Source organism: Erythrolamprus reginae, chromosome Z, assembly GCF_031021105.1.
Source record: "Erythrolamprus reginae isolate rEryReg1 chromosome Z, rEryReg1.hap1, whole genome shotgun sequence".
Classification (NCBI taxonomy): Eukaryota; Metazoa; Chordata; class Lepidosauria; order Squamata; family Dipsadidae; genus Erythrolamprus; species Erythrolamprus reginae.
The window spans coordinates 130702670-130757251 of NC_091963.1; the positions used below are offsets into that span (position 1 = coordinate 130702670).

Genomic DNA, 54582 nt, shown 5'->3' on the forward strand with positions numbered 1-54582 from the left:
AGAGGACACACCATCCGAAAGAGAAATTATTAAGAAAATATACGACTGTGCAGAAATGGACAGACTCACCCAAAAACTTAAAAACAAAGAGGACTCAAGATACTATGAAATTTGGGGGAAATTTTATGATTGGGTAACAAAAAGAAAAAAGACAAAACGTAAATTAAAATAGGCTAATACATAGAAAAAAGATTGATAGTGACCAAATACAAAATTCTGAAAACCTTTAACGGACCGGACATCTTCTTCAATCCAATTGGACCTTAGTTCAAGTGTAGATCAGAAAAAATATTGAAAAACCGCGGCCACCATACGCTGCATAATGTTTAATTAAAGAAATTTAGAACTGTTAGAAACAGTTCAAGGGGGGGTTTGGGTGAAGGAAGAGTCAGAAGGTAAAAACCATTTAGACAGAACGTTTGAAATTTACTTTTTGGTATTGATATATTAAGTTTGCTTTGTTGAAATGATAGAGTTTACTTTGACAGAATAATTATATGAGATAAGTATAATAATTGTATACCTAATACTATATGTCGATATAAAGATGCAAACTATGATGTACCTGGTCTTCCTTCTTTTTATTTTTGTAATATAATAAAAACTATTTAAAAAAAAAAAAGCTCGGAATTTGGGTGGGAGGAGGAGGAAGAAGAAGAGGAGGAGGACAATTGCTGCCAAAGGGAGAAGGTGAGGTGAGGGGAATCAAAAAAATCCCAAACTTTAAGGCTTAAAAAAAATGGCAGTAAACTGACAGGGCCTTCGTGCCGCTCTCAAATTTCCTGGGAAATTCTTCCAGGCTCGGGTTCTTAAGTAAGTAAGTAGAAAATGGTTCTTAAGAAGAGACAAAAAAATCTTGAACACCCGGTTCTTATCTAGAAAAGTTCTTAAGTAGAGGTGTTTGTAAGTACTGTATAGAGGTACCACTGTATTTTCATTTTTTCTTACTTTGTAAACTACCACTGTATTCCAGCAGGTGGCCCCATCCAATTGATTTCAAAATCAGTTTGAAAAGTTAAATTGGATCATATTTAAGTAGGACTTGATAAGAAAATAGTTCGTTATGCAGAATATGATCTCTCCTGTTCCTGAAACAAATATTTATTTTTTCTTGCCTCTTGGAAATGTCAGGCTCCAGTTTCTTTGCATGTAAGTTTCTGCTCTTATTAAGGGTGCTTCCTTATGAGGGGGGTCCTTATGAGGGGGGTCCAAAACACAGGCATTTCTGAGTTGGCTGGAAAAGTGTTTTTAAAAAAAATAAAAAATAAATTTTATTTAGGGCACACAAAATACAAACAACAAAACACACACACACACAAACATTAAAATAAAAGTTGGACAATTTGTGACGTGTCTGTAATACAATTCTAATAGTGCTTATTTACTATTACACGGATTGTATTTACATATATGCATCAAGTCTTAGCAAAGATCTTATTCTTTTTTTATTAATAGTTTTATTTACAAGAATATATACAGTAAAAACAGCAACAATACAAATAGCAATACAATATTGGACAAAGAAAATAAAATAAAATATGGGGGGAAAAAGACAAAAATTGAACAGTATACAGTACAATAATAACGAACAAATAATAAAAATCAGGCGGGTGAACGGCAGAAATTTGTGCTCTAAATATTCTCTATAGCCCATTACCTTATAACTAAAAATTACATTATATATAAATAAGAAGTAAAGTTGAGTGTAACATAGCATAAAAATATTTTAAGAGGATAGGTTTAATTTTTGTCTATAACACATTTCAATCCTTTACTGAAGCAATTTGAACACCAGAGTAATATCTTTAAATATATACATACAAGTGTGTAATAGGTTTTAAGCAAGGGGGGGGGGCAAAGATCTTAATCTGGTGGCTTATGCAGGACACCCTGCATTTTCTTTCAGCATATTTCAGTGCAAATTGGGTGCTCTGGGGTGGAGCTCCACTTTTGCTATCCCACTGCGTCCCCCCCCCCCGCCCACCCGGGATGTAGCCCACCCCTGCACATCTCCCAGATATCTCTTGTAAAGAATATCCTTCTGGGTTCAGTTCAAAGTGGAAAAAAGATACTGGAAGCATGGGACTGCTTGAAAAGATGGATTAAGGCAGGACAGCAGGACCACATGGTTTGAGGTCCCCGGGAGAGGAAGAATCACATGCCTCTAGGATGTTGAAGAAGGAGAGAAAATGAGTTGCTGAGAGTCCCTGAGTTTTTAATATTCTCTGTTGGGCCCCACCTCAAAGTTTCCTGTTCCTGTGTAAGAAATTAACTCTGACTTGCGGTCAGACTTTCAGGTGGCGGGGGTCTTAACTAAATCTGTAGGTTTTTGTCTGTGTCCCAGGCTTGGTTGATGTAATCTCCCCAGGTGCCATGTAGTGAGTTTCTGTTCGGTAGATGGGTCTGCCTGAAGGGGTAGATCTTTGTTATGTAGAATATACTGGTCCAGACTATCAACAAAGGTGGAGGGGGGATGAGCGAGCTGGGCTATTCATTGACAAAGATGGAGGCCATTAAGAGAGAATCTTTTTTTCCCTGCCTAAACGCATGTTTCTCCATTTCTCAGCCAGGGTTGGTCTTCTTCGGGTCCCGTCGACTAAGCAATGCAGGTAGGCAGGGCCATGGGGAGGGCCTTCTCTGTGGCCGCCCCAGCTCTATGGAACCAACTCCACCCCCACCCCCATATCTGTACTGTTCTCACCCGTCTGGCTTTCCAAAACGCTACGAAGACCTGACCTTGCCAGCAGGCCTGGGAGCCATGAATTGTACATCTTTCATGGACAAATCGTATTGAATGGTATGTATGTGTTGACTGGATTGCTGAGTTGTGGGTTTTAACTGGGGTTATTGTTTTAATTTATATTTGACTTCTTTTTTATTGTTAATTGCCTTTTTATATTGTTGTAAACCGCCCTGAATCCTTCAGGGTTGGGCCATATAGAAGTTGAAATAATCCTAATAATCCTAATAATCTTAATCCTAATAATCCTAATCCTAATTAACAGTATAATAAATGGCAACAATTTACTCAATGGATGATATGATATGATAGGGCCGTGATGGAGAAACTATGGCATACATGCCACAAGTGGCATACAGCAGTGTTTCCCAACCTTGGCAACTTGAAGATATTTGGACTTCAACTCCCAAAATTCCCCAGCCAGCAAATGCTGGCTGGGGAATTCTGGGAGTTGAAGTCCAGATATCTTCAAGTTGCCAAGGTTGGGAAACACTGGCATACAGAACCAAATCAGTGGGCACGCGAGCTCAGGTCCAGCATGCATGCACATGCCGGCCAGCTAATTTTCAGGTTTTCTGGCTCCACTGGAAGTCGGGAAACAGGTTGTTTCCATCCTCTGGAGGGGTGGGGAAGGCCCATTTTTTTGCTGTTCCCAAGCTCCAGAACCTTTCTAGGAGCCTGGGGAAGGTGAAAATGGCCATCCCCATCCCCCCGGATGTCCTCCGGAGGCCAGAAATGGCCCATTTCAAGTTGTGAATGTAGCCATTTTTGGCCTCTGGTGGCCCTCTGGGGGAAATGGGGAAGGCAATTTTCGCCCAGATTTCCTCCCATTTGGACAATTGTATCGTATATCTGAAATTTTGGGCCCAAGCAGTAATTGACCCTTTAACCGTTTCTTTGACCAATTTATGTTGCAACAATAACTAGATACTTTGGGTGACATTTTTTCATCAGTACCAAATAATATTTTGACTAGGCTTGTCTTTAGTATATCTTGATTATAACCTGCATATGATTCTACCAATCTAGTCCTATATCAGGCTCATTAAGATCTTGTTTTATTTTAAGATTATCCTGGTCGTCGGATAAATTACTGTTTTATCATTTAGTGCATTGGGATAAATGACCACTTCCACTGGGGAGATCCATTTTGGGAGCTTTACACAGTGTTGTTTTTGTATCTTGGTCCAATTTTCCAACAGAGATCGTCTGATTTGATGATGGTGAAAGTACAATTGGGTGGTGTATTTCCCATTTGCCAAAAATGCATGCCAACCTATCTGAAGGTCATGACCTTCTATTGTTAAGATTCACTTATGTTTTAATTGTATCCAGTCTTTAATCCAGATTTGGTTAGCAGCTTGTTGACACATCTCCCAATCAGGTAATCCTCCCAATCCTCTTCTCCTGTTGTCCTGTAGGAGTTTTGCTTTAATTCTTACTTTTTTCTTTTTACGTATCATTCTATTTAACTTCTGATGGTGCTCTTTACTACCAAAATGGCAGTAAAATGTTGTGCAGGGGCAGAAACCTATTCTAGATTGTTCAGATAAGTCAAAAAACAGACATGGTAGAGTTAATAGGAATGCTGTTTATTGCAGTAATGATTTTTAGAAAAGAAATGGTGACACGAAATAGGCTCCTCTAAAAGCAGAGCCAAAAACTGTAGTAGAATGAAGAGCTGGAATAATCTTTGCAATTCTTCTCTGGACAAGGATTTGAGATCACCTACAAAGTGCTCCAAAAAATTGCCCTTTGCAAAGAGACAACAGAACAGCAGTCTCCAGTTGAGAGCTCTTAGGTAATCTAATCTTTACATGAAAGAATAACTATCTTTCACAAACTACTTTTGGACAAATTGCTTTGCTGCTAGATTGATAGAATTTGACCAACATATATTTGTGTCCTAAAATAAAACATCTGTGCTTCAATGAAAAGCCTCTATAATCTCACTATTGAGAGGAATAAGGATCATATTGGGTTATGAATGAGATCCATTCCTAAATCTGGCTTTAAGTCAAATTCATAGATAAGTTGGAACAGTTATTTAGCATCAGTTAGTCAAATGTTTGTCGTAGTATATACGGTAGTATATATTTTACTTTTCTGTGTGCATGAAACACTTTAAAAACACTCTAAATATACTAAAAGATCTTAAATATAATAAAACAGTATAGTAATAATTATATAGCATAATAATTATATATAACTGCATACTGTACTGTACTGAAGAGATAATATCTTTGTGTATGTGCATAAATATACAAAACTATAAAAGAAGCAGTTTTTAAAAGCTTTTTTTATAGGGAAGACAAGATCATGATTAAAGATTAACTTACTCTTCTTCCAATAATGCCCTAATACTGGAAGCAGTTGTGTGTGAGATAATATGCCGGTAATAATTGGATGATTCAGGGAAGATGATAGAGAGATGGCTACAGTTGAAATTGTACTTTTAGGAGAACTATTGTAATTGCTCATATATCAATCACTGAAGTTTGAGCAATAAGAATTAATATCATTGTAAGAGGCAAAGATCTTTCTGTGCTTTTTTCAAAACTGAGACCAAATTAGACCTTACCCAAAGCAAGTTTGGGTTCCAAAGGGAGTGGAACATTTCCATTCTCCAAAATGCAAGAGAGACAAAAGTAGCCTTTCTCACCCTAATGCAGATTCCTACAAACAAAATACTTCCGTAGCCAAACTCATCAGGCTTAGTGTTTGTGCAATTTGACATTATGCCCCCTTGTGATAAGAACAAGAACTGTATAGGTTACCAGACTATGTGATTCTACTTTTTTTGCCTGTTTTTCTGCAAAGAAAAGAACCTGGGTAAAATTTAAGTAGCCTTCAGTTCTTGACCACCATCAATTCTGTGTCATTGACAGCAAATGGATTTTTAAAAATTGGGAAGGTGCTTATGAGTTCCAACTGCCTGATTGATGAGCTTTGAAACAATTGCAGTCTCAAGAGTGTGCGTGTGTATGTGTGTATGGGTTTAAGACAATATGGTGGTTGTAATAATACAATTGAAACCCTTTCCTACATTTAATTCATGCTCAATGGAAAAATAAAATGTATGGCTTTGGTCACCTGATGATTGCAGCTACTATCTTGATTCTCCTATCAGAAGTCAACAAGCCAGCACAGCCTCCTCTTCCTGGTCTCTTCCCGGCCAGTGCGCCTCTTACCCCCCAGTGGTGTCTCCATGCTGCACTGTCCTCCGGCCGTCTTGGAGCAGCATGGCTCCTTTTTCTTCAGCATCCCAGCTGGAAGTCGCAGTGCAAGAGTCGCGGTTTGCTTGCAGTGGCAAGAGGATCCAGCAGAGGGCTGTCCAGACAGCAAATCCTGCCCCGTTGTCCCATGCACCTGAGCTGGCCAGGTGCATAGGACCACGAATGTGTGGCAGTGCCAGGGGCTGGAGGGTTGGGGCCACGCAAGAGTGCTCGGGCGGGGAGCGAAAGAAGCCCCAGCCCGCGCATCCTGGCTGGCAGTTCTGCTCCCCTTGTGGATTCTGGCATGTGCATGCGGACCTGATCTTCACTTGCACATGTGCACCAGAAACCGGAAGACCAGGTGGCTGGCACGCATGCATGTGCCGGAAACTGGAAGGTCATTTTCCCAGCATGCATATTCATGCCAGGTGGCTGCTCGTTTAGTTTCTGGCATGAATACCAGCTGGCTGGTGTGCCGGAACCCAGAAGAGTAATGGGCGATGGCTCTGCATGCCACTTCCAGCACACGTGCCATAGGTTTGCCATCACAGTTATAGAGTCTTCTGCTTGAACAGGGAATTCCACCAGAAAAATTCCAAGGTCTCTTTCAGCTGTATTCTGATTGCTTAATTGTTTAAATGGCAAACCTTTTTTTTGCTTGGGGGCCAAAATGGCACATGTGCCTGCGATAGCATGCATGTGCATGCCCACACCCATAATGCAGTGCCCTCCCCCCATGCACAACCACCCCTGCACTCTCCCCCACCGCAGATGCACGCAGACCTCACTGAAGCCTCCAGAGCCTATAGGTGGCCCCACACTCTCCTCACCTTCCGAAAGGCATTAAAAACACATTTATGCCAGCAGGATCTGTGAGCGAGAGTTTCGCTCCGGCCATTAGTATGAATGAGGGATGATTGATTGATTTTTTTAATATACTGGGTTTTATTTCATTTCTCTTCATGTTTTAACTGTATTGTATTTTTAAAAAAATCTTGCCTTTATTTTATCTTTGTAAGCCACCCTGAGTCCGCGAGGAAAAGGGTGGCCTATAAATCTAATAAATAAACAAACACATAAATGTGACCCAGGGGTGGGTTCTGGATCCTTTTGATGCCGCTTTGCTCAGGGCTGTGCTGGGCATGCATGCAAACAGCAGTCAAAAATTAGCGTCTGCGCATTCGCACAAGCAAAATCCAAGATGGCCCATTGAGACATCGACAGAATCGGCTCTGTGACATCACTGCTGAATTACTAACGGTTCTAAAGAACCGGTTAGAACCGGTAGAAACCCAACTCTGATGTGATCACTTTTTGCCACCTTCTGACAAGCAGAGTCAATGGGGAAGTCGGATTCACTCAACAACCATGTTAGTAACTTAACTGCAGTGATTCACTTCATAACTGTGGCAAGAAATGTCACAAAACGAGGCAAAGCTCACTTGTCTTACTTAGCAGCAGAACTTCTAGGCTAAACTGTGGTCGTAAATTGAAGAGTAACTGTATGGGAAAAAAAGACTAAATGGGGTCCTTGACATATGACCATGATGGAGCCTGCCCATTACAGTCATAAGTGATCATGGTTGCCGAATAGGCTGACTCCAATTTACAATATTTTTGCAGTGACTTTTAAATGAAGTTCATCACTGATGTTTCATTAAGAGACTGATTGTGCCAAAAACGGAAAGCGCTGGATTTCGGCAAAACTGACATAAAACACAACCACCTGACTGTGGGATACTACAAACAGACATAAATGCAGCCATGTTGCAAGTTCCCAAAATTAAGCTACATGGCCCCACAGAGGGACCAACCATTGGAATTTTGAATCCTAGTTGTAAGTAACCCTTGGAACATCTGCAGTAACTTTGAGTGGTCATTAAACAATCAGTTGTATGCTGAGGATTACCTGTAATTCAATTATTGACTAAGAGCGTATCGGGAGGAACCACTGTTACATATCAGAAGTAGATTTCAATGTCAACAACTTCCTTCAACATAACACTGGATGGCGGGAGTGATGATGGGAGGAGCCTGAGCCTCAGTGCTAAAAGATCCACTACAGTGTTTCCTCGATTTTCGCGGGGGATGCGTTCCGAGACTGCCCACGAAAGTCGAATTTCCGCGAAGTAGAGATGCGGAAGTAAATACACCATTTTTTGGCTATGGACAGTATCACAAGCCATCCCTTAACACTTTAAACCCCTAAATTACCATTTCCCATTCCCTTAACAACCATTTACTCACCATTATTACTGGTATTCACCATTGAATAAGAAGACACTTAGTAATCCTGATATTTATAAACATAATTATTTATTAACGATAATTATTTTTCCTGTTATTTATTTGCAAAAATGATTAGTTTGGCGATGATGTATGACATCATCGGGCGGGAAAAACCGTGATATAGAAAAAACCGCGAAGTATTTTTTAATTCATATTTTTTGAACAACCGTGGTATAGGCTATTCGCGAAGTTCGAACCAGCGAAAATCGAGGGAACAGTGTACTGTCCTAATTAACGTAGTCAAGAGCTTTCTGATGACCTCATTTCTGGAGCCCCCCAGTATGATCCGGTCCTTACATTTGGCACCTATAATTACACAATTGGGGAAATAAAAGTAAGCCATTCTTGCTTGCATTCATCTCAGGAGTCAACCCCCCCCCCCCAAAGTCTTATGACACATAGGGCTGAAAGCTTGTATTTTGGACCACTGTTGCATATAAGCAAAGTTCAGAGGTTTGCCTGGGATTGGCTGCCTGTTGGGTTTTCTGCGGCTGGTGATTCAAAATAGCGTAGGAGACTTCATCCGGATGTTCTTCAACATCAGAAGACTAGAAAGAAGAAGAAAAGCTTAGAACAAGGCATACTTCCCTTCCCTGTTGCAATACCAGCAGATGAGGTTATATAATGGTGGATGGGAATGAATTTGCAAGGGGAAGAGATCAGATAAAAGGAGGGGGAGCCTGCAGCTGAACAATGGGCGGAGAAAGAAGCTTAGAAAAGAGACATCCTAACTTCTCTGGTGGTAAAAAGAGACAGTGGGTGCTTTGTACTTTGAGATTTGCAAGGTTGATATCAGTCTCTCAAGTACTAAAACTCCCTCTGAAAGCACAAATCTCCTGCCATCTCTTTCTACCCCCTGAGGAATTAGGACATTTTGAACCAATTTTCTTTGTAAGATGCAGGTAGTGTCAATTTTTGATTTCTCTCCCATGTCTGCTGCCATTCATCTAACTCTATGCTACATTCAAAATTCTGTTCCCATTTTTCCATATTAACCTTTGTTTTTCCCTTTTCTGTCTTTTGGGCCAATAAATAACAATATAATTTCTGAAATGATTTTTCCTGTGTTCCTAATATCTTTTCCTTCTCAATTCCTGGTTCTTTCATTTCCTTGTTGTGTCTTGATTTAATCTGTAGGTATTCCCACCATTCTAATTTAATTCCTTCGTTCTCTAATTCTGTTCTTGTTTTAATATTCCCGTCATCCTTAATATGTAACTATTTTGCCCAGTGTCCTGAAATTTGGATGGACAAAGTTTCCAATGGTGAGAACCAATTTGGAATGCCCCTATATGCCTGTCTTTTTATTTTTAGTCAAACTTTCAACAGTGAGTTTCTGATAAAATGGTTTGTGAGATATCTATCTGTTTTAAATCTCTCTTCCCACAAAAAGGAATGCTATCCAGATTGTAAAACATGGCCCTCCAAATCTAATAACCTGGTATTATCTAATTAGATGCAATCTTTAATCCAAGGAATTAGGGCAGATAGCAATAGCAATAGCACTTAGACTTATATACCACTTTACAATCCTTTACAGCCCACTCTAAGTGGTTTATAGAGTCAGCATATTGCCCCCAACAGTCTGGATCCTCATTGGAAGGAAGGAAAGCTAAGCCAACCTTGACTTCTCCATATTCTTTCTAAGATCCTTCCTTTTCCTGTTGTTCAACTCCAGGCCACTCCCATTTTTACCTGATCAACTCTTGAACAGGATCTCTTTCCCTTTACTCCCAAGGTCATGCCCTCATACCACATATGTGGGAGACTCTCAAAATAAAACAATTTAACTCTGCAGACTTGCAAGATTTACATCAGTTCTCTGAGAAAAACCAAAGCTACGATTATTATTATTATTATTATTATTATTATTATTATTATTATTATTATTATTATTATTTTATTAGATTTGTATGCCGCCCATCTCCGAAGACTCGGGGCGGCTCACTACTTTTATTAAAAGATTACGATAACAGAATGGTGCTAGCAGTGAAGGGCCGCACTGAGCTTTCCCTACTGGATTGGTCCTGGAGGCTGGCGTGGGCACTTGCGCAGGCGGCAGCAGTGGCCGTGCGCACCACCGCATGAGAGTTTGCTTCCGTGCATGTGCAGAAGCAAAGAAATCAGAGAAAATTGCCAAAATCTCGCATGAGGATGTTCACACGCAAAGAAAGGCCGAAAATCGCCAAAATCTCACAGTGTGAGAGTCTTCATGTGAGATTTCAGCAATTTTGGCAATTTTTTGTATGTGGGAGCACAGGAGTGTGTGCGTACACACGGCAGGGCACACAGGTGCGCATGCATTGCCATTTCCGCTACCGGATTGGCGATCCCAGGGGGAAGCCCAATACTGTGTGTAAGTCTCATTTGAGATGCCCCCGCCATCTCCATGAAAGGTAGGGTCTAATCTGAGACATTTTATCGAATTAGTCTTCTACCTTGGATTCAAGTTTCATTTATCTAACGACTTAGTTGTGGTTGTTCCTATGGTTCCTTGAGGTTATTCCTATCAGTACGTACTTCCCATTACATGCCGTGATTCTTCAGATACTCATAATCTACTCTCTACTAGAGGTCGAGGTTTGTAAATAGAAAATCTTTGCCATTTCTTAGTTCATCAAACAGTTCTGGTTATTTGTTTGCTAAAATCTCAGATCACTTCTTTTGACTTTTCTTCCCAGGTATCACCAAAAGGACCAGATGCTCTCATTCTTCTTCTAATAGGATGAAAGCACTAGGTTTTACTTGCCTCTGTCATATATTTCTTGTAAATAAACTTTCTTTCAGTTAGAGTTTATAAAATTCCATCAATCAATTCCTAGGCAGTTCCTGTTCATATGCTTCTACACAGTGCTTTTATTTCCAACTTTGAAGAGACATAGAGTGCTCCCATTTATTTATTTATTTTATTTATTTATTTTGTCCAATACACAATGAGGGTTTTAGTGAGTATATATCAATATACACATAGTAAAATACATGATGAAGGTTATAGAGGAGATACTCATAGTAAAATATATCTAAGAAATAATAGAAAAGAAGATATAGGAATAGAATATATAGGAATAGAATATATAGAATATATAGAATATAGGAATAGAATATATATTTTTTACAGTCAAGTTTGGAGCGGTTAATATTAATGGAATGGAATGAAAACTTTTGGGCCTCTGGTTGCTCACTGGCACAGGACTGAAGCTACACAGAATCCCCTCTGCTCCCAGTTAAACAGTTTGTGTGGAGTAAGGAGAGTTAATTCAGCCTCCAACAAGAATGGTTAGTGTGCACACATGATTAAAACTATAGCAACAGGATTTACAACCCGCTACTGATGTCTATCCATTCACTCATTAAATTATGAATTTAATGTCACCAGTTTCATTATGTGGGGTGGTTTCTTAAATTCTGAATCACACATGTACAACAATTTTGTGTGCCATTCTTCAAGCCAAACTCCCTAAAGCAAGGCAAAAAGTAAATGGTTTTAATAGTTAAATATTGAATATTATCCCCCCCCTTTTTTTACAATGCTGGAATCTCTTTTATTGAGCTGGAGTCAGAGTGACCGTCTGGATCTGAGCGCTTATTGGCCAGATACTCTTCCTTAAGCCTATGCAGAGTTCACAGCAGCTATTTTCTCTTTGTGCCCTGATAGAGGAACATTTGTCAATGCCTAGGATTGAACTCTCAACCTTCTGAGTTAGAGGCAAGTGTCTTTATCGCTAGGCCATAGTGCTGCTCTGGTTGACTGTCATCAATTAATTAGAGTTCATAGCTTTACTCTCTGTGCAATAAAGTTCTCCTTAGATTAAATGAAAACTGACAATTCAGAGGTAACTTTGGAAGGATTTGCCTATTCTAACATCTGTATCTGATGAAATAATCTGGGCAAGGAAGGCAGAGTTATGAAAAAAATATCTTACCTTATTCATTGGTGGGTTATGTTCCTTGGTTTTGGAACCTGTGGATCAAAGACAGATATGAGTTTTTTTGCCTAATTTGAATTTGATTAAAATAAAGCACCTGATCGTTTCCAAAACATTCTACTCTTAAAATTTCCAAATGAATATGCCTCTATCAGTTGATTATACCAGAAAAGTTTTATGCCAGGGTGGACCCTCAACCATTGTTAAATTTCATGAGGATCTAGGCCTTTGGCATCATCACATTTGTCCTCTTTGATTTTTATTTTTATCTTTTACTGATTTTATTCTAATTCCTTTGATTGTTGTTCTGAACCATTCAGAGTTGCCGACAGTTGGATGACATACAATTTTAATTTTTTTTAAAAATATTCATTGCTTAAAACTTCCTTTGGTTTTTAAAATATAGCTGCTAAAAATTTCATATTATTCCAGTTTGAAAAGCTGATATATCTGAAGGACTTTTCATATGAAACCTGCAGTTAAGACAAATTCTATACATTTCCACTTTGCATTCCAAATTTGCAATTTCCTTTCTGGTTAGATTTGCTTGTGACACTTCGTTAATATTAGACATGAAATTATGTCTGTGTTTATTCAAAAGATTAAAATTTTATCTTGTACTGCTGATTTATTGCTTAATTTTCTTAATTTTGCATTTCTCTTTGGTCATATGGCTTCCTTTGCTTTCCAGTGTTTGGTGTAATCCATTTTAAACCATTTTAAAAACTTGTTCATATATTGAATTGTAATACCTATAATGCATTTCTTTGATTATATATATTTTTTAAGTCAGCCTATGTTCAATTTGTTTTTTTACTTAATTCAAGGATTATATCAGGGAGATATACAAGCTTTCCCCCCTTGGATTATAAAAAATCCTACCTGAGCAAAGTTTTTTCGATTTTATCAACTATTGCTAGCAAGCTTCAAGCTTCTTTTTAAAATCACAAGGTCTAAAATGTGCTTTGCTTCTCTGTCTGATACTATTAGCTATAACTGTTTAGGGAGAAGCTTTTTTTATACTTTTTGTAAAAATGAAGACAATGCAGTCATCATGTGAGGTTTATAGCTCATGGTTGATTATTGTTCATCCATTTCTCTTTAATAACCATGTTTATTACAAGATCAACTCCACTTACGCTTTCTCTTTTTCCTGTACAGTATCACAGCCAGCAGCAACAGGAAAATCAGGAAAATGCTCACCCCAATGCCTGCCCATAAGTATACTGTAAAGCCAAAATACTTGCGTTATAATGCTGCTCTTCTAGATGCCCATCTCTTCTAACTAGACCATATAAACCATTTGCCAGATCAATTCTCGAATACAGCTCATCTATCTGGCACCCACAGTACATATCAGACATTAATACAATTGAGAATGTCCAGAGATATTTCACGAGACGAGCACTACATTCCTCTGCTCGCAACAGAATATCTTATGTCACCAGACTTGAAATGTTGGGCCTAGAAAATTCAACCTGACTTAAAGAGCCAGGGTGGTGCAGCAGGTAGAGTGCTGTACTGCAGGCCACTGAAGTTGACTGTAGATTAGTGATGGGCGAATCGAACTTGCACAATTCAGGTCCGTACCGAATTTTGCGGTGTTCGGTATGCCGAACACGAACCTGAAATTTTTTGAAACTTCAGGCAAAGTTCGGGGTCGTGTTCGGCGTTCGGAGCTTTGACGTCACCGGCAGGTTGCTAAGGACGCCAAGGTGATCACTTCCTGGTTTCCATGGAATCCAGGAAGTGATCACCTTGGCATCCTTAGCAACCTGCCGGTGACGTCAACCTGCCCCCGGAATCTCTTCATGGGAGGGATTCCCCAGCTCCTTCAAAGGGAGGTCTTCATGTAAAAATAAACATTGTTATTTTTACGAAAAAGGGCAGTCCTTTCACGTAAAAATAAACATGTGCATAAGCACACTAGCATGCCTACCATCCCTGCCCTATAGTCCCCATGTAATTAATAAAATATCATGCACTGAAAACCATGCTTGTACTTTTATATGTCTACATTAATGTTTATACTTTGCATGTATTCATATACACACTTGACAAAATAATATACCGGTATGTATCCCAGCGGCTGGTTAGGTCCCACAGAATTGGCCTTCTCCAGGTCCCGTCAGCTAGGCAATGCTGCTTGGTGGGGCCTAGGGGAGGGACCTTCTCTGTGGCAGTCCCAGCCTTCTGGAATCAAGTCCCTCCAGGGATTCGTAACCCCCCCTCTCCTGGCCTTCCTCAAGGCTTTAAAAACTCACCTTTGCCGGCAGGCTTGGGGCCGTTGAGTGTTACACCTAGCTCTGGCCATTGGCTGGAATGTATATGGGGTGAATGTGGATGGCTGTTTTTAATGTACTGGGAGTTTGGATCTAATCTTAAATTTAGATTTCTTATATATTGTATTGTATTTATTTTGTTGTGAGCCACCCTGAGTCTGTGGAGAAGGGCGGCATAGAAATCGAATGAATAAATGAACGAACAAACAAATAAATAATAAAATAAATAATAAAATAAATAAATAAATAAAATATTTTTAATAAATATATAAATCTCAACACTAAGATTTCCTAGAAATTCCTCTTCCCTTTTCTAGAGATGAAACAGTTTGAAACTGGCACCCTTTCAATGTAAAATATGTGCCCTAAAATAGACTTATGATCTTTTCACACCTTCTGCTGATAGTGGGCAAGAAAAGCAACTATGATTCTCAAATCAGTAAATTTGCTTCTCCCTTTCCTCACATTGCTTCTTCTCCATAGCTTCTAGTTCCCAATGCTTCCCCCTTTTTTACACACATATACGCACACACGTAAATTCCCTGCATCATCATTTTACATCATGAGGTAGACCTAGACTTAAGCAACCACATGAGTCAAATCAGTTGAATAGTTCTTTCCATATCCCTTTCGTCACATAAACACTAAAAATATTTAAGGATGGTTTTCTGGGAAGCTTTGCACCCACTGCTAGTCCTCTATCTTACTTAATTCACGGAGTTAAATATATCCTTTCTTTTCTCTTCCTTTTTTTATATTTACCTTTCTGAAAGAAAAAGAAAAAAGGATTTTCACCAAACTGTCTCAACTTGTCTTGCAGGGACAAATCTTTTTGCTTTAGGCAGAATTGCTTAACCCAAAGCCCCTTAGATATACTAGGTATCACCCAGAGTCCTTAGGGAGTAGGGCAGCATACAAATTGAACTAAATAAATAAAACGTCTCCCCTTAAAATTCAGGTAACATGTTTGGAAGTTAATAAGTTAGATAATGTTGAATGAAGGAATGTTGCTTTTTTCAATTTTTTATGCCCATATTTCATTTTCCACCACCTTTATTTCAAATGCTCTCTCTGAGTTTCTATATCAGATCCAAAAAACAATCACTATTATATAACCTGACTTTTTCACAATGTTTATCACATGCAATAATCAATTTTGTAAAATTAAAACAAATAATTCTTCTTGTTAGCTGTTCCCTTTTTTACAGATTTGCGAAACAAGGCACTATGTCCTGGTTTGACCTTATAAGCAAAAGTAAATATGACATGTCCTTATTAATGGATAAATTAGGGGAGGAAACGATGCTATTTCGATGCAGCTGAAATAAACTTTTGAGAATTGTTTCTCACAGACGCACCAGCTGTGGGTTCTACATGGTGATTCAGCAACGTCTGCCCCTGGCAGAGATTATTTTGATAGATAAACCCTCTTGGGTAGTAAAATAGGAAAGGTTTTAAAATGGAGGGAAGATGAGAAAATCCTTTATTTTAAGCGTTTTTAAATAAAGTAACCGAGACAAAGAAAGTTAACTGAAGACAAAGAGAATTTATACACAATTTTCTAAAGGTAAATTTGAAGATGCCTTGAAGGACATGTCCTCATGAAATAGATTTTCTCTCTCCCATCCATAGCTAATGATGCTTTAGATTTACCTAATGCAGTGTTCACCTTGCTACAATGCCACTTTTGTAGTAACTGTAGTGACGTTGAAGAAGCAAGGACTGAGATCTTCTGAGCTCCTAAGGGTCATTTTTGGCTGCTATGAGCACTTCCCTGTTTTTTCCAATTAGTTCTGATTTCTCTCTATGCCTATTTTAGGTTTTTGAGAGCAAACATGATCAGGCACTGGTGTTTTTGCTGTAGAATGCTTGATCTGTGCTTTGCAATATGCTAATCAGGCGTTACACAGACTCTTTCTGTACTGTAGCTCCTTATTTGCACAGTGCTAGCAGTCTCACATATTAGACACAACAACAACAAAATCCCATGGGTGACAGTTTGTGGGGTAGAGTGTTACTGGTGAAGCAATAAGTCCATCCATAAGTGTTAGTCAGCTGTTTTTAGACAGAGCAAGTCAGCAAGAAAGTGACCTTGAGAGACAGGAGGAAAAAATGGCATTTAAAAGATGTCTCAACCCACAGAAGAGGGTAGGAGCATAGGGAAACACTTCAAAAGGGACCTTCCCCAGTTTTCCAGAGAGAAAAAGGAAAGGAGGAAAAAATACTTTACAATATTCTGTTAATAATAAAGGGAGAGCCAGCATTCCTGTTTGTGTTTCTTCTCTGGACTGCCTCACAGGGATTACATAAATCGTGACAATATTTCTCCCCTCAGAAATCCTAAACAATAAGTAAGCTAAAATCTAATCAGATAAAATTCAGATAAACTTTGACTTGCAATTATTTGTTTAGTAACTATTCGGAGTTGCTATGGGGCTGGAAAAAGTCCGGTTCTCACAATAGTTTTTGCACTTATAATTGCCATACCACCCTCATGTGATCATAGCCAATCATAGTCTGATCTGACTTACGACCACAATGCCTTAACAATAGAAATTCCCGTCCCAATTGTAGTTGTAAGTTGAGGACTACCTGTAAATCTAGGAAATGGAAAATCAGAGAGCATGAAGAAGTGCAACAACACATGCAAAGATAAAGAGGAAAACAAGACAAATCAGATTGTTCAGCTATGAAAAGAGAAGTACAAAGTAGAACTTTTCAAATCTCATGAAGCAATATTGCGCAGAAGGAAATCAAAACTTGTATAAGACATAGAATAATGAAGCTAAGTTACAGTAAGATGAAGTTTGAGGGACAGTTACTAAGAACTTCCTAACAATAAGAGCACTTCAGCAGTGAAATCAGTGATGTGCTGGGATCTCCTTCATTGATATAAGTTAAGACAGTCATCTCCCTGGGATAATTTAATTTGAATTCCTGTAGAAAAAGAAAAAAATGATGTTGCACCATTACAATTGATGCCCAGTCCATGTGTGTGTGTATTGTGAATGTATAGAAAGGAGTAGGGCTTTGATAGCATTATTGTATCACTCTCTTTCCTGTTTTGGTCAATAGCAAATTGCAACAGAAAGGATTTTTGTTACATGCAACAGAAAGGAACATTGTAACAAGCCGAACTATGCCTTTCAAAAGCCTTTTCTTTGTTTCCTGCTTACTAAACCTTCTTACCTCCCTTATTATATACTACCCCCCTTTCATAGTTAATAAAATGCCGGAATTCCTCCTCCTATTAAACACTGACACCTTCAATATTATTTTTGTGAACCTGGCTAAACACATCCCTCCCTGACTCTATCATCACAGCAAGAAACTACCTTGTCTTCCAGTCTGACTGTACAACCTACAGAGGAGGTGGAGTAGCTATATTCTACAAAAGATACTAAACCTAAAAAATATCCAAGTTACACATGACCACACTCTTCCTGAAACCATCATCTGTGATCTGTCCTTAAATACCATACTTTGCTATCTACCTTGTTACAGAGCCCCAGACCACAACATCACATATGCAAATACATTACTTTACTGCTAATGTGGGCAGCCTCTTGCCAATACCCCCTTATCTTTCTTGGATACCCCAATCTATCTCTCATTAACTGGACCCTAAATGAATGCATGACTGAACTCATCCATACAACCCTATACAATGCTATTATCAATCTAGGACTCAACCAACTAGTAACGAACAATACTAGACTCAACAACTACCATATTCTGCAACATGTTCTGCAACATATTCTGCAACAACAAAAGTGCAATTTATGGGCTATAAATAAAAGAATCCTTTTTCAACTTTGACCACTGCATGATAGACTTCAGCAATAATCTACATCATTGCAAGAATCACCTTAATAATGGGACACCCAAGTTCAATTTTTAAAAAGCCAACTATGAACTCATAGATATCAACCCCTCAACTCTTGACTGGTAAACTTGATTCTCTGGCTGTAACATTGTGATGACCTCTATAACATCTTGCTTGAGGTCAAAAGAACTGTCAGACTACATGTACCACTAATAATCTCGATAACTAAGAAAAACAAACTACCCATATCAATAAGGAAGCTACAATCCAAAAAAATTCCCTCTGGTAAAAAAACAAAGCAGCTAACTTCAACAACTACTACAAAAATATATGCCATCAAATAAAGATGGAATGCTCCAACTATCACAGCAAAGAAGACGGAAACCTTCTGCACACAAAACCAACTGCGTCTTTTACAACTTCGTAAATAACAACCTCAAGGACTCGAGACCCCTCCCACCACTAAAAGGACCCCAAAACAAAGAATGTTACAATAAAACAGTCAAAGCTAACTTCTTCAACACATTCTTTGGCTCAGTCTTTGTAAACAATAGATACAATTTATCTGTAAAGTCTTCAACTCAGTGGTTCATGATAAACTACAGTGATCCCTCGAGTTTCGCGATCTCGATTATTGCGAAACGCTATATCGCGAGTTTTCAACCTGGAAGTAAACTCCACCATCTGCGCATGCGTGCCCTTCCACGCATGCGTAGATGGTGGAGTTTCCCCGCCGGGCAGAGGCTTCCCTGGGTCTTCCCCCTCTTGCCCCGGTAAGACAGCGGCGGCGCGAGCAACGGCGTGGGCGGGCGGGCGGCACGCGCGCGGGAAACCCCACCTCCGCCTCCCAGCTGGGAAGCGGAGCCGACAACAGCGTGGGTGGGCGGGCGACTCGCGCGAGCCTGGGGACACCCTTGCTCTGCTTCCCAGCGCGCGCGCGTTGCTGGGGAAAGCGCGCGCGCTTGGGGACACCTCACCTCCGCCTCCCAGCTGGGAAGCGGAGCCGGCAACAGCGTGGGTGGGCGGGCGACTCGCGCGAGCCTGGGGACACCCTAGCTCTGCGCGCGTTGCTGGGGAAAGCCCGTGCGCGCGGGAAACCGCACCTCCGCCTCCCAGCTGGGAAGCGGAGCCGGCAACAGCGTGGGCGGGCGGGCAGCGGCGCGCGAGCCTGGGGACACCCTAGCTCTGCGCGCGTTGCTGGGGAAAGCCCGTGCGCGCGGATAACCTCACCTCCGCCTCCCAGCTGGGAAGCGGAGCCGGCAACAGCGTGGGCGGGCGGGCAGCGGCGCGCGAGCCTGGGGACACCCTAGCTCTGCGCGCGTTGCTGGGGAAAGCCCGTGCGCGCGGGAAACCTCACCTCCGCCTCCCAGCTGGGAAGCGGAGCCGGCAACAGCGTGGGCGGGCGGGCAGCGGCGCGCGAGCCTGGGGACACCCTAGCTCTGCGCGCGTTGCTGGGGAAAGCCCGTGCGCGCGGGAAACCTCACCTCCGCCTCCCAGCTGGGAAGCGGAGCCGGCAACAGCGTGGGCGGGCGGGCAGCGCGCGCGAGCCTGGGCGCGAGCAACGGGGTGGGCGGGCGAAGGGCGGGCGGCAGTGGAAGCAAAAACACCATCTGCGCACGCGCAGATGGTGTTTTTACTTCCGCACCGCTACTTCGCTAAAAATCGATCATCGCGTGGGTTCCTGGAACGGAACCCTCGCGATGATCGAGGGTTCACTGTACTTCGGAAACTGAAATCCCACGGCATCTCTGGACCGTACATGATTGGATAACTGTGTTCCTGTTAAACAGACAACAAGTGGTCAAAATAGGGAACACCCTATCTAATCCCATTCCTGTTAACAGCAGTGTACCCCAAGGCAGTATACTAGGATCAACACTCTTTATACTCTGTATAAATGAACTTTGTGATCACATTACAAGTGATTGTGTTCTCTTTGCCGATGATGTAAAGCTCTTCAACACCACTGACAACACTGCTACCCTCCAAAAAGACCTTGACTATGCGTCAGAATGGATAAACATCTGGCAACTTCAAATCTCAACCAATAAATGCTTTGTCCTGCACATTGGCAAATACAAGCTGAATAAACAAAACCTTGTAGATGACCCTCACTCTGTCAAAGATCTTGGAATATTCACATCAAATGACCTAAGTGCAACTGCAGTGCAACTTACCACTGCAACAATATTGCCAAAAAGGCTTTAAGAGTTGTTAACCTAATCTTACATAGCTATTTCTCTGGTAATATCACACTATTAACCAGATCACACAAAACACTTGCCAGACCAATCCTTGAATACAGCTAATCTGTCTGGAATCCACACCGCATATCAGACATAAATACATTAGAAAGATACCAGAGATACTTCACTAGAAGAGCCCTCCACTCCTCTACTCGCAAAAAATACCTTATACAACCAGACTTGAAATCCTGGGCTTAGGAAGCTTAGAACTACATTGACTTTAGCACGACCTAAACATAATTCATATCATTATCTGCTACAAGGGCCTACCTGCCAACAACTACTTCAGCTTCAACCACAACACTACACAAGCACACAACAGATACAAACTCAAAATGAACCACCCCAAACCTGACTGTAGAAAATATGACTTTAGCAACAGAGTGGTTAATGCCTGGAACTCACTACCTAACTCTGTGGTTTTGTCACAGAACCTACAAAACATTATTATTATTATTATTATTATTATTATTATTATTATTATTATTATTATTATTATTATTAATAATAATAATAATAATAATAATAATAATTTATTAAATTTGTATGCCGCCCCTCTCTGTGGACTCAGAGCAGCTCACAACAAAATAACACAGTATAACAAATCTAATATGAAAAAAACATTTAAAATCCAAATATTAAAACCATGCAACACAATCATTCCATGCATAAACTATGTATGCCACCATTGACCTTACCTCATTTCTAAGAGGTGCTTAAGCGCACCAGAATGCTTATCGTCCCTGTCCAATTGTTCCCTCTTATCAGTACCCGTCTTATGCATGAAAACAAAATATATATTTGTATATTACAAATATGTATGTGACAAATAAATAAAATAAAAATAAAATAAAATAAAAAGTCCCTGCAAACAGCCCTGATTTCAGCCCAGGGCAAGTGCTTGGTCTCCACAGCCCCAGTGAAAATTTTCAACTGTGGAATTTTGTGAATCAGAATTCAGTTCAAATCATAGTCATAAGAATTATTTGCAAAGATTAAGAGAATGCTAATGTGAAAGGGACAATTTGGAGACGGATATGAAAAATTATCATTGAAAGTGTTGAAAATCCTTGTAATACATTTAAGGAATAAAAACATAGGTTAAATATACAGTAGAATAGAGTAAGAAGAAATAAAATTCCATCCACCATTAAATCTGCAAAAAGATCTATAACCTCAGATGTCTTTATCCGTTTTCCATTTCCATCCTATTCTCTGTAAGATCTTGATACATTGGAAAGTAACCACAAAAAATTGCCTTGGGGCCAACGAGGCTCTGTGTCCTACAATTTTAGCAATGCAGCCAAACAAAGCAATATTCCTTAACAACGTGTTGAATTTCAAGAATTTTTTTGAACTTCTATGTAGGTCCAAGAAACACAATAACAAAAAAAAATGAGAGACTGAAAATCAATATTTTGCTTGTTCCCACAGGAACAATCAAAGATAAATTGTAAGGGGGCCAAATGGGTATTTTTCCAATCTTCTACTTGGGAAGTAGGCATCTTTTTACTAGAGAAACCATTATGGTGGGTATTTTGAGAAGCTCTCAAAGCAGCCATCATGGTGATTGGCCAAAGCATACTTCTGCTTTTCCAGATATGCTCACTTAACTCACAAAGCTGATCACTCCTGCCGTCTTTGTGATCTGAGCAATTTTATCTCTATTGCTATCCTCACAGCAGCCTAGAAGATATTTATCAGTCTCCCCTCTTCCATAAAGCTGTAGTTCAAGATCTGTGTCCTTAGTCTCAAGGATAATTAACCAAAGTTAAACCTAACTATGTTTTGTATGTTGCAGTTGCTAAGTTCAGGGGTAATTCAATGGAGCCTGGAGAAAGACCGTCCTCATTCTTATTCATGAAGGTGAAAAATCAGACCATTTCTTAGCCCCTGGGACTCTATGGGGAGATTCCCACCTGATCCAACGAACCCATCGAATATTGGCTTCTTAGTGGGATTCATCATCTCAGGATCTAAAAACAAGCAGGATTCAGAGAAAGGAATTCATTTAGTCCTTTGGATTTCAACAATATTTCTTTTAAAATATATATATATATATATTATTAATTTTCAAAAACAAACATAACAGACATAACATACAACATTTAGTGGAGCTACAGTCGCTCCGCTCAAAGTGGAAGTCATCATCATCATAATAAAAGAAAAACATCATCTATAAAATGTATGAAGATATATAAAATGAAAATATCAGTTTTAACATAGTAAATCTAAACCTATATAAAAGTTTATAAAGATATATATTAAAAAAAAATAAGAGAAGAAGAATGTATGTTTATATTAGTAAATAATTACCATCTAGTACAATTTTACTACTAAATTCAAATATTCAAAGTAATATAACAACACACTTATCCCTTTTTCCTTGTTTCCCACCAAGTATATACCTTCTGCCAAATATCATAAAATTTTGATTCTTCTTGGTTGTTTAACCGTCGAGCTCAGCACAATCTAAAACTTTCTTAAGAATATCTGTTTCTTTTGGAATCTCAGTATCTTTCCATTTTTGCGCAAAAGCTATCCTAGCTGCTACTAATATGTGAACCATTAAATAATATATATCTTTGTTGTATTTATTATTTGATATACCTAGTAAAAAGAATTCTGGTGTTTTCTTAATTTCTTGTTGTGTTATTTCTCTCAACCATTTTTCTATTAAGTTCCAATATTGTTTTGCTTTTGGGCACGTCCACCAAGTGTGGTAGTAGGTACCTATTTCTGTTTTACATTTCCAACTGTTAGGTGAATTAGTTTGAAACGTTTTTGAAATTCTACTTGGTGGTAGGTGCCATCTATAAACCATCTTAATCTGATTTTCTTTAAAAGAAGTTGACTTTATTATTTTCCAGTTATATGTCCATACCTTTTCCCAAGTATTTAAATCTATCTATTTAAATTTCTACAACAACTGATCATATTGTCCTTTAATATCCATTCTATATTTTTACAATTAATTAAAAAATTGTATGTTTTTCCAATCAATTTTCTTTGATTTGTTGTTAATAATTTACCTAAAAGATTGTTATCCTTTATAAGTATATATGTTGTTTTATCTTTATAAAACCTTGATTTAATTTGTGTACATTGCCACCAGTCTATAACAACACCTGTCTCCAACAGGTCTTGATTTGTTTTTAAATTCCACTGATTATCTACTAAGTCTTTATATTTCCAAATCTTGCCTTCTTGGGGGACTTGGGGGACTTGGGGGACTTATAGCCTCAATCGGAGATATCCATTCGGGCATGACTAAGAAATAATATTTCTTTATGTCGTTCCAAACGTCTAAAAGTGCCTTTCTGATAATATGTCTCTTAAAGTAAGAATGTGTTTTGTATTTTTCATACCATATAAAGGCATGCCATCCCAGCATTAAGTCGTATCCTTCTAAATTCAATAATCTTCTATTTTGTAGAAGTCAAAGTTGCAGCTTGGTAATATAACTTCCAATTTGGGCAGGCAAAGCCTCCTCTTTCTTTTATATCCTCTAATGTGCATTGCTTTATTCTAGGTTTTTTGTCTTGCCATATAATTTTTTTTGTTATTCTAGTTAATTCTTTAAAGAAATCTTTTCCTGGGTTTATCGGAATTACTTGGAATAAAAACAAAACTTTGGGCAAGATATTCATCAAAATTGTGGAAATCCTGCCCAACAGTGACAATTGCAAATTATTCCAGATCGCTAAATCATTTTTAATTTGCTTTAAAAGTTTAGTATAATTATCTTCTTTTAATGTCATAGACTTTGCTGATATCCAGATACCTAAGTACTTTACTTTTTTGGTTATTTTCATGTTTGATTTCATTTCTAGTTGTTTTGTCTGAAAATCTGTCATGTTTTTAGTTAATATTTGTGTCTTATTTTTGTTAATTTTTAGGCTGGCCATTCTTCCATATTCTTATAGTAGGTCTATTAACTTTAAAATGGAATTTATTGGGTCCTCTAATATAAAAACAACATCGTCCGCAAAGGCCTGTAATTTATATATTTCTTTCTTAATTTGTAAACCTTTTATGTTTTTATCTTTCCTTACCTTTATCAATAAAGCTTCTAATGTTAAGATAAATAATAGTGGAGAAATAGGGCAGCCTTGTCTAATTCCTTTTTGTATCGTGAACTTTTCTGTTTGATCATTATTAAGAATAATTTTAGCTGTTTGAGCGGAGTATATAGCATCGATTATATTGAAAAATTTAGTTCCAAAATTCATTTTATTAAGTTATAGTTTCATAAAGGACCAATCAACATTATCAAATGCTTTTTTTGCATCTAAAAATATTAATGCCATTTGTTTTCCTGGATGTTGTTCATATGGGGGAACTAAAGCATTTCCCCCTTGCCCATGTTGCTTTGCCATTTGATTGATTGACTGTGTGCCTGTTTTTATATATTTTGGGAATGTTTTATGAATTTATTAATTTTAAATTGTAATTAGATTGGTGGGTATTGGATTTGTTATTATGCACTGTTTTTATTATTGTTGTGAGCTGCCCCGAGTTTGCAGAGAGGGGCGGCATATAAATCCAATAAATCTAATCTAATCTAAAATCTATAATATTCTAATGTATCTATAATTGTCCTCATATTATTTTTAATCTGCCTATCTGGTAGAAATCCATTTTGATCTTCATGTATTATTCCAGTTATAATATTTTTTAATCTGTAAGCATATATTGAAACAAAGATTTTATAATCCACGTTCAATAGTGAAATTGGTCTATAGTTTTGAATTTTTTCTTTTTCAGTATCAGGTTTGTGTATTAAAGTTATTAGGGCTTCTGACCACGTTTTAGGGATTTTACCGTCTAGAATTATATTATTAAATATCTCTAACATGTTTATTATAAGTATGTTACTATTTCGTTTGTAAATTTCCGTGGGAATAGCATCAAGACCAGTTGCCTTGTTGTTTTTTTGACTTTTAACTGCTTGCTGTAGTTCGGTCATAGTGAACGGGGCATTTAGTTTCTGTTGTTGATCTTCTGTTAAAATAGGTAAATCTATTGAGCTTAAAAAATCATTTATATCTTCTTTTTGGTATGAATTTTTTATAAAATTCTAACGCTATGTCCTTCTTTTCTCGATTCTGTGTTTGAGTAAACCTTTACTGTCTTCTAATTTTTTTTTATTATTCTTGCCTCTTTTTGGTTTCTTAATTTAAATGCTAACCAGTGCCCTGGTTTGTTAGCATGTTCAAAATATTCCTGTTTGGCCTGTTTAATTTTTTTCTGCTAGCTGTTCTTGTTCTATTAAATTTATTTTGTGTTTAACTAACTCCCTTTTCTTTTTATTCACATCTTCGCCTTGGCTACTTTGTGATGGTACTTCTAAGCCTTTTAATTCTGCCTCCAATTTTTGAAGTTGGTATTTTTTCTTTTTATTCTTTTTTTGCTGTGTAGGATATTGTTAAACCACGTATATATGCTTTAACTGTATCCCATAAATTTTGTGGTGAGGTGTCTATATTATTATTTAAATTTAAAAAAAAATCCAATTCTTTTTCTATCCAATCTTTATATTGAGGATCTCGCAGAATATTTCTATTCATTCTCCAATATTTTGTTTTTTTAATTTCCCTTCCAAGTAATTGTCAATGGGTTGTGGTCTGCCCAATTATTTGTTTCAATTTCAATGTTGGAAACATATTCGGAAATCTGAATTGTGGATTTCAACAATATTTCTTGTGAAATCTCTGAACAAATACCAAAGTGCACATTTGTAATACAACTTCATTTATTGGCAAAGAAAAGAGAACCCCCCCAACCCCCCCCCCCAATGAGGGTGGAAGCCCAGCACTACTCCTCTCTGCAAAACCTATCAAACCCCCCTCCAATGAACAGCAACAGCGAGTTAACCTAACGCACCACCAGCTGTTTTCCAACAAGAGAGGCTCTTTCTACTCTTTCTGCACACTGCCACTCCATGGGAATCGACCTCAAGCTGGTGGGATGATCAACTCCAGAGGACAAGCAGAGTCCACCACTCAAGGTTCTTCAGGTCCTGCCTTGACCAAGTCCCGTCTCGTCTCCTCTCTCTGCATAAAAGAATGCTCCCATTGCTAATGCTCCCGCTTCTTCCATGTTTCCCTGGGAGCATTTCCTGATCTTTGGCAAAACACTTGCAGCAGTTGCTGTCAAGTAATAACTTTAAAATATTATCATGCGAATCTTATACTTAACCCTGCCAGTCACAATGTGCACTCACTATTGCAGCAATATCCTTCAGTATTTCCAGTTGCTATAAACTGGTGTTGGGACAACTCAAAAGTGCAGATAAGCTTCTGGTCAATATTGCAATATGTGTCTATTCACCCTTCTGTCTCTCTATTTCTTCTCAGTCTTCTGAATATTAATTTTATTTCTATAACCTACTAAAACAAGAATGATCAATCTCTCTGTCAGCCTTTATGTCAATCTTTCTCTTTCCATGTCTCCCCTGAAACATTCAATGCTCCCAAGACAGATACTTGTCTACCAAGGGCATCCAACTAGCCCAATGTTTTATGATTACCAATCTGTATACCACCTATCTGAAATAGTGTAGGGTTTCCTGCCTAAGCAGGGGATTGGATTAGAAGACCTCCTAGGTCCCTTCCAACTCTGTTGTTGTTTTTATTTCCATTATTAAAAGCTCTGCCCTAGCTGGAGATTTTCCAGAAATTCAGTCCATCTCAGATGGGCAAATGAAGAAAAGGAAATATGCTGTTTTAGTGACTTACCTTTCAAAGGCAACTCCAGTGGCTCACTTGGCAATGACCAAACAAAGGGGCTGTCCTCAAGGTGATACCGGCAAGTATAAGTTTCCACCTCTTTCAATCGCGTTGAGTGGCGAAAAAATCCCATTCCATTTTGCCCTGGCACTGCAGCCTTGTAATCTATCTGCTGCCTTGAGTCTATAAGAGCAAATGTCAGACTAGGTTGTGTCCCCTCACACCATATGAGGAAGTATGGATGCTCATTTCTATTTAAAACTTTGATAGAAGGCTTGGACAGGCTGTGATCTAGAAGGGAGAAAGATTCAATGAAACCCCAGAGATCCTCATAGACAAATACAGTGATACCTTGTCTTACATACTTAATTGGTTCCGGGATGAGGTTCTTAAGGTGAAAAGTTTGTAAGACGAAACAATGTTTCCCATAGGAATCAATGGAAAAGCGATTAATGCGTGCAAGCCCAAAATTCACCCCTTTTGCCAGCTGAAGTGCCCGTTTTTGTGCTGCTGGGATTACCCTGAGGTTCCCCTCCATAACAAACCCCACCTCTGGACGTCTGTGTTTTTGTGATGCTGCAGGAGAATCCCAGCAGGGGAATCCCAGCATCGCAAAAACGAGCGCTTCGCTGACAACGGAAGTCCGGAGGTGGGGTTTCCCAGTGAAAGGAGAATCAGTGAAATCGCAGCATCGCAAAAACACCAAAGTCCTTGAAACCCACCTCCGGACCTCTGTGTTTTTGCGATGCTGCGATTTCACTGAGGCTTCCCTCCCTGGGAAACCCCACCTCCGAACTTCCATTGCCAGCGAAGCACCCATTTTTGCACTGCTGGGATTTCCCTGCAGCATCACAAAAACACAGAAGCCCAGAGGTGGGGTTTCCCATGGAGGGGAGCCTCAGGGGAATCCCAGCAGTGCAAAAATGGGTGCTTCGCTGGCAATGGAAGTCCGGAGGTGGGGCATGCCAGCAGCGGCAGTGGGTTTGTAAGGTGTAAATAGTTTGTAAGAAGAGGCAAAAAAATCTTAAATCCTGGGTTTGTATCTCGAAAAGTTTGTATGACGAGGCGTTTGTAAGACGAGATATCACTGTATCTCCTCCTTCATTCAGTCATAAATAACATCTTTCCCTTTTCAGTTTTGTGGCAAGAAAAGGATCCTCTTCTCCATTCTCAGGGGCAGCATACAAATCTAATAAATTATTATTATTATTATTATTATTATTATTATTATTATTATTATTATTCCCCTGAAAAAAAATTGATGAGAAAGCCTATGTATTTCTTCTCCACTCTACTGTTTTATCCAAGGGCCAAGCATCCAAATCTCCCTTAACCTAAATTTGTGTCTTCAAAGTGATATATTAATCAATGTCAGCTTACAGCAGAGCTGGGTTCCTGCAGTTCAGACCGGTTCTACAGAACCTGTAGTAACTTGACAGTCTGGCAGTGCCCCATGCTTGTCCCCACCCCCCAAAGCCAGTTCTTTTGATGGCACCACAGGATCTGCCATCTTGGTTTTTTGCTTCTGCGCAGCACAGAAACTTTTTTTTTTATTAAAGTACTGGGCATATGCAGAGGGTCATTTCTGTGAAAGCGTGCACTTCTGTCGTGATCATAGTTCCCTCTAAGCTGAGCAGTGAGCAATCGCTCACTTAAAAATCATCATCAACTCAGAGTTTTTCAAACCTGCCCAGAAGCCGAGAGGGAAGGAAAGAGAGAGAAAGAGAGGAAGAGAGAGAAACACTTGACCCCGGGACACTGCAACCATCATAAATATGAACCACTTGCCAACCATCCAAATTTTTATCATGTGACCACGGGGATGTTGCATGTAAAATAACTGTTGCAAGCATAGTTCCCTCTAAGCTGAGCAGTGAGCAATCACTCACTTAAAAATCATCATCAACTCAGAGTTTTCCAAACCTGCCCAGAAGCCGAGAGGGAAAGAGTGAGAGGGAAGGAGAGAGAGAGGAAGAGAGAGAAACAGATAGAAAAAAAAGAGGAAGGAAAAGAGAAAGAAAAAGAATGGGAGTAAGGAAGAGAGAAAGAAAATCAAAATCTAGTTTGAAACTAGCTCAACTATTTAAGTGGCATTTTGATATTGATAGAGTTGCCCTATTATGAACTCACTGTTATAGACACACAGTACAGTATTTTATTTTGAAATTCTCTGAGGCAAAACAGGGTGGGTTTTTTGTTTGTTTGTTTGTTTGTTTGTTTGTTTATTTATTTATTTATTTGTTTGTTTGTTTGTTTGTTTGTTTGTTTGTTTATTTATTTATTTATTTATTTATTTATTTATTTATTGTTTCTGAGCCGCCCAGTCCCGAAGGGACTGCCGCTCAGACACTATACTTTTCCGCCCCCCCCCCAAAAAAAAATTAGAGGGAACACTGGTCGTGATGCAAACTGCTGGGGAAAGTAAGTAGAATCCACCCTTAGCTTACAGAGAGTGGCATCTATAAAATTAAAAAGATATCAAAGCGAAGTTATAGGTGCCATGATGTAGATGCGCAAATGGCTGCATTGTGTCATGAGGTCAACAACATCTGATGCAAAGATGTAACGTACCCCATTTCTATTTTGCTACCTTTATGCACATGTAGAAACTCTTTGTCCAACCCCATGGGGGCCCAAGCATAGGTACGGAATTGGCACTTCAAGGACCAGAAAAGAACCCAATTCATATCAGAGTAAGAAAAGGAACCAGTTTTAATCTGGATGGCCTCACTATGGACACAGAAGGGAAGTTTCTTGCAAAATGCTTGGATATTTTAACAGAAGAAATTTGGCTTTCCATTCAGGCATTACAAACGCTAATTCCCCACCTCCTGTTCCAGTGTTCAGAGTGGTGGGCTACCAAAGGGCTACCTAAATTTTTACTACTACACTGTGTGCGTGGCTTACACAGGATGCCCTGCATTTTCTTTCAACATCTTTCAGTGCAAATTGGGTGCTCTGGGGTTGAGCTCCATTTCCACTATCCCACTGCGCCCCCCCTGTCCCTCCCCCATCCAGGCAGCAGCCCACCCCTGGTGCTCCCTCTTCCTTCCTTTTCACAATAACAACCCTGTGAGATAAGTTGGGTGATAGAGAACAAACAAGAAAATTTTCTTTTAGGTTTAATGGAAAAGGTTTTTTCAGGGAACTTTGGTGTTATATATGTTGACAACAGCAATATTACTTTATGCGATGAAATGGAAGGACATTTCAATCCCCCCAATGGATAAATGGTTGCAAAAGTAATGGAATTAGCAGAGATGGCCAAATTGACAGCTTTGATTTAAACACACACACAAAATTACTTTTGTTTCTACTTGGACACCGCTTCTGGACTTTGTGCTTCAAATGGGAAAAATGATACTTTGATTTTGGGGTTTACTGATTAGATAGGTTTGTTGTTATAGAAATGATACTTTATACTATTACATAAAAGTAAAAAAGTTGAGTATTGATGTTATTGTCATATCTTACTGCATCAAAAAGAATTTTTTCTTCCCCCCCTTCTTTTCTACACTTTTCTCTTCCCTTTTCCCTCCCCATTTTTACTATTAATACTTTTGTATTTTTGTCTTTTATATTATAGGGGAATAAAAGGGGTAAAATAAAAAAAAATGGCATGGGGGAGAGCAATTTGCCAAAAATTATCTTATGAGCTTCTCTAACCTGGAAAGGAAATATTTGGCTGGTTCAAAATTGTGAAACTCTATGTAGTGCCAGTTTTGTGAAAATCAAACAATCACTGAGCAGAAATCACCTGTTACATTGAGATAGATGCTATCACTGAAGGATGAGCATGGCCCTTGGTACAGGCAAATTCTGCAGTTGTACATGCCCCCCTGTGATTTGCTAGAAAGGGAGAAGGAAAATTCAGCTTGATTGGATGTCTCCTTAAATCCTATAGTTTCTAATGTCTGAAACCTTGTAAATCTGGTGAGATAGAATTTTCCCCAAAAATTGTCTTGACTCCTGCAGAAGATGGCGACATTTTTTCCCAAAGCAACAATCCCATTGAAGCTGGTAGATATCAAAGGTGTGGGAAGAGTTTGACCTGGACAAGACAAAAAACAATAATAAATGTGGATAAAATGTGGAAGGCAGAGCATCTATTTATCCTTAGAAATGGAACAATTAAAGGCAAAATCAGGACTTTTTCTGTGTTTGGAAGCAGTACTTTTCTTTATGAAGAAAAGCCAATACTTTTTGGAAGAAATGATTTCCATCAGGAGCACTTAACAAGAGAACACACTAATAATATCTATTTTGTTGCCATATATTACCATTTTCATGTCTTCAGATTTTTGATACCATTGATTATATACTGCAATAGCGTTCAGCAAATAGGTCGATGTGTTTAAGCCTAGATAATAAACTAGGGAAGATTTTACTCCATATCACCAACTTCTACTTTATTCAATATTTTATATTTTAAATTTTCTAGTTCTGAATTGAGTATTTATTATTTATTCTATTTATTATTTATTCTAGGACATTGTACATAGATTGCAACATCCAGAGGGTGTCTTTTTAAATATAACCTATGCCCAACTTCTATTATTGGTCAATACCAGCTGGTATTTCTTTTTATATGAAAGAATTCAGTTCTGAATTCTTTTTGTGGGCTTTCTTTTTCCTGTGCTCTCTCTTTTGTTTCTTCTCTCTAGATATTTAATAGAGACATTTTTAGTAATGCTGAGTCAAACATTTCAAATCTGAAGTCCGCTTATTTTAAAAAAAACCTGATCTGCCTTTAGAGTGTGCTATTTTGAACTCGAAACTAGGCATTTGGCTTTGAAATGTTTTGCACACCTGTGATTTACTGCCTTTGCAAAAATTATCTTTGAAAGTAAACAAGAATTATTTTCTTCATGCTTAGCTTTAGAATTACTATCCCCTAAACACAGTTAAAAGGTGAGATATATACCTGAACTCAGAAAAAGAGCATGCAGCATATTGCGTTGGATGGGGAATGAACACTCAAACACAAGAGCTGGATGAAAATGGGTCACTTTATTGAATTACAGAAAGAGACCTGCAGAGGAAACTAAATGGGGCGGAATACCTGACACAATATACCTGGGCAACTAATGGGCGTAACTCCTTGCTTGGTAAGTGTTCTGTCGAGTTCTCTGGTAGAATCCTCCCGAAAATGCACACATACAATTTCAGACACACACACGTTTGAAAATTCAAAACAATGTTCTTTATACCGAAAATGCAAATAAACGAAGCCCTCTTTTTGTATAGCAAAGAGCACTTGTCTCCAAACAAACTGGTAATTTGTACAAGTCCCTTATAAGTTCTGAGATACTTAGCTTGCAACTGTGAGGCCAGTCACAGTCCTTCTTCTTTCACAAATTGAAACACACTTTGCCCTGGTTTAGTTTCAAAGCAGGGAAAAATCAGCACACAAAGGTCAAAGTCAGCAAAGCAGGCACGAAACACAACGATCAGATAATCCTCCACAATGGCCAAACCCACAGGCTGCTATTTATAGAAGCCTCACTAATTGCCACAGCCCCACCCAACCACAGGTGGTCTCATTTTCTTTGATAATAATCTCTCAGTTGTTGGTGCCTATGCATCACTCTCCTCATGCGTGGCTGTATCATTAACTTTTTTTCTGAATCCAAGGAGGAGCTAGATAATTAATCTCCTTCTGAGCTGTCTGCCACACTCTCCTCCTCCCTGTCACTCATGTCTTCTTGGTCAGAGGAGCCTGCATCAGCAGATTCCACCGGGAGCAAAACAGGCCTGCAGCATGTGGATGTCCCCCCCACATCCACAGTCCTTGGGGCAGGAGCTGGGCCAGAGCTAACCCCAACAGTAAGGGTGAAGCATGACATGCCTTCACCCAAATGTAAAGCCATGCCCAGCGTGTGGGAGGGCTCACCCCCATGACCCAGAACCGGAAATGATGTGGATGAGCCCCAAGTGTTCCTCCTTCCCACCGCTCCATCCAGTGAGGAAGCATGACTTGTGTGACGAAGGAACCCATCACCTTTCAAAAGATGCCCAAGGGGGAATACCCAGATGCTACTGACAACCTTTCCCCCCCCCCCCCGTTTCGGCCAAATAGTGACCAATAATAAAATTAATTCAAATCAACCTATTTACAAACCAATACACCCCTAAACCCTTAAACTTCACACATGACCAGGATGGAGAAAGTGAAAAAACAATCTGACATAAACTTACTAGATTGCAAAAAATTCCTTCTCGGCCCCTATGGGCGACCTCTTGAAAGACATCCTGGATATAGCTGAGAGTGGGTGGGTGGGTGATTGATCGGGAGGTGAGCAGGGAGCGAAAAGGGGAGAGGGCGAGAAGAGCAAGCCCTGAAATAGGCCTGCTAACCACGCCCCTCTCTCCCATCATCCCCTGCAAGCCAGTTACGGCTCGAGGGAACTCCCCCGCCTCCTGAGGGCAACAATCAGCTGGTAGGTGCTGAAAACACCCCTCCCATCCTGTGGAATGTCAGGCCGGCAGTGTTATTCTGTGGAATGTTGGGCCGGCAGTATATAACACTGCCGGCCCTCTTCTGTAACTCGGCGTGCTGCAATAGCAGCATGTGGGCATACCTGCGCTGCGCGTAAGCATGCCCAGCTGGGAGGTGGTGTTATCGCCCCTCCTTGCCGCTGCAAATGTCGTCCGGGCGATGATTTCACCTGGCCTCTCAATTATGGGAACTAGAAAGAATATTGTGGGAGATAATAGAAAGAAATACAACTAAATCACCTTTATACCTAGGGAATTCAATATACCATTTGGTATATTTCTGTTCCTATAAATCCCCCTAGTTTTCACCATATCCAAAACAGTTTCCAAATGATATTGCAAATTATAACAGTAATTCAAAATCAATATTATTTCTTCACACACAGACGGGATTACACAGAATTATACTGAAATTTTCCCTCCATGTTTGAAACACAATTAAAGTGCTCTGTAGAATCTGAAATTGGCAAGACTTCCCTTGGTCTGGAGTATTAACAGATGGTCGCAAATACATATTCATCGAGTGAAGGAACTGTATGAAAAGCATGGAAAAAGCAGAAAATATAATAAGCCAAACCAAAAGAGGCAGGAGATAAGGAAAAGGAGTTTAAACCAGGTTTACCACTATATGTTTCACTACACAACAGCTTATTTTTGTTCTTGTAAATTACTATCCTTGCTTTCACTAAAAAGCTTCATAAGTATCTTTGTTCTTTAAATGAACCACTTTTAACTCGTTCAGGATCGAATAAGCTCCATCTCATCATCATTTGGCTCTCATCTAGATATTTGTTTTTAGAAGAATTAAATTATATTAAACTTTTAAATAGGACCAAAGAAGACTTATAAAAATGGTCCAAATTAAATCTATCTTTAATGGGAAGGATTAACACTATAAAATCTAATATACTTCCGAGATGGTTGTACCTCTTTCAAATGGCACCAATCCAATTGGATAAAAAAAAATTCTCAAACGTAAATAGAACAATCTCTAAATTTATTTGGCACAACAAAAAACCAAGAATAAGTATAAAAGCACTGCAGGATTCGAGACTGAGAGGAGGATTTGGTCTTCTGAACTTAGAATTATATTATGAGGCTACAATATTACTGTGGATTAAATAATGGATTAAATTGGACAACAATAGAATTTTAGCAATAGAGGGACATAATATTAATGAGGGATGGCATGCACACCTGTGGGAAAGAGAGCACATCAAACACTCACAATTTAGACAACACCAGATACGGAATATCTTACTTGAACATTGGAGAAAAGTAAGGAAAAAACATTACAGAGAAGTGCCTAGATGGCTATCTACATTGGAAGCTCAAATACATCTGAATATAATTAATAAAAACCAAATTAAAACATATGAAGAACCTTTAGATTCCAAGGGATTCTTAAAATCCAGAGAAAAACTCAAAAGTGAAGGCCTGGAGTTAGATTGGTTACCATATTTTCAGGTACAAAGTAGATATAAAAAAGACCTAATTGAATTTGGAATATGTAAAAAACCTAGTGAAATAGATAAAATCTTAATAGGATCAGATCATTTCCCCCCCCCAAAATGTACAATTATTTACTAAATTATGAAAATACAGAGGAAGTAGTTATGATAGCATGGATGACAAATTTTGGTTATTCTATTCAGTTAGATGATTGGGAAAAATTATGGAAAATTAATTATAAGATGACATTGTCGGTATCGTATAATTTTTTTTTACATAAGATGTTTTATTGGTGGCATCATGCTCTAGCACGTTTAGCCAAAATTCATCCAAACATAAGTAATAAGTGCTGGAAATGCAAATCTGCCATAGGTATGTATTATCATATTTGGTGGTTATGTCCGGAAGCAGAAAAATTTTGGTCTAGAACTCAAAACTGGTTGAAAGAAATGTTAAATTATCAATTGGAAATGAAACCGGGAATGTATCTTTTGGGAATAATTAGAGGACAGCATAGTAAGGAAGACTACTACTTGAGAACACATATATTAACATCAGCAAGGTTGGTGTTTGCACAAACTTGGAAAAAGGAAAATATACCAAATGAAGAAATGGTGATTAGGAAAATGCTAGATTGTGCTAAATTAAGCAAATTAACATATTAATTACAGAATAAACAAAATAAAGACTACTATACAGTTTGGGGGAAATTATATAGCTGGATAGAAAAAAAAATTGAACTAACATTTAAGAAAAAGAATGAATCAATGGAAACAGAATTGTAAAGTATTAAGCAAATTCATTTTGTGATTATATATAAAAGGAGCTGTGACGTTCCTTCAATATACCAGGGTGATCCGACATAAAAAACATATAGCCTTTCCACGGTACAGAGCTGAAGGGATCAGGTCTGGTGGCTCAGCTGTTAATTCTCTGCTTTACAAGGCAGAAACTGCCGGATCAAATCCCAGTAAGGATGTGGCTAGCTGATGAGGCCAGAACAAGGCCGAAATGGTGCCATCCTAGTCTCCCTTAATTTTAAAATTTCAGAAAAAAAACCATGTGATACATACAGAATATAGTTGTCGGTTATGAATAAATTAACTGCCTTGAAATGGCCCTGGGTTGGGACTAGAGGCAAAAAAGGAGCTGTGACGTTCCTTCAATATACCAGGGTGATCCGACATAAAAAACATATAGCCCCTCCCTGGTACAGAGCTGAAGGGATCAGGTCTGGTGGCTCAGCTGTTAATTTGAAGCTGCCGGATCAAATCCCAGTAAGGGTGTGGTTAGCTGATGAGGCCAGAACAAGGCCGAAATGGTGCCATCCTAGTCTCTCTTAATTTTAAAATTTCAGCAAAAAAGCATGTGATAATATATACCGTGTTTCCCCGATAGTAAGACACCCCCGATTGTAAGATGTATCGGGGGTTTCAGGGGGGTCGGCTAATATAAGCCGTACCCCGAAAGTAAGACATATGTCTTACTTTCGGGGAAACATGGGGGTATTGCCGGGGGGGGGGAGCCCGATGACGTCACTTCCAACCTCCACGCGCGCCCCTCGCCTTCGCCTCGCCGCGGCGCCACTGCCTCTTCCCCGGCTTGGCAAAGCGAAGGACGGCGCTGGTCCGAAGCGAGCCGAGCGGGCAGCGGCTTGCAGCGAAGGCGCTCGTCCCATCAACCGAGTCCTGCCGAGGCTCGGCTGCAAGCGGCCAGCGAGGCCGACCGGCTCCGAGGCGAGCGGCCGGAGCTGCGCCTTCCTTCGCCTTGCCGCGGCGCCACCGCCTCTTCCCCGGCTTGGCAAAGCGAAGGACGGCGCTGGTGCGAAGCGAGCCGAGTGGGCGGCGGCTTGCAGCAAAGGCGCTTGTCCCAGCAACCGAGTCCTGCCGAGGCTCGGCTGCAAGCGGCCAGCGAGGCCGACCGGCTCCAAGGCGAGCGGCTGGAGCTGCGCCCTCCTTCGCCTGCCTCCTTTCCGGCAGGCAGGTGGGGCTGCCCAACTGCGCAGAGCGGCTCCTCCCCTCCAGACACACGCTTCCCCGACACGCATCTGCGGCTCCACGCGTGCACGCCGCTTGGAGCCCTGAGGTTGAACTTGGAAAAGGGCTCACGAGGCTCCTGTCCCACGGCTGCCCTTCTGGACTCTGGGGAGATGCCTTCAGGAACACGACCCTTTCAATTTTTTTCCAATGTAAGACATACCCCGAAAGTAAGACGTAGTGGGGCTTTTGGGGGTAAAAAGAAAGTAAGACACTGTCTTACTTTCGGGGAAACACGGTATATATATAAAAGTGTGTCTGTATGTTTTGTTTTGTTTGTTTATTATTAAAATAAATAATAAAAAACCCCATTCTATTTCTTCCCTCCATCTCAATGGAACATTTTTGCTTATCCTCCTTTTTTTCCTTTTGTGATTTCATCTTCATTCCATGTCAATTTATGATAAAACGTCAGTGTGCTTCATACTATGTGCAATGTGATAAAATTAGTAACAGATAAAATTAGGACTTGTTTGTTGCTTTCCTCTCTAACTTCCTTGAAAAGGGGGCAGAAGCTCCCCTTTTGACTTCTTTTGAGATGAAGTAGAATTCTGAAGAAGTAAAATTATATTTTGAAAGAACACTAATTCTTTTTCAGATTACAAAGAAAAAGGAACTGAATATAATTGAGTGGAAAATATATTTTATAGTGAATTTTAATTGAGGAGTAAGAAAGTGTAGGACTCTAGTTCACTCTCAGGATCTATAGGGCAAACTGGATAAGTTTAATTGACATATCATACATGGACTAGCAAAACACAGTGTTACCTCTACTTAAGAACGCCTCTACTTAAGAACTTTTCCAAGATTTTTTTGCCCCTTCCTAAGAACCATTTTCTACTTAAGAACCTGAGCCCGGAAAAATTTCCCAGGAAATTTGAGAGCAGCACAAAGGCCTGGCCAGTTTCCTGCCATTCCCCCTATAATCCTGGCTATCTCGGGTTTTTCTGGGCTGCCAGAGGAGCCTTTCAGTGGTGCTTAAGGAGGCTTTGGCAGTCCAGAGCGAACAAAGCATTTTTCTTTCTCTGGGCGCCCAGAAAAAAGAAATGCTCCCTTCGCTCTGGGCAGTGATTATCCTCCTCCTCTTCTTCCTCCTCCTCTTCCCACCCAAATTCCAAATTTTTATTTGTTTCCTAATCAGTTTGCACGCATTATTTGCTTTTACACTGATTCCTATGGGAAAAATTGCTTCTACTTACAAACTTTTCTACTTAAGAACCTGGTCACGGAACGAATTAAGTTCTTAAGTAGAGGTACCACTGTATATGTTAACATTAGATTGGTGGTTCAAATACCTATGCTTAGACCATCTAATCACAGAAGTTCAACATCAATATTGCAAAAACAACAACAATGAGATACTGGATCAGTAAATGCCCTCAGCTTACTGCCAGTCATGAGGTAATCTACAGCAGGGGTCCCCAACTGGTGGACTGAGGAATCATTACCTGGCCTTGAGCACACATGACACCATTTCCTGCCCCTCCCCCCAACTGGTTCACAAAACCAAAAAGGTTGCGGAACTCTGATCTACAGTTTGATATTGGATCCCACAATCACATTCATGGGAGGATATTATGCCTCATTTATACAGAGAGTCTCATAGATATCATGTAAGGTGTGAATCCGATTCAGAATTGTTATTTCCTGATGTGGTAGTTCAAAGCCTGGCAACTTTTTAATGGGGTCATTTATATCAGCAAGGAAAGGATTATATGGGAGTGGGAGTTGTTTAAAAGAAGGAATAGTTTTTTTGGAGGGGAGAGATCTGAGGGAATTATGTAAAGTGGGGAACTGAACTTGTTTTTATCATGTTACCATGTTCATGACAAGAAGTCCTGGAAATTACACCGCTGGCCGGTTCAGTGACTGGCGGGGAGTTGCGCCGGGGCTGGGAGAATGCAGTGCGCCTCTATGACACGTTTCCATGGCCGGCGGTCTTGCGAGTATCGCGAGACCGCCGGCCTGGCGTTGCACGATATATTGTGCAATTTCCGGGTCTGGGGAGGGCAGTGCTGGCCGGCCCTATTTAAGGGGTCGGGCCGCTCTACCTTTTCTTTTCCCTTCCCGGACCCGACGGAGCACCGAATACCCACCCGCCCTCCCTATCTTTCAGTGTGCCTGCTGGAGTCACCCTCTAGAGGCCGTATAGGAATTTTTTGCAGTTCCAGCATTTTTAGCTTTGACTGTTTTTTCGCCTATACCACACTGTGGAGCAGGGATGGTGATTGGGGTGCCTCGCTTTCAGAGTTTAATTCGGTCAATTGGCACTTTCCCTTTGGTCACTGGGGTTTATTTGGCAGGTAAGGAGTGGAAAAAAGGGGAGTATAGCAACTGCGAGTTCTCCTTTGGGCAGCTTTTAAAGACGAAGGGCAGCCTCTCGCCAGGAACTTAAGGTACCTAGCGGCCGGAGCAATTGGAGGGGGGATGCCCTGGGGACTCACCTTACATAATAACCAGACAGGAATTGGATGGTGAGCCCTCCCACACGCTTAGCGTGGCCAGGTAACAGGCAAAGGCATTGGCCCCTCGCCTGTTTCAGCAAGGAGCTATGCCCTGAGTTGTCCAGGAATGTTATGTACATTTATTTTCCGCCCCAAATGTTTGTTACTGGCCTCTGCAGGTCCAAGTCATTTGTAAATAAGTTTAAATGTTTCTGATTGGTTTTATGCAAATAAAGTGACCCCATTTAATTCCAGCTACTTGTTGTCCGTGTTCTTACTCTGCATTCGGCGCAATACTCTTTCTACTTCAGCCATAACATTTGATACCAATGTACACATAATTTTCTACTTGGTATAATTTTTCATCATAACTTGCAGTTCATCACTCTATTTGCATTGTCAAATACAGCCTGCCTGCTCTTTGCTTTATGAGACGTTATTTCAAATATTCACTGCAAATCATTCATTTTTTCATCATTTGCAAACTGTGCACAGAAAGTTGTACACAAAATACCAAAAGTGCAGCAAAACTACACACAAACATTACCACATCTTATCTTGAATAGGTTCTCTCTAAATTATGCTAAACCAGGAGTACCCTAATGCATAGATATCCCTACAATTCAGTTTGATAATCTAATTAAGTAAACCGTGATCCTGAACTGTGGTCCTGGTGATAAATTATGGACAGCTGGAGCAACTAGCAGAGAAATGATATAAAACCAGGCACATCACTAGAAGCTAAAGTCATACGGTCATGTCTGATTTAACTTGGACATGTCATGCATGCAAATTCATTGGGGAAGTCAATGATGCCAGGAATGGTTAGTGGAACTAGAAGAAGGGGCAAGCAAAGAGCACACTGGTTTGTTAACATAAAATTTGATATGAAGTTAAACATCCCATAATTTTAAAAAGCTGTGCTTGACAGGGTAGCATGGAGAGCATTTGCCTATAAAATCGCCAAGAGTCAGACATGACTAAATGGTTAAAAGAGCAAGACTGAGAACCATGTATGGACACATGTTTAGCCAAGTTAAAGTAGCTTGAACTGAAAACAACATAGTACAGTACAAAAGACAAAAGAAAAATTAAAAGTAGTTGAACTCCAGGCATAGTATAGATGCATCCACCAATTTTAATGGGACTAATTCAGAATTTTGTTCCAGTTCAGTCATTCAATCATGGCCCAGCCAGAGTTGCTACACAGTGAAATGGACAACATTTATTAGATTTGTATGCCGCCCCGAGTCTACGGAAAGGGGCGGCATACAAATCTAATAAATAAAATAAATAAATAAACATATAAATTTAATAAATAAATACATTTCCAAGAAAGAGTGGGAAAGGCATTCCCCGCAAGTATCTGAAGAGCAAGGGATTCCTCCAAAACTTTACTGCAGAATAGACTTTTGAAATAAATACGAAGACCCTTGTGGCCAATTCCTAGGAATAAAATATTCATCAGTGGAAGTGTCGGATTGTTGGAGTGCTTACATTATGCCTCTGTCTAAGACAGTGATGGCGAACCTATGGCCTGGGTGCCACAGATGGCACATGGAGCCATATCTGCTGGCACACGAGCTGTTGCCCTAGCTTAGCTCCAATGTGCATGTATGTTCTGTCCAGCTGATTTTTGGCTCACACAAAGGCTCTGGGAGGGTATTTTTGGTTTCCAAAGAGCCTCTGGGGGAACGGGGGAGGGCATTTTTACCCTCCCTTGGCTTCAGGGAAGTCTTTTGTATCCAGAGGAGGGTGAAACATGAGCCTACTGGGCTCAGCAGAAGTTGAGAAACAGGCTGTTCCCAGCCCCAGAGCACCTCTGGGGGTGGTGGGGCTGGGGGAAGCAGTTTTCGTCCTCCACAATCATAGAATTATGGGTGTGGCCATTCGTGCATGCGTGACAGCATGCGTGCATGCTCTTTCTGCACCTGAGGGAAAAAAGGTTCGCCATCACTGGTCTAAGCCAAAAACCCTCATTATGTAACAGTTATTTCAAAGGGTAGCATCCCAGAAAGTTAATCCCCAGAACTTCCCAGCATTTGGAAGAAAAGATGTAAAACATTTCCACCATATTGACTCACCTCTAGAGGTACAACACTGCCTGGTCAACCACCATCCTGGAAAGAAGATCAGGCCATTAAAGGCACAGTAACCAAGAAATAAGAAACAATATTAAGTCCCTCCCTACACCACCACCACCACTCTATCGAAAAGCATATAAGATTATCTTTCCCTTCTGGGTCAGATACCAACCAAAGAAGAAGATGTTGAGGGAAAGCTTCATCTTCAAAATTCCATCAGTCCTATAGCCAGGATAGTCTTCTCAGCTCTTCTCATGGGCAGAAAATGGTCCCCACTGAGGATTTGTACCTCCTAACACACAACACGGACTGGACTGTGTAGATCATAGTGTCCAACCGTGACTTCTGTGCAATCTTATTTTGAACTTGTTCCCAGCCAACAGGCCATGTCATCTGCAAAACCACATCCCCTTTTTTCTATTGCGAAACATAAGATGCACCAAGGAGGAGGAATATGCTTAGTACACCCACAATTATGCGGATTTTGCAAAATGACGCTGATGTTAATAATTCCCCGCCCGCCACCCCCCACCCCTCGTTAGCAGCATCAAGAGCTTCACTTTTCTCAGGAAAATAATTACGATTTCTGTAACGGTGAACATCTGGCTTAGTGTTTTTTTCTTCTTTTTCTTTATCCTCTATGAGACTGATTCCAATGTGGGTGGGATGGTGTGAAGAAGCGCCCACTTTGGTGGATGATGCCCTGTTCTGTAAAGAGAAGGAAAATCCCGAAGCCTAAAAAACATGAAAGATTGCATAAAATATGCGGAAGCTTCCAAGATAGCTATTTTTATTGCTAAAAAAAAATTCCCAATCATCATTAATTCCAGTACCAAATGCAGAAGTGAAGAACAGCTGTCGTGACGTCTCTGAACATGCCACTCCCAGAAACTGTGGCATGCTGGATCAATTATGACACATCCTGGGATGTGTTCTTCAGCAGCATCCAATGAGCCAACTAATGCTCAGCCTCTGTTTCCCCTCAGTTTTTAAATAAGTGCAGCCTAAATGCAAAATAAAGCAAGTGGTGTGTGGAGCTCTTGGCCTCACAATCAGAAGGATGTGAGTTCGATCCTAGGTAGTGCAGGTAGTACCTTCAGGCACAAAGAAAAAATATCTGCTGCAAACTCCACATAGGTGTTAGGAAGGGCATCTGGACAGTAAATGCCCAGCTCCATTCAGCCACCCCAACTCCATCCTAATGCAAGAGATTACAGGGCCATTAAAAGAAAAAAATAGACTACATGGAAAATAACACAAAAATTAAATATAAGCTTTTACAGCAGAGATGGCAAACCTTTTTTTGGTTCGGGTGTCAAAAGAGTGCAACAGTGTGCATGCAGGTGCCCCCCCTGTAATGCAATGCCCAGAGGTCAGAATTGCCCCAACCCTCCTTGCTTTTCATGAGCTCCTTAAAACCCACCTCTGTCGTCAGGCATGGGGGAATTGAGACATCCCCTTCCCCCTAGGTCTATACAATTTATGCATGGTATGTTTGTGTGTATGTTTTCCTTCTTTTTAATAAGGGGTTTTTAGTTACTTAAATATTAGATTTGTCATTCATTGCTTTGTTATTGCTGTGTGCCGCCCTGAGTCTATGGAGAGGGGCGGCATACAAATCTAATAAATGAATGAATGAATGAATGATTGCTTTTTATATGAAGGGGTTTTAAATTCTTTTAAATATTGGATTTATACTTTTTTTATTGCTGTGAGCCGCCCGACCACACTGCTCACCCATTTTGAGACTGTCAGAAATCACTACCCCTAAATCCTTCTCTTCTGAAATTTTTGCTAACACAGAACTGCCAATACAATACTCAGATTGAGGATTCCTTTCCCCCAAGTGGATTACATTTGGAAACATTAAACTGCAGTTTCCATTGCTTTGACCATTTATCTAATAAAGCTAAATCATTTACAATATTATAGACACCTCCAGGAATATCAACCCTATTGCACACTTTAGAGTCATCGGCAAATAGGCAAACCTTCCCTACCAAACCTTCCCCTATGTCACTCACAAACATATTAAAAAGAATAGGACCCAGAACAGACCCTTGTGGCACACCGGTTGTAACCTGTCTCTGCTCAGAATACTTGCCATTAACAATAACTCTATGATGTCTATCCTTCAGCCAGCTGCAAATCCACTGAACTATCCAGGGATTAAGTCCAATCTTCACTAATTTATCTATCAGCTCTTTTTTTTTAAAAAAATAGTTTTTATTAAATTTACAAAAATATACAAAGGGAGGAAGAGTGGATACAAGTTGTTTTGCATCATTATATCGACATATAATCACATACTCTTATTATGTTTATATCATATATTTGTTCTATTTCAGTAAGCTTTATCCGTTCAATATACACATCAGTACCGAACTAAATGCCCAGTTAAAAGATTCAGTTTTTATATTCAGAGTTTTATATTTTGTGAAACTTTTTAATTTATTTTCTCTTTTTTACCCAATCATAAAATTTTTCCCAAGTCTCATAATATCTTGAGTCCTCTTTGTTTTTAAGTTTTTGGGTGAGTCTGTCCATTTCTGCACAGTCGTGTATTTTCTTAATAATTTCTCTTTCGGTTGGTGTATCCTCTTTTTTCCAATTTTGCGCAATTGTGATTCTCGTAGCTGTAATTATGTGTTGAATTAAATAGAAGTCCTCTTTTTTACCTTTCAAATCTATTATGCCCAAAAGAAAAATTTCTGGTCTTAATTTTAATATGATTGCCATAATCTTTTGAATCCATATTTGAATTTTTTTCCACAACTTTTTTATATGTGGACATGTCCACCATAAGTGGTAGAAGGATCCGATTTTATTGTTACATCTCCAACAGTTTGGCTTCAGATTGGGATAAATCTTAGCCAATCTAGTTGGAGCTAGGTGCCATCTGTAGAACATTTTTTGTAAGTTTTCCTTGTATGGTACAGATTTGGTTAATTTCAATTTTTTCCACATTTGCTCCCACTGTTCTATATAAATATTATAACCTATGTTTTGAGCCCAACTAATCATATTTTCTTTAACTATTTCAGTTTCCATGTTATATCCCATTATATAATTATACATTCTAGTTATAATTTTTTTTATGTCCTAATAGTATTTTATCAATTAAGCTATCTTTTTCTTGAATTCCCTCTTTCTTTTTATCTTTATTCCATTTTGTCCAAATTTGAAAATAAGACCACCAATCGATATTGATGTTTTGATTTTGTAATTGTTGCCTGGTTTTTATAATTCCCTTCTCATCCAGTATATGATTATAGGTTAGCAATTTTTGTTTTTGCAATAGATTAGGGTGTGAGAGGGTTTCCAGACTGGAGTACCACCTTGGGGTTTTAGATTAGTGGTCTTTTTTAATTTTTAACCATGTGTTTATTAGGGAGTCTCTAATCATGTGATTTTTGAAATATATTGAAATCTTCTCTTTTTCATTCCATAAAAAACTGTGCCATCCCTGTAGAATATTATGCCCTTCTAATGCCAATAATCTCTGGTTTTGGAGGGTTATCCACTCTTTTACCCATAGAAGGACCGCAGATTGGTAGTAGCTCTCAAAGTTTGGTAAGCCAAATCCACCTTGTGTTACCTTGTCTTGTAAAAATTTAAATCTTACCCTTGTTTTTTTCCCCTCCCAGATAAATTTGGAAATAGTTGTGTTTATTTTAGTAAAGAAGTTTTTGTTCAATTTTACTGGAATAGTCTGAAATAAATATAAAAATTTGGGTAAGATAGACATTTTAATTGTAGCTATCCTTCCTGATAATGAGATATGAATTTTATTCCATCTAATTAGCTGTTGTTCTGTTTTTTTAATAAGTGACTCATAATTATCTTTTTGGATTGTGCCGCATCTTTTAGTTAGTACTATGCCCAAATATTTTAATTTTTTGACTATTTGGATTCCTAGAATTCTTTCTAACTCCTGTTCTTGTTTGGTGTCCATATTTTTGGTTATGATTTTAGTTTTTTGTTTGTTAATTTTTAGGCCTGCTACCTCTCCATATTGTTGTAGTTCTTTCAATAAATATTCCCCAGCTTCTGTTGGGTCATCGAGAATAAATGCCAAATCATCAGCGTAGGCCTGCACCTTAAATTCCTGTTTTTTAACCTTCAGGCCTGTGATTTTTACATTGGTTATTTGGTTCAGTAATGCTTCTACTGCTAAAATATATAGAAGCGGGGATAGAGGGCATCCTTGACGGACTCCTTTTGAGATTTATTTATTATTTAGATTTGTATGCCGCCCCTCTCCGCAGACTCGGAAGGAATTTGTTAATTCACCATTAAGTATAATTTGGGCTGACTGAATATTATATATAGTTTGAATCATTTTTATCATTTTTGGACCAAATTGCATTTTTTAAATTAATTCGAGAGTAAATTCCAATCTTAGATTGTCGAAAGCTTTTTGGGCATCTAAAAATATTAACGCTAATTGTTTTTCTGAATGTGCCTCGTAGTATTCTAAAATATTCAGTATTGTTCTTGTGTTGTTTCGTATGTATCTTCCTGGGAGGAATCCGTTTTGATCATCCTTTATTATTTTGTTCAAAATTGGTTTAAGTCTCTCCGCCATTATTGTCATAAAAATTTTGTAGTCAACATTGAGAAGGGATATTGGTCTGTAGTTTTGTATATGCTTTTTTTTTCTCTGGATCTTTCGGGATTACAGTGATCCCTCGAGTTTTGCGATCTCGATCTTCGCGAAATGCTATATCGCAATTTTTCCACCCGATGACATCACTCTCTTCCTTCCTTTCTCATCTTTCTTTCTCTCTCTCTTTCTCTATCTTGCTTCTTCCTCTCTCACACTCTCTTCCTCCCTCTCTCATCTCTTTCTTTCCTTCTCTCTCTTTCTCTATCTCTCCCCCTCTTGCTGGCGGGCGGCGGGTGGTGGGCGGGCGAGCGGGGGCATCAGCGAGGAACTGGGGTTTCCCCTTTGCGTGGGCGGCTGGGAAACCCCGATCTTCGTCTGCTCGCTGCTGCTGCGCCGAGCAGATCAGCTGCTGGGCGGCCGAAGGAACCTTCCCTGGGTCTTCCCCCTCCTGCTGGCGGGTGGGCGAGCGGCGGGCATCAGCGAGGAGCCGGGGTTTCCCCTTTGCGTGGGCGGCCGGGAAGACCCAGGGAAGGTTCCTTCGGCCGCCCAGCAGCTGATCTGCTCGGTAGCGCAGCAGCAGCGAGGAGCCGAATCGGGGTTTCCCCTTTGCGTGGGCGGCGGGGAACGCAAACTCCACCATCTATGCATGCGCGGCCATAGAAAAAAGGGCGCGCATGCGCAGATGGTGTTTTTACTTCCGCAACCCTACATCGCGAAAAATCGATTATCGCGAGGGGTCTTGGAACGGAACCCTCGCGATAATAGAGGGATCACTGTATACTTATTAAGGCTTGTGTCCAAGATGCAGGTAACAAACCTTTTTCTAACACTTCATTAAATATTATTACTAAAATTTCAGATAAAGACTCCTGTAATTCTTTATAAAATTCAGCCGGTATCCCATCTGGGCCTGGGGTTTTGTTATTCATTTGTTTAGCTATCGCGTATTCAACTTCTGATAAGGTTATTTCTTCATCTAATGTTATTTTATCTGATTCTGCTATCTTTTGTACTTTTGCTTCTTCTAAATATCTATTTAATTGATCTTGGTTTATTTCTTCCCTTTGGTACAAATGGGCGTAATATTAAACTACTATGTTCTTTTCTCCCCCATTATATGTTGTATTTCTCCATTTTTATCCTCCAAGACTTGTATATGTCGCTCTTGTTCCTCTTTTTTTAATTTGTAAGCAAGCCATCTGCCTATTTTATTCGCATTTTCAAATTGGTATTGATTGGTCTTCCTTAGTTTTATAACAATTTAGTCTTGTATTATTAAGTTAATGTTATGTTTTATTATATCTATCTCTTCTCTTATTTTTTCGTTTTGAAGGTCTCTTTGAATTTCTAATTCTAAATGTTTTAATTTACTTTTATATTCATCTAGTTTTGGTATCCCAAATGTTCTGAATAGTGGTGTCGGTATTCCAATTATCCCGTTAAAATAGCTTGAGTTCTTGTTTAATATATTTAATATAATCCTGATCTTGAAATAACATTTGGTTTATGGACCAGCGGTGCTGTCCTGGGCTCGGTATTTTAATTCTCATCAATATTGGGTGGTGGTCTGCCCATAAATTTGGGCCTATTTCAATCTCATGAATTAATTTTCCAATATTTTGGTCTGCCCAGATCTATCAGCTCTTTATGTGGAACCATATCAAAGGCTTTGCTGAAGTCCAGATAGGCAATATCCACAGCACCACCTTCACCCAACACCTTTGTGACATAGTCAAAGAAATCAATGAGATTAGTCTGACATGATTTGCCTTCAGTAAAGCCATGCTGATTTGGGTCCAGTAAGTTATTGGTTTTTAGGTGCTGATTTATCCTATTTTTGAGTAGAGTCTCCATCATTTTAACTATAACTGATGTCATGCTAACTGGCCTGTAGTTACCAGCTTCTTCTCTACTGCCCTTATGATGGATAGGCACAACACTGGCCATTCTCCGATCCTCAGGAACATCTCCTGTTAACAAGGATTGGTTAAACAGATCAGTCAGGGGGGTAGCAATGACAAATGTGAGTTATTTAAGAATTCTGGGGTGGATGCCATCTGGACCCATTGCCTTATTTATCTTTAATCGTTCAAGTTCTTCTAAGACATCGGCTTCTAAGATCACTGGAGCTGAATCCGTACAGCTGGAAGCAATGCTATATCCCTCTATAATAGAGGCTATAAATTCAGAGGCTGTAAATTCCCAAGGCTGTAAATTCAATCCTACTGGTAGGAAGTGGCAGCTATTTCTCTCTCTGGGTGGAAAGGGAAAATATCTGCTGCAAACTCCAGATAGGCATCAGGAAGGGAATCTGGCCAGTAAATGCTCAGCTCCATTCAATTGTGCTAACTCCACCCCAATGCAAGGGATTACAGGGCCTTTAAAAGACATACACACAAAAAGGACTTTGAAACAATATTATTGAAAAGTGGTGCAATTGGTTACATTTGAAATGTGTTTGAACATTAGTAGCTCAGGTTGGTAGTCAGGCAGTTGTTTTGAGCTCCAAACTTGACAATTTGGTTGCAAGTGTTTTGTTTTGTTGAGTTGAACTCAAAACTCACTGTTTATGTCTCCTCAAATGGTGACAAAATGCTTGCATCCAAATTGCCAAGCTCGGAGCACAAGCCTAATTTTGCCAATTTCCCTGCCTGATCTGCCCTCCAGCTGCCAAAAACTAAGACAATTTTTGTGAATCTAATCTCTTATCAGTTCCAGGATGAAACAACTGGTTGCTGTCAAAGTCTACCTATGTATATTTGGCTGAAATCAGGTACTTTTAAGGCAGTAGTCCTAAGCATATTTCCTATATAGGAACCTTAAGAGTTGACAGGATTCATTTCTGAGTAAATATGCAAACAATTTCACTGACATATGGATCATTTTGGGGTGAGCGAATGCCTGGTTAAAAAACCACATTACTTGTACCTTATTATTCAACTGGCAGTGAGCCAAAGACAAAATTTCTTTCACCGCATGAATCACTTTCACTTCCATTTCCTTTGATTTGTGCACCTCTCCAATCAATCAACGGAGCAGCTGTTGCTGCAGTGCACAAGCAAGCTCCGCAAACCTAAACATACTGGATGTAATTGGTCAGAAAAATATGCCAGAGGACATCTCCAGTAGCCTAATTTCTGAGTCAAAATCTCCATTTGCAATCCCCTCCCTCTTTTCATCTGCATAGAGAGTCAGAATGGCTTTCTAGGTCAGGGAATCCTAACTGAAGTGAGAGCTTACTTAAGCTGGCAAAAAGCTTGATCACACCAGGTGGTCCATTCAAAAGATTCTTAGTTTTCCTGCACCCCAGTGGCTTCATACAGGAATTTTGAAAAAAAAACCCTATATATTATAAATAAATTTAATTTAATTTAATCTCATTTCATTTCATTTCATTGACTTCTATGCCACCTAATACTAAATACACCTACAAAATTCGGAAACCAAATAGGACGGAATCTTGCCACCCCACCCATCCACCCAAAAATATCCTAAACGGATGCAGCGTTTTCAGAGGAAAAATTCTGCAAATAGCTTCAGTACACTGTGTGGTTAGCAGATGTTCTTTAGAAAGCTTTGAATCAATGTTGGAACCAACTGAATCATCTTTAAAATCACGTTAAAACCACAATCACCTAGGCAGTTCAAAAGGCTGATAATGTTTTGCTCACATTCTTCCTAGTGGGAGCTCCTAAGAATAAATCTTTGCATGCGTGTTCTGTAATATGGTGCTCTTGGTTCCTTGGAGGGTGAGTGGGGGTCCCTCTGAGTATATCAGAAGCAAGGGCTTCCCAAAATAGGGTTGGGCTATATTTAAACCCCTGAAGTAACATACATCTGACTCAGACTTGGGTTGCTCTTGGTTAAACATACAATGGACAATTACAAAGGAAATGGCCGTATTAGTTAAAAGGAACAAGATGAGTGAATATAGAGAAATAAAAGAAACACTGATAGAAAGCGCTCAAGCGGTAATAGTCTTAGGCTGGAAGGATGCGATTCTTCTTGGTCTTTTAACTGTCTTGTCATCATATCCATTTCAGCGCAATCTAATATTTTCTTAATAATGTCTTCTTCTTTGGGGATATTTTCCCCTTTCCAATTTTGTGCATATACAATCCTGGCCGCTGTCAAAATATGTATAACTAAATATAAAATTTCTTTCTTATATTTCTGGCTAGTTATGCCCAATAAGTAAAATTCCGGGGGGTTTTCTGTCTCCAGCATTACTATTTCTTTTAAAATTCTTTCTATCATTTTCCGATAGAGCTTAACTTTACTGCACATCCACCATTGATGATAATAGGAACCTATTTCTTTTTTACATTTCCAACATAATGGGGACATATTGGGGAACATTTTTGCTATTCTGCTCAGTGGGAGATGCCACCTATAGAACATTTTGATTTGATTTTCTTTTAACGAAACTGACTTTGTCATTTTCCAATTTGAGATCCAAACTTTTTCCCTTGTATCTATATCAATTTCTCTACCTATATTTTTACACCAGCTTATCATAATATCCTTTAAGGTCAAGTCTATGTTTTTTTGTCCTATCATATATTTATATGCTTTACCTATTAATTTAGACTGGTTAGTAATTAATAAAACCAAATTTTTTTACTCTTGTTAAAGGTATATATCTTACTATCTCTTTGAAATCTAGATTGGATCTGTATGTATTGCCACCAATCAATTTTAATACCTTCTTCCTGTAATTTATTTCTTGATTTTAATTTCATCTGATCATCTAATAATTCTTTATATCTTATTATTTTCATTTCCTGTATCGAATCGGGATGAGTTATTGCTTCTAAAGGGGGAATCCAGTCAGGAATAGTTAAGAAATGATTTTTTTAAACGTCTTTCCAAACTTCCAATAAATCCTTATTGTATGTCTTTTAAAATATGTATATATTTTATCCTTATCATACCATATAAAGGCATGCCAACCTAGCATAAGATCATGGCCTTCCAATTTTAGTGTTCTTTTATCTTCTAATGTTATCCAGTCCCTAATCCAAGTTAAGACGGCTGCCTGGTAATATAACTTCCAATTTGGTAAAGCAAATCCTCCTCGTTCCTTGATGTCTTCCAAAATATTTATCTTTATTCTTGCTTTTTTGCCTTGCCATAAAATTTTTCTAATTATCGTTGTTAAATTTTTAAAGAATTCCCCCCCCCCCGGATTTATTTATATTACTTGAAACAGAAACAAAATCTTAGGTAAGATATTCATCTTAATTGTAGCAATTCTCCCCATAAAAGATATTTTTAAATTATTCCATATTTCTAAATCTTTTTTTACTTCTTCATTTAATTTCATATAATTGTCATTTTTTAAAGATATGGTTTTCGATGTTAACCATATTCCCAAATATTTAACTTTCTTAACTATTTTCATGCCTGTAATGTTTTCAAATTTTCTTTCTTGAAGTACTGTCATGTTTTTAACTGTAAATTGTGTTTTACTTTTATTTATTTTTAACCCTGCAACTTTTCCATACTGTTCTATCATCTGTATCAACGTCGGAGCCGCTGTTATCGGATCTTCTATAATAAAGGTTAAATCATCTGCAAATGCTTGAACTTTGTATATTTCCTTCCCAATAGTCAAACCCTTTATTTTTGAATCTGCTCTTATTTTTATCAATAAAACTTCCAAAGATAAGATAAACAATAAGGGCGAGATCGGGCAACCTTGTCGAACTCCTTTAAATATTTCAAATGTTTCTAATTGCTCATTATTTAATATGATTTTTTAGAATATATTGTGTCAATCAAATTTACGAATTTAGTACCAAATCTCATTTTATTTAATTGCATTTTTATAAAAATCCAATTTACATTGTCAAAGGCTTTTTTTCCATCGAGGAACATTAACGCTACTGACTTTCCATAATGTTGCTCATAATATTCTAATGTATTATGTTTATGTTTATGTTTATTTAGATTTGTATGCCGCCCCTCTCCGCAGACTCGGGGCGGCTCACAACAAAGTGCAAAAGACAATTTACAACAAATCTAAATTTCTACTTAGAATGATTAATAATCATTCTAAGATTATTATAAAATTCTTGTACAATTTTTGCTTTCTCTTCTATATTATATTTTATCATTCCATTTTCATCTTCTAACTCTTTAATTATTTTTGATTGTCTATGTTTCCTTAATTTATACGCGACTTCTTCTATTCTTTCATTGATATGTTCTATTCCTATAACTTCTATTCTTTCTTAGATATATTTTACTATGAATATATCCTCTATAACCTTCATCATGTATTTTACTATGTGTATACCCACTAAAACCCTCATTGTGTATTGGACAAAATCAATAAATCAAATCAAATCAAGAAACTGTCAAAGAGCCATCAGTAAACAGCCCAACCAAAGAATCTCTAAGACCAAGACAAAATATTAACAGGTTCTGACAAAAAATTCATAACCAAAATGTATAACTATCTACTAAACTACGAAAATATCGAAGAAATAGTTATACCAAATATGATAGCTTGGAACTTTGGCTATGCAGTCCAACTGGAAGACTGGGAAAAACTATGGTCAGTAAACTACAAGATGACACTATCAACACCTTACAAAGAAAATCTCTATAAAATGCTTTTCCGATGGCACTATGCGCCAGCGCGCTTAGCCAAAATAAATGTGAATGTAAGCAACAAATGTTGGAAATGCAAAAAAGAGGTAGGAACATACTACCACATTTGGTGGCGATGTAAGGAAGCAAAAAAATTTTGGACCCAAATTCAGACATGGATGGAAGAAATATTGGATTATAAACTTGAAATAAAACCAGAAATGTACTTATTAGGAATAATTAGAGGCAAACATAGTAAAGAAAATTATTATTTAATAAATCATATACTTACAGCTGCAAGATTAGCATTTGCACAAGTATGGAAGCAAGAAAAGACTCCAAACGAAGAAATGGTGATAAAAAAAATATTAGACTGCGCCAAATTTAGTAAGCTAACATATGAGATACAAAACCAACAAAATAAGGACTATTATAGAGTGTGGGAGAAATTATACAACTGGGTGGAAATTAAGAAAAATGTACAGTAAATAGAATTGTAAAAGATAAATTTTGTATACATATAAATTGTAAATGTTTAATGTTGTTTGTATGATGTTTAAATGTTTGTATGTTAAATAAAATTGTTATAAAAAAATAAAATTAAAAAAAACAAAGAATCTGTAAGACCAATTCCACCAACAATGACAGGCAGGACACCAGAATATAAACTGATAGCAAGCAACACTTCTTACTAGCACTGATGATGTTATCTAGTTATGGTAATAAAACATTTGCAATAAAACAAGCAAGCTCAGTGCACCAAGTACCTCTCATTTCTGAAATCTTTTCTATATGGTGGTAAGGCACAGGGCAGATCTCTAAACAACTGGCAACTTTAAATCTCTACCAACAAATGCTCTGTCCTACACATTGGTAAAAAGAATCTGAATACTGAATACATACTTGGTAAAACTGAACTAACAGTGCACCCTCACTCAGTCAAAGACCTTGGAGTATTCATTTGCAATGATCTAAGTTCTAGAGCCCACTGTAACAGCATTGCCAAAAAAGCATTGAGAATTATAAACCTAGTCTTATGTAGCTTCTTCTCTAGAAACAGTGATTTATTAATCAGAGCATACAAAACATTCATCAGACCTATTCTAGAATATAGCTCACCTGTGTGGAATCCACACTGCATATCAGATATTAATACAATTGAAGGAGTCCAGAAATACTTCACAAGAAGAGTCCTTCACTCCTCCTCAGGTAACAAATTACCCTATTCCTCCAGATTTCAAATACTACATCTAGAAAATTTACAACTACGTCCTCTACAAACTGATTTAACTGTTGTTCATAAAATCATACATCATAATGTACTCCTTGTCAGTGACTTCTTCACCTTTAACAACAACAACACAAGAGCACGTAACAGATACAAACTGAATGTAAATTGCTCCAAACTTGAATGCAGAAAATACGATTTCAGCAATAGAGTGGTCACTGCCTGGAACTCATTACCTGACTCTTCCCCCAACCCCAAAATCTTCAACCTTACATTATCTACAATTGACCTCTCCCCTTTTCTAAGAAGTCTGTAAGGAGCGTGCATAAGTGCACTTACGTGCCTAATGTCCCTGTCCCGTCTTATTTATCATTTCTAT

General features: G+C 38.9%; 1 protein-coding gene across 3 annotated transcripts; it reads right to left on the bottom strand.

The window, feature by feature from the left end:
• Window positions 1-6880: 6880 nt before the first annotated feature.
• On the bottom strand, window positions 6881-42118 carry LOC139154847 (leukocyte immunoglobulin-like receptor subfamily B member 4A). 3 transcript variants are annotated; one of them, XM_070729861.1, is made up of 8 exons: window positions 41942-42118; window positions 41770-41805; window positions 31013-31306; window positions 27265-27546; window positions 22444-22500; window positions 13310-13396; window positions 12168-12205; window positions 6881-8792 (listed from the first exon to the last, which is right to left on the bottom strand). In XM_070729861.1, exons 1-8 carry the CDS (start codon window positions 41970-41972, stop codon window positions 8634-8636), a joined length of 984 nt encoding a protein of 327 aa, XP_070585962.1. In that variant the 5' UTR covers window positions 41973-42118; the 3' UTR covers window positions 6881-8633. The 3 variants fall into 3 exon arrangements, with proteins under 3 accessions (XP_070585962.1, XP_070585964.1, XP_070585963.1); XM_070729863.1 differs by lacking the exon at window positions 13310-13396 and having other exon boundaries at window positions 41942-42103; XM_070729862.1 differs by lacking the exon at window positions 41770-41805 and having other exon boundaries at window positions 41942-42058.
• Between the last annotated feature and the right edge of the window lie 12464 nt (window positions 42119-54582).

What these genes read in the sequence shown, in the direction of transcription:
- LOC139154847 (XM_070729861.1), bottom strand. Translation starts at nt 41,972, where the DNA reads ATGAAGCTTTCCCTCAACATCTTCTTCTTTG. An exon ending in CCTCAACATCTTCTTCTTTG is followed by an intron (nt 41,806 to 41,941) that starts GTTGGTATCTGA and finishes TCTTCTTTCCAG; the next exon opens with GATGGTGGTTGACCAGGCAG. An exon ending in CATCTATCTCAATGTAACAG is followed by an intron (nt 27,547 to 31,012) that starts GTGATTTCTGCT and finishes TCTCCCTTCTAG; the next exon opens with ATCACAGCCTGTCCAAGCCT.